General features: G+C 38.2%; 1 protein-coding gene and 1 long non-coding RNA gene across 4 annotated transcripts; one reads left to right on the plus strand and one right to left on the minus strand.

Annotated features, from left to right (window-relative positions):
• Positions 1 to 7,692: 7,692 nt before the first annotated feature.
• On the minus strand, positions 7,693 to 23,751 carry PEX2 (peroxisomal biogenesis factor 2). Of its 3 annotated transcripts, XM_060128156.1 has the most exons (4): positions 23,524 to 23,750; positions 21,204 to 21,234; positions 9,360 to 9,440; positions 7,693 to 9,199 (listed from the first exon to the last, which is right to left on the minus strand). In XM_060128156.1, the coding sequence occupies exons 3-4, from the start codon at positions 9,421 to 9,423 to the stop codon at positions 8,265 to 8,267; spliced, it is 999 nt and encodes a 332-aa protein (XP_059984139.1). In that variant the 5' UTR covers positions 9,424 to 9,440; positions 21,204 to 21,234; positions 23,524 to 23,750; the 3' UTR covers positions 7,693 to 8,264. The 3 variants fall into 3 exon arrangements, with proteins under 3 accessions (XP_059984139.1, XP_059984140.1, XP_059984141.1); XM_060128157.1 differs by lacking the exon at positions 21,204 to 21,234; XM_060128158.1 differs by lacking the exons at positions 9,360 to 9,440; positions 21,204 to 21,234 and having other exon boundaries at positions 23,524 to 23,751.
• A 7,111-nt stretch (positions 23,752 to 30,862) lies between these two features.
• On the plus strand, positions 30,863 to 51,384 carry LOC132508196 (uncharacterized). Its single transcript, XR_009536463.1, has 4 exons — positions 30,863 to 31,105; positions 40,676 to 40,799; positions 42,705 to 42,822; positions 51,208 to 51,384. It is a non-coding gene; the product is annotated as an uncharacterized LOC132508196 (long non-coding RNA).
• The last annotated feature ends 20,705 nt before the right edge of the window (positions 51,385 to 72,089 follow it).

Here is a 72,089-nt window from a genome sequence, read left to right on the forward strand (position 1 = left end):
AACGTCTGGCACCCTGCAGGTGCTTGATGATTATCTATTCAACGACTATGCATCTGAACTTGGATGCTAAAGGCTCATGTGTTAAATCCCAGGAGTAATTTTTTCTCTTTTGAATGCCTTTCGTTTGTTTCACCTGAAGATATCCTACATACTTATCAAGACTGAACCCAAATATCACCTTCCCTGGGAGGCCCTCCACAGGTCCCCGATGAAATAAATTACTCACTTCTCCATGCTCTGAAGCACTTTGTCTATTTACTCTCTTCATCTTCTCGTTTGGTAGACTCTGATCTCCTATTTATCTTTGGATTTCTAGTGCTCAGTCGACAGAAGAAAGAGTTCAATAATTGTTTGTCTGAGTTGGATGGAGAGGAAGGCTATGTTTAATTGTTCCTATGACTTCCAATTTCAGGTTGTATAAAGGAGAAGCCGATTTAAAACGTACTTGAAGGACAGTAAGTAAAAAGAGGCAGTGTGCAATAATCGGGTAGCACAGGGGGTGAGGAGATAAACTAGGTTTGATTGGTGGTTCTGTAGTTTATGGGTGGATGTATAGAGACCAACCTTCCCCTTTCTCTGGCTCCCTCTGGTCTCTGCCTGGTGCCAGCAGAAAAGCCACTAGAAGTGGCAGCACATTCCATATAATTTAGCAAATTAGAAATCATGCTCTAACTTTAGAGACACCCATTGATGCTAGAATTCCAGGCACCATGGCAGACTCATGGAAGATATTTATACTTTTCAAAACACACTTGGAAGCCCCTGCATGGAACTGTCCTGCTGAGACAAGTCCATGGGCCTTCCTTATGTAACTCATTAAAGGAAATATGTGGGTAACCAGAGCTGCAGTTGGAAGGCAGAGGGGTAAATAAGGACCAGCTTCAGAATCGAATTGGTTATCTTGAAAATCTGTCACTTCACCCTTGCAATACCTCATAACTTTGTGTTATTAGTAAATTTAATTATCATGCTTTTGATTCAACTTCTCAATCCAAAGACTGAGGTGTTTTTAAAAAGACTGGACTTTAATTTCCTAAGTTTTTTAGGAGATATTTAACCCTTTCCCTGTCAGCATTTCTGAGAAATTTTCATTTATCATATATGGCCTTAGACCATCATGAAATTTTCATTTATCATATATGGCCTTAGACCATCTGCAGGCATTTTTTTCCCTCTTAACTCCTTATTTTATACCTGAATGCCCATTTTCCATTTATCAACTTTTTGAAACACTGGACAAAACTTAACTCAAGTATTGGTGGAGACAGTTTTCCCAAGGATCTCTGTCGGGAGCTCTATTTTTCACGGAAAGCCTCTTACACTCCTCCTTCACTGTGGGGCTGAAAAGAGAAAGTAAACATTATGGAGAAAAAAGGATTTAGTCTTGGAAAAGTTTTGTTTCTCTCAGTATTTCTAGTTTGACCTTGGGAAAAAGGAGTATACGTTATTGTTTGCAGACATCAAGTAATCTGTGGGTTTTGAATTTTCTACCAGTTATCTATCCACGTGTGGAAGCAACATACGTGGGAAAGGAAAGAATAGGAGACCGATTACTTAATTTTTTTAAAAAATAAAACTGATGAGACAGACAGCAAATGATATTCAATCCTATTAAAGAGACTAAGCACAGACCTTAAAAAAAGAAAAAAAATCCTTACATTCCTTGCATTGGGATTGTGTGATATGGTTCCACAATTCAGGGAGATTGGAAATTACAGAACATCTGCAATGAAATTGGTTTTCTGTGGAAAACTGATGAATCACTTACTGCCAATGACTAGAAGAAAAAGCACTTGTTTATGCCCTTATGTAATGAATTTTTATGAGGTGAAGTTTGCTGCTTATAAAAAGTACACTTTAAGCTGCTGTAGATGTAAAATAATAGAATTCAGAATTCAGAGCAATGCATTACTGCAAAGACAGTCACTAGCAGAATATTATCTGCTTACAAAACACCAAAACAGGGATATTACTTCTATAATGGAATTAAAAAAAATCTCATCTACCCAGTTGTATTCTAGAAGAAAAAGTATTTAAAGAGACATAGCTGAAATTGACAGCTCCAAAATTGCATGTATTTTCAAAGAAATGTTATTAATTCTCTTATTGTGCTCCTGAATTCCAACTGTTTTCCCCTCAAAGCAAGAATACCACAGAACATTTGAAATTAAAAATGGCACTCCTAAGACTCACCACAAAGACAAACTGGGGGTGCTGGCCTCTCTATGGTGTTACAGAAATGCATGTAGAAATCTTCTCACAATAATACCATTAGTTGCTCTGCTCGATGTTTGTTAAGGGGTTCATGATCAAACCCCAAACTCTCCTGCCTTCTTCAAACACTTACTGAGCACTTGTATTGTGCCGGTCACTGTTTTCGGCTGCAGTGTTACAAAACAATGAGCAAGATACAGTCTCTATCCTCACTGAGCTCACAGTCTATTTTGCCATTTAAGAAAGAGAGTCATCCAATTGAAACTGAGGAATATTCTGGTAGCTTTGAGAAGGGGCACTAAGAAATATTGCACACAATACTGGATGGGGGTCCTTACTCTCAAAGAATTTATTTGCCCTTTGTACTTGGTCTGGAGCTAAGCATTTTTAAAGCAAATGACCATACTTTTCATGAGTGGAAAACAATCGTGGTGTTTTATAATTTTTGCTGATTAAAAAGGCACTCTTAAAAATTGTTGGCAATTTGAGAGAACAGAGGCTGCCAGGAGAGGATGGCATTTCCTGAGTGCTTAGGGAATATGTTTACCAGGGAGCCGTCCCTGACACCTCACAGGACAGTAAAGTCTCTGGCTCCACTAATTCAGAACTGTGACTAGATGAAGGCTCAGCTGAAGTTCAAGCTTGCATTATGTCTTATTGGCAACCAAACCATAAAAATACCTCAGAAATGTCAGCATTTCTGTGTCCACATCTGGAAAGAATACAAACTCCTGGGTCAGAACCTGCGTCTTGACTCTTAGTTGAGGACATATGGTCATCTTACAGGCTTAGGTGAATTGATAATATAAAGTATTTATGTCAATTGTTTTGATCTGGTGTGCTAGTTCTAGATATTTTAAAGTAACTAAACTACATTCATTTACAAATACTGTGCATGCATTTGTAAGTACCATACAAATACTTTTGGAAAAGGGAGTGGGAACTCTACCTTTTTGTTGCCTACATATTTCTAAGTGCTTGAAAAAAATGTATATGCTATATGGAGTTAGAGATTTAATATGTAATTTATAAATGCATTAAATAATTCAGACTCTTTTAAGAGTTGCGGGTGATTGGCCATAAAAAGGGCAGACTATTTATTGTAATGCAAAAATAGCTACTCTAAGGTTTTTAGGATCTTGTATCTCCTAAATTCACATAGTTAAAGGACTAGTTTACTAGCTGTACAGATGTTTACCTTTGAATTGAACTGAAACAAAACTGGCCAGGAGATTTTAAAGAAATAAGTAACTTGTTTTGGTGTAATTAAGTATTGCATGCTCACTGTAGAAAACTGGGGAATACAGAAAAAGTATAAAGAAAAAAATCAAAATTGAATTATTTATTGTAAGTATATGTGCCTGTTTATCTCATAGTTAAGATCATATTGTACTTAATAACCTACTTCTTTCTTCATTTTAATATTATATTGTAAGCACGTTCTCATGTAATTAAACGTATGTATATTTTTGCATAAAATTTTTTTCCATGGTATTTAAAACATTGTGTTAATTAAATAGCTCTACCATTTTATTTATTTCCCTTTTGTTGAACATTTGTGTTGTTTCACATCTTTATTATGAATAGTGCTATACTGAACATCATTTCAATAAATCTGTATCTAAAATCTTATCGTTTCCTTGAAATAGATTCTTAAGGTCAATGGATATAAACATGTCCACATGTCCACATCCATCTGATTTTAAAATCAGCTTTACTTCCATAGATTTATGTTTTATTGGTTCTGGGATTTCAGCATGAACCAAACCTGTTAATGAGAAGTTACTTTACTGCTAATGAGAAGGAAAGAGAACTACCCATTTAATACTGTACTCCCTGGCCTCAGAAGTGACTTGGTTTAACCTCATTTGACTTGTTTTAATTGCCAGAATAACAACTCAAGGCAGGATTCCATGAAGGCCCTTGTATAAAACTGTATTTACTTTTTTTTAAATGACATTTTAAAAACCATACACTTTTTCTTGAAAACATCGAGAGAAAATAAGACCAGTTAAATATCGAGAGAAAATTACGACCTGGAAACATAAAGGCCTATTCTGTCTTGTTACATAATGTACATACTCTTTGAAGGAAAAAAAAAACATATACGAGAAATACTTGCCAAATTACTTGTGGTGATGAGTACAAATGTACACTACACACTAATTTTGGCTGCAGGGAACCCTGGAACATCAGTCCTATAGACAATATGGCCTATTGGTTTGGCCAAAAAGTCTGTTTGGAATTGTTCTGTTGCTGAAAACATCTTTTCTTAATAGAGTAACACTTCACTTACTGAGCGCTGTTAGGAAAAACAGCTTCCAAAGGAATCAAGGTTTTGCCTTTGAGTGCCAACACATTTTGAAGGCTTCCTCCAATACAGCAATGTTAATGTCACTGCCTCCTTAACCAAATGATACAGATTGTAAAGTACTTTTATTGATGATCCGAGGTCATTTTTTTAAGCCACAATTACTATTCAGTTATTCTTCAGAGTCCGTGTATCCCTACTTTAAATGTTACCAGATTAGGGTTTTTAAATTCTTTTTTTCCATTGATACCAGGTTTTCTATTATTTCTTGTTACTATAAGCATGCTTGCTTTTTACCAGTGTTCTCTATGTCTTGTCTGTTATTTTTCATCTGTTGGTGAAAGTTCATTAGAAATCTATTCAAAATAAAGCAGCCCCTAATGGGAACTCAAAGAACTACGCCATGGGTAGAGCTTTGGTGCATGAAATCTATGAAAATCGGTTTGAATTTCTCAAGGCTTTGCTGGCCTTGGCCATTTCAGATAGTGATGCCAGTAATGTACCACAAACCTAAAAGAAATCATAAGAATCGTGGCTTGTATCTACTGATTATTTGCTGTAGCCTTTGAACTGGTTTTCTTGCTCTCATAACTCTTCACACATTATCATTGTGATCCTTTAAAAGAATGTAAGTTTGATGTCATTTCTCTGTTTAAAACCTTCCGGTGGTTTCCTCATCCTTAGAATAAATTCGGGTATCTTTTCACCCTGGCCTGCAAGGGCCGGCCCTGGATCCCCTTATCTCACTGCCTCATTTCCCACCTCTCTTGCTCGCTCTGATTTCTTGCTGTTCTTTGAACAGGTGATGGTCGCTCACCTGAGACCTTGGGCACTTGCCGTTTTCTTATCCTGGCACCCCTTCTCTGCGTGGCTCTCTCCCTCTTTTCATTCAGATCTCTTCAAATTTCAGCTCCTCAGAGAGGATTTCCAGGAGCATGTAATTCAATACAGCGTCCCTTGTCACTCTCCATTCCCTTAGCCTGTTTTATTTCCTTCAGAGTACTTCTCACATCTGAAATGATCTTACAACATGTGTTTATTGTCTATCACCCCTCCAAGAATGTAAACTCCTTGAAAGCCAGGGGTTTTGTTTTATTCATGAACACATCTCTGAGTACAGAAGAAGAATGCCTGTAGGGGCTCAAGAGATAATTTTTGAAAGAATGATACGTTATTTAATTCCCATTACAGTCCTAACAGGTTGACACTACTGAATGCCCATTTCATAGTGAGCAAATTGAAACTCAGAGAAGTTAAATAAACCTGTCCATACCCCACAGCCGCTAAGTACTGAAGGTGGGGGAGCTGGGAACAGGGGAGTGGGTCATGCCTTGTGTTCGCTTGGAGGGATGTATTTTAGATACGATCACTGAAGCCACTTGGATACCCTAAACACACAAGTAGCAAACCTGACTTGAGAACAAGTTGCACGGGAGAGAAAAGAAAAATGTTAGTGTGGAAGTTCTTATTTTCTCAAAGGGGGACACTCAGGGATGAACGTTAATGTAGCTAAATGCGACCCAGTTCTCGTGAACTTTGGGCCCTGAGGCCGCTGGGGGGTGGGAACAGAAGCACCAGGGTTCAGGTAAGTCTCCTGGCAGCCACAGGGCAGCAGGGACTAGATAGAGTCTGAGGCTGTCACAGCAGCTTGGCCAGCAGGCCTGCGTCTCTGAGGGGAGGTGAAGCTCCCTGAGGCAGCACTAAGTGTACACCCACTGATGAGAAGGTGAATGCCAGCTGCCCTTAATGTGCTCTGTGCCAAATATCCTTAAAAGCAGGGAAAACAAAAGAAGAGAAACTATAAAGAAAAAAGACAGAGAGATGGGAGCGGTTGTGATACCCACTGGGGTAGCCACCGGCTCCTCCTTTGAGGATGGCCCTGTGGCCTCACTGTGGTAAGTCAGGTCCACAGGCTGCCTCAGCTCTCAGTTCCTTCAGGGTCCGCCCTGGGTGCAGAGCTGCCAGGCCTGAGGTCATGCCCTCCCCTGAGCGGCCACATCCAGTGTCTGAGAGGTGGAGGTCAAAGGCCTGACTACTCTGGCCCCGCCTAGGACATCCTGAAAGACAAAATGCTCCAGAGATCTCCTCAGGGTTGGCCGAGGCTGGCAGGCCTGGCTTACAGTTGTTTCCTCTGCTATTCCTGCTTCTTCACCATTTCCTTTCACAGGCGTGGATCCCTAATCACTATCTTGTATTGATACTTCTAACCCTTTTCGACATCTGTTTCTGCAGAACCCAACCTGTGATGTTAGGTTTGATCGCTGGCTAACAAGATGTCTCTTGGTACACTGGAACCCAGAGGCAGCCTCTGGCTATCCAATGATGAGCAGAACAGCCACAGTCTCTGACCTCATGGGGGGGTTATCACTTAGTGGCGGTGGCAGATGTTAAATGAAAAAAGAAAAAAAAAATTGTACTAAGTGCCATTAGGGTCTGTAGAGAAGAAGAAAACCCTATAATATTGACAACCGTTAGTTAGCGTAGGTGTATTGTGTTTTCATGTTAAAATTATGACAATGTGGGCACCTACTCAGAATTCGCTATCAAAATAACACCATAACAAAATTGCTGGTAGAACAAAATCTTGTTAACTTTATTTCATCCTTTCAAATCTGCAGTCTCAGACGACCATTTACTTCTAATGTCCTTATCAAAGTAGATCACTGGTAAAATAGACTCCGGGATATAGAAGGCAAAGGGAGATTCTAGTTGGGATCTACTGCTTTCGACTTTCTGGCGGCCACCATTCTCCTAAGAACACCTGTGGTGAACTGCTTCCTGTCCTCCTTTAGGTGCATGGGGTGTTCGTGAGGGTATGTCACCCACATTTGAATGATCGGGAGCAGTATTTCTCCATCCTGGTTTAGGAATGTGCACATAATCTCAGGCTGACCAATAGCTGTGAGCTCCTGGACTTTGCCAGAACTATTAGGCAAGAAGCTCTCAGGCCAGTGGGATCAGAAAGCTGGTAAAACGGAAGTCTTGAGCTTCTGGTGGCCGTCGTTTGGCCTGAGAATGAAGCTGACTGAATCCTTTAAAAGCTGGCTTCAGAGAAAAACTTAAAATTACAATTGACACATCAGATATGAAAGTTTAAAACAACAGGTCTTACTATTGTCATTTTACGAAGTTATGGTGTCATTTCTGAAAATAAATGCCCACTCATCTCAGAGTCACCACAATCTTTTATTTTTAGAGTCTAACCTCTTTCCAGGAAGTAGTAGAATGAAGGAGCATTCTTAGTGGTCATTTGATAAAAACTATCCATTATTCTTTTTTTTTTTTTTTTTTTTTTTTTGCGGTATGCGGGCCTCTCACTGTTGTGGCCTCTTCCGTTGCGGAGCACAGGCTCCGGACACACAGGCTCAGCAGCCACAGTTCACGGGCCCAGCCGCTCCACGGCACGTGGGATTCTCCCGGACCAGGGCACGAACCCGCGTCCCCTGCATCGGCAGGCAGACTCCCAACCACTGTGCCACCAGGGAAGCCCTATCCATTATTCTTGACATTAAAAATTAAATGCAATGATTAAAAAAAAATATGTTACCATTTATATCATATGTTTAGAATCATGTGGTTTCCAGTGTGAGCAGAATTTAGTCGTGCCTGGAAAGGAACAGAGGGCAGTGGCTGAGAAGCACATGTCCTCATAAGACATACCTAAATAGTATGCTTAGGATGATTCATGCTAAGGATTTAGACAAAATACAGTTCTCCTCAAAGGAAACAATTGTAGCTTCTAAAGGGCATTCACTTCTGTCATCTCGATTCCTGATTTCAGTGGTTGCAGGCTGTGGACCTCTGTGCCGCACTTAGGACAAGCAAAGGACGCATCAAATAAGAAGCTACTCTTCACACAGTAGTAACAGAAAACATGCTCGCAGCCTATGGTGTGAGGCATGGTGGGCCACTCCCCACACAGAGAACACTGTCTGCCGCTGGTGGCCAGCGTGCTGTCACTGCTTGGAGCTCTGGTCAGAGGGATACACCATGAAGAGAGCTTGGCTTTCAACTTCTGGATACTGACAAGTGGTAAGAGGAAAATCAGAAACTCGGCAAAGCTGTGCCAGAGGAGTTCTCTATTCATGTACTCAAAGCCTACTTCTCGGACATTTTGGGGCCTGCAAAACACAGAACGGATGCCCAGCAGACGCTCGGTCAAAGTTGCGAACTTGCCCCTTTGAAGGAAAATCAAGAAATTAATCAACCTGCCCAGCTTCAAAAGTCCAACCACGAGATTCACGCACTGCTTGGCTTTCCTGAAGGATGCTACGTGACGGTTTCGAAACAAATCGTAGCATCGTTCTTCTAACCACTTCCCACCGATTGTACAGACGGCATACCACAGCTTTTGATTTTTGCTCAGTGGCTGGTATCTCAGGTTTGGGGAAAAATCGTTCTTGTACTGAATATTCAAAACTGACTGTCCCACGGTGGCATTTTTAGAGTAGATGGTGAATCTCCATAAGAAAAGCCACAAGAATGCTTTCACCTCTGGTTCAAAGCGGGCTAAGAGCCCTGGCTTAAATCCATGAAAGCACTGAGTAAACTGGGACCAAACGAGTTGCTCCAGGGCCTTGTTTAGTTCAAGTGCATCCAACTGGCTTATTCTTAGCACTCTGTCTGTCCGCTTCATATTCTCATCTCTGGAAGCCATGCCTTCTCTAAAGGTCTCTAGGAAAAAGTACAATTAGAAACCATCATCAAACAGTTGCAATCTTGTACTATCTTCTCGACTTACGCTTGGAAAACTGTGACACACAAATGACACAGGACACAGAGGAGATGGGCTTTCAGTAGCATCAAAGCAGCACAGTAAACGGTCACTTCTTACTTGGAACTTCTTCCTCTTTCTTCTCTCTCTCTCCTCCCTCTCTTCTCCTATCTTTTCTTTCCATTCTTTTTTCTGGCCCTCCTAATCAAAGGAATCACAAGTTTTAGCACGTTGCATCTTTTTTCCACAAACTTTCCCCTAGGTAGTCCTCCTGGGTCAGATATTTTAAAGGGAGATGATAAAATCCTGAGGCTAACAGCGATGAGGCTGAATAATAACATGACCTATTAAATACACGAACTTAATAAATACAATGAACTATGTGGAACGTTGCAATGGATGGTAAGTCAAGACCTCAGTTTAATTTCCAGCACTTCTACTGACTCCGAAGGAATATTTTCAACAAGTCATTTAATGTGTCTCAAGAACATTTTTCATTTGTAAAGGAAGTTAGGAGAAAACAAAATTAACCAGTAAGTATTTATTATTCTAGCACACACTCATAGAAAATAAATAGTAGCACAAAGCAACATGAATGCAGCAATGTCATTATTAAGGTGCACATACAGTTTTCTAAGAAAAAGAAACTATGATGTAAAAATAGACACTGAGATCATTTCATAAAAACACTAAGGAAACAAATAGGTGCTATAGGGATAAAAATCTTTTAAAATGAAATAGAAACAAGCTGATTAATGGTTAGCTGGGTATGACTGACTCATTCAAAATGCATTTATTAAATGCTTATTTTGTGCAAATCAATGAGATTAAACCACCCAGCAGCTACTGTTGTTAAGGAGTTTAGAGATTCTACATTTTACTTTAGGTATTTTACATTTTATTAATGAACTGGAAAATCCAATATATGACAAGAAATCTCTTTAAATTTAGTTTCTAAAACAGGCCCTTAACACACAGAGCTGGATCATGATCTCTGGGCCGTCAACAGGCCTTTGCAAGGCCCGAGGCACTAAGGGAACACTGAGCTACAGATGGAGGCAGGGATCCCCGTGAAGTTCACTGTCACCAACTGTGCAGCAATTGTGACCTTGGTCAAGTCATTTCACCATGCCTCTGCTTTGGTTTCTTCACTTACAAAACTAAGGACCGGAGACAAAACGACCTCTAAAGTTCTTTCAAATTCTATTATAATTTTTTACAAAATTATACAAAAACAAACAAAAATAACTACTAAATAATAGGTGGTTTAGTGCTGTTTTCTTCTCAAACCAGATCCATGACAGGAATGCTTCTCACTGATAAATAGGGTGGGTGATCTCAACTTTTTCCCCCTTCCTGCAGCTCCCTCAAGACTTGACTTGGCAGCCTATAAGCTACAACAGTGCGGATTTTGGCTGCAAGTTCTGTGCAATCCTTGCCTCACACTAGCCAGGAGCTACAGGAAAGAAAGAAGGGGATTAGGACAGAGTGCCCTTTCTTCTCTGTTTTTCTAATCCATTCACGACTCTATCCCCTCCCAGCCTTTTCCTCATTCTGGCTGCTCTCAGCTCCCCGCTGGATGATATCTAATTGGTCTATCTTACCTTTTGCGTCCTTCAGTGCATTTCCTACACGGCAATCCTTCTAAAACACAAGCCTCCCTAAACCTACCCCCAGGCTGCTTTCCTTCCTAATGCTTCAACCTCTAGTCACAAAGTGGCCCCCTCTCTTGTTCACTAGTGGACATTTGCTGTCTGTTCCCATCACCTGGAACAGTCTGTTCCCATCCTTTAACTGAAAAACTCACATGAGACTAAGTTTTTAAGTACTAGCTTAGGGACCGCTTCTTTCTGACCCTCCAAATATGAGTTACCTGCCTCTCTAGCTGTTCCTTTAGCACCCTGTCCCTCCTCTTTCTTGGCCTTTATGTATTTACTGTTCGTAAACTACTTTTTTTTTTTTTTTTTCCTGTACGTGGGCCTCTCACTGTTGTGGCCTCTCCCGTTGTGGAGCACAGGCTCCGCATGCGCAGGCTCAGTGGCCATTGGCTCACGGGCCCAGCCACTCCGCGGCATGTGGGATCTTCCCGGACCGGGGCATGAACCCATGTCCCCTGCATCGGCAGGCGGACTCTCAACCACTGCACCACCAGGGAAGCCCCGTAAACTACTTTTTAACTGTCTATTTCCTCCGCTAGAGGATAAGCCCTGTTGCGAAGATTCAGTCTTGTCACAGCTGAATCTTAGCAACTAGCGCAGTGCCTGATACACAGACCGCCTCCTGCAAATACTAGATGAGTGGAGTAGTGAATACAAAAGTCTAGGGTGGGTGAAGGGTAGAAAATACAAATTCCCATCCAAAAACCTTTAATACTATTTCAAGTTACCATATCCAGACTGTTGATTACTACTTCTTTCAACATGTTTCTTGTGCATCTGCTGTTTCCCAATGAATGTGTCAGAGCCAGTGATAAAATGGGAGAACAGACACAGTCTCAACCCTTGCAGAGATTATAATCTAGTGAGTGGGAGGAGGGGGAAAGGAAGAGTGTGCTGCACAAAATACACTCAGGCAATTACAATAAGGTGTGATAGGTGATGTGCAAGGGGAACTTCAGAACATTTTGCTTGCAACTAGACCTCAGAAGGTCCAAGAAGGCTTTGAGGGGAGGCAAGATCTCTGCAGCTACCTGAAGGATCAGCAGTGTCAGGCAGATACAAGAAGGTAAGAAAACCACTCCAACAGAGGGAACGCTAGATGCCGAGGACAGGAGGGGTCAGGACAAAAGATCAGGCTGGAAAGGAAAGCAAAAGACGGAAGCTAAAGGCTCTAAAAGCCGGGTTGAGAAGGCTGCATTTTATCAAGAAGGTAATGGGGGAGCCACTGAATGGCTGTAAGCAAAGAACTAATCATTGCATTTTAAACAGCTTGTTCTGGCCACATGGAGAATGGATCAGAGGCTGAAAGACTGGAGGCAGAGAGACCAATTAAGAGATGACTGTTAACATGATTTAGTGAGAAACTAATGATGGTCTAAATTAGAAAGGTATCAATGGGGATGGAGAAAAGCAGGTACCTTTGAAAGCTTGGAGGTGGAAGAATGGACACGACTTAGTGAGAAGTAAGCCAAGAATAACTGACTTGAGTAATGAAGTGGATGGTAGTCCAATTCTCTGAAATAGGAAACACATGCAGAGATATAGATTTGAAGGGAAAGATAATAAATCTGTGTAGTTTTAGAGATCTGAGGCTCCTGTGAGACAGCTAAGTGGAAAAGCTCAGTAGGCAGTTATGGGGATATGACAGAGAAAATCTGGGTGGAGATTTTGAGTGTGAGCCCCCTCTCACGGGACCGATCTATTTTAAATTTACTTGATCTATTTAAATGCTACGATCAGGAAGGCAGTGGTCTAAAGATAGGTAGATCTTGTCCATTTACAGCACATTCGACTTTCTTTGTAACAACATCATCTTATTCTCATGGTTTCCTACTCCAGCTACTGTGGCATTTCATGGGTTACGTTCACTGCTAACGCAAACCTTTTTTTGGCCTTTCAATCTTTCTCTGCTGGGGTCTTCGCATCACACTCCTGTAGTCGCTCTCTGTGCTTCTAGTCTAGCGCTCTTCAAACCTCGGCCCTCATCATGCGGAGGCCTTGTTAGATTGCGTCCCTCAGTTCCAGATTTTCTGATTCAGTAGGCCTGGAGTGGGAGCCAAGAATTTGCATTTCTAGCAAATTCCCAGGTGACGTTGCAAATTACTGGGCTAGTCCATTTCCAAGCTGAATTCATAATTTTGTGGTCATATCTATCACCCATACAGCTCAATGCTGCATGCTGGTCTTCCCACTCATTTCTGCTTGGTTTTCATTCCTAGATCTACAGAGGTTCTTACAAATCTTCACTGATTCAGGCTTTCTCTTTCTGCTATTAAGTAGTCCTTGTGAGACTGAGACCATTCACAGATTCCACAATTTCTATGAACATCAATACATCCTAGCCCTGACAGATGCCTGGGATGCAAAGATAAAGTCTTGTCCTGGCTCTCACTTTAAAGACTCCCACCAAGGTCTGCACAAGGGAAGCAGGCAAGGTGATGGACAAGTCAGGCATTAGGGAAGGTAGATGGTATTGCAAGATTCTCAAAGACACTCCATAAATCTTAAAACTATCTCAATAGAAAAGAATCCCAAAATTTATGTAAAAAATCATCAGTGATTATTTTTCTCACTTTCTTCTGCAGTTTACAAATCTTCTCTAATTAACATAACATTTATGTAATTAAGAAAAGAAAAAACTAAAACATTATTTGAAAAACCTCATAAGCAAACCAAACTCTATAAAGTTATTTATTCTTATTTACCAAATCATGTCTTTTTTATCTCATTATAGCCCCTGGGATAAAGTACAAACTTCTTAGACCTAACCTAGCTCAATTCTGTCTCCATCTCTGTAACCATATAACCCGTTATTCACCAAAGAACCTTTAATTGCAAACTATCCTTTGGTCCTGCCTTTGTACCTTTTCTCATGTACCTAAAACACTTACCTTCCCCAGCAACTCCTCCTACCGCCCTCAACCATCTGCCCTTCACATTCCAACCCAGTTACAACAGTTTCCAGGAAACCTTCATAATTACCTCCAACTCCCATTGTCAGCATTTTTAACTCTGACAACAATTGTCCGTGTCACAGGCTTGAGCCCTCAACTCTTTGTACTGTGATTTCAGTAGTGTGAATACATCTTCTCTCCCTAACTTGACCATAAACTAGTTAAGGGAAAGTGCCTCATACCTGCTTCTCAAAGTGCTTGCCACCCACAAAGTGACTTTGATACCTAACTCAGTTTTCCTCATGCAAAATTCTATAAAATCCTTCAGGATAGGTGGGAATACGGTATATGCAACTCTTCTACTGTAACAGTATCAACAACGCGGCGTCTTCCCTAGGTTTCGTATTCTGTGGTCAGCAAGATAGGGGAAACTCTCTTATTTCTAAAAGTACTCCTGAAAAAGCTCGGATCATACTGGACATCGATATCAAGTCCAACACTACCAGTCCCCTCCCCTCACCCCTTCCCTGCCCCCAACTTAAACTGGATGGATTGCTATTCTTCTCAGTTGAGGGTCAGATGAGAAGGATGGCTTGTGTTAGAGCACCAGTTGTGCCAATTTATGTATCTTCAGATATTAGAGTCACAATCAGTTCTTAGTAATCTTATAGAATTTACCACAAAGACAGGCACACAGTAGATGCTTAATAAAGATTTGCTGATCCCATATGCAGTGGAATGAGTAGTTTGGTAGTGAATCTGTACTGACTGAACATTGCTGAGAGCATCTAGATGAACTGGAGGTTGAGGGGACCTATCTCTTCTCAGGTCCCTTACTTGTATGTAGGGAGAAACTGCTCAGAGAGAGTGGCTTCTCAGAGGAATCATCTATTTCAACTCCCTCATTTCTGGAGGACTCATACTGACGGACATTTAGTAAAGACAGGAATTTTTAATGGCTGCCAGAAAAGAAGACTTAACACACTCTCTAACCAATCCAGTATTTAACAATCCTTATTATCAAAAAATTCTTTCTTATCCCTTCTGTTACAGTTTAACATTTTTTTTTCTTTCCTTTTCTTCGCCCCAGGCCTGGCCTCGGGGTAGATTATGAACAGCTGGGCTCGATCTCCTCCCTACAGAAGACTCTTTACTAGAGCAGAAGACTATTATTAACTACTCTTTGGCCTTTGCTCTTCCAGATAAATAATTTGTTTCTCTGTTTTTTTTTGTTTTAGATTTTGGTTTCCAACATTTTAGTCATTTTTGTGACTTCTTTTAGTTGTAAACATAGAACAGACACTGTCCATTATGCACCACAGTTTGTTAAAGTAGAATAGCCTTCCTATTGCTCTATATTCTTGTCTGGCAACTGTGACAGAGTAGAAAGACCAGATTTAAAATCAGATGGACTTGGACTCAAGTTCCAGCTTGGTCATTTAGTTGCTATGTAATCTTAAAAAAGTCATTAGCATCAGATTCTTCTAGAAGTTGGAAATGAACCACTACCTGACAATGTTGGTGAGATTAAAGCAGATAATGTTATGAAAGTGGTTTGGAAACGGGAAAGCAGTATTGTTATTGTACTATTGCTACTCTGGTTAGGGATGAGCATAAGAAGAAAAAGACTCGGTGGACTTTACCAAATCTCATTTGAAAAGACTGAAATCTTCATTATTACTCATCTAATACCTCAGTCGACCTGTGGTATAAGAATGTTTTTTTCCCCAGGAAATACTGACTACACCATTAAAACATAATTGGGGCAGCTACACAGTGAACGTGATGGCATCCGTGATGTGGGCATGTGTGGGGGCCGGACGGGAAGGGGAGAGACATGGTCCAGTGGAACTCATCACACCCTTCACTTGCATCTTATCTGAGAGGAGATGTTGGGGTGGGAATCCCGAGAGAACGGGGGTGGGTGCCAGCATGACCTGCTCTCTGGGCTGTTTCACCCGCATCCACGTGGCTGTGCCTGTTGATCCGGAAGCAGAGAAACCTCCAGAATGCACACCGATAGCACCTGACTCTACGGTGCTTCGCTGAACAGGGCCTGATACAGGCAGTCCAAGACGGGCATCCAACCTTGGCTCCTCACCAACACACCCCATTCAGTTCCTCCCCCCCCTGCCCCCCGCTGCCTTCTGGCAGGTCAGTTATTCTAGAATACTGGCTTTAGAGAAGGGCAGTGCTCAAGAGCAGAAGAAACTGATGAAATCGAAATAACTAGAAGTTCCATTCATCTGATTATAGAACTTCTTCTTTGCACTGTCATACACTAATATTTGCCCATAATGGGTATAGAGCACAGAAAAATGCCATAAGTGCCTTAAAATCACATAAAGTTATTCTCAGTCTAATGTAAGAAGTTGGTGTTTCAGTGAATTCGAATTCTCTGACAAATGGCTATTCAATTTAACCAATATTTATGGAGTGCCAACAAAATGCTGGGCATTCTCCTAGGTATCAGAGATTCGGTCCAAATAGTTAAGTCTCAGTTAACTTCTTTTTAGTCAAGCATTTCTAAAGAAATAGGATGCTATGGTAATCAAGACTAGCCATTGATCTCTGAAGCAAAGAATGGATCTCAAAATAGGAAAACACTATAAAGGGTCACAAAACTCCCCGGGGCAGAAAAGAGAAAAATTGCATATAATGTTGTGCAAACTCCAGAAATATGCAAGCACTGACACTGGCCATGGTCTATCTGGGAAACACAGGGATGGGTTCCAACAGGAGCTGCGTCCTTCGTTATTTAATTCCCATCAATGTCTTTGCACTTGTTAGGAAATAAAAAGTCGCCTGCTGTGACCAGAGCTTAAGGGCTTGGCAGGAGAGACTGGCTGAAGAGTCAACACCCTGCAAAAAGACCCTGTTTTAAGGAAATTGCATTGATTTTGTAGCCATGAGTAATCACTGAAGAGAAGAGACATAACAGGATATAAATTTTAAAAGATTAATCTGATGGTGGAGTTCAAGAAGTTGAAGAAAAGGAAAACTGCAATTCTGGAAGACCAGTTACAGGACTTCTTTTTTTTTTTTTTCTTTTTGTGCGGTACACAGGCCTCTCACTGTTGTGGCCCCTCCCGTTGCGGAGCGCAGGCTCAGCGGCCATGGCTCATGGGCCCAGCCACTCCGCGGCATGTGGGATCTTCCTGGACCGGGGCACGAACCCGTGTTCCCTGCATGGGCAAGCGGACTCTCAACCACTGCGCCACCAGGGAAGCCCCAGTTACAGGACTTCTGCAACCTTTCAGGGCCTTAACTAAGGTGCTTATTAATAACTTTCTGAACAAGTCATAGTAATTTAACTTGCTTCACTGACAACTATGAAAATAAAAAAGATTACAGTGTCCTCACATTTTTGAATCAAAAATCCCCAACTCTTCTGGTAAACCAATGCTTTCCTGACTCTGTTACATTGATCGCTAACCACACCCAACTTTTGGTCAGTCTACTTCTACCTTCAAGAGTTTAAGTATTAAAAATCCCATATTATTGGTTCTTGTAGGTTAGCATCTAATTTCACAAAAGTAGGCTCAAACTTGAATAGTTAAAAAAAATACAAGCTAATCTTTTTTCAAAAAAGTTGGGATTGTTTTGAATTGAAACAAACACCATCAGATTTAATTCAAATTGATTTTTCCAGAAGGCCAAAATCAGGTGATGCTTTTTCCTACTCTGCCGTGAAATCTCATTCTTTTAATACACAATCCTATCAACCTCTTCCTCCCCACTCCCCATTTCCCAAACTATACTAAGTTAAGATTCTAAAAAGTTAACCCAGGGGGAAACATGTATGGCCATGCAAAGAGACTTATACAATAATTAATTAGAAGCATAATTGGCACTAAATAAATTAGTGTTTAGTGAAGGATGCTATGTTAAGGATATGTGAAAAAGAGGCTTAAGGCAAAAATCAAGACCAGATAAAAAGTATAGCACCTACGAGGGTTAGTGTCATTAACTTGTCACATAAATATGTTTAAGACAAAATGATCTAGCACTAAAAACTATTAAAAAGGTCTCCTGCTGGTATTTTATCACTAGACAGGTCACACTGCTTTTCTTTCACAGAGAAAAAAACAACTGAAAATTCGTTTACTAAGAGCACCGATATATAACCTTATCCCTTAAATAACTCAGGCTTTCTTTTTAAGCTTTTCATTCCCCAAATAAAACTCTGTCATCTATATTGCATTCCAAAACCAAAACAAATGACTGTATCTCACTAAAGAGGGAAGCAGCATTTTTCAGGATGTATTCCAGAGCTTTTATTGAGTATAGTACAAATTATGAATGAATATATTTTATTTAAAAATATGCTATTGACAGAAATCTATCAATAATAATGTGGGTATTGTCAAGGGCCTGTCAATATTAATGTAATTATGATTAAGGGGATAACATGGATTTTTACCTATAATACCAAGTAACATCTCCTACATTACTGCTATCAATATACACATTATTATTGACCTGTTCCGAGATGCTCAGTACTAGATGTATTACCATTAGGCATGTTTGTCAATGCATACTGCCGACAAAAATTTTACACTTAAATTTACAGTCCTGTAAACTTTGTCAGCAGAAACATGTGATTCCCACGTAATCGCTAAGGTTTCAAACCCATCCATATGCACCCCCGCTCCCTGCCAGACTATCCTTTTCTAGATCCACAATAATCAACTAATTTTTAGTATAACAATGTTGCTACCACACTATCCTAAAGGTTCTAGTAATCAAAATGGAAGAGACCATTTTTGCCTTTTAGGTTTTAAAAAAAAATTTTAATCAGCATTTCATATTAGGAGGTTATATGAAAAAAGTTCTATAACCCGAGATCTTAAGCTTTGAACCTATACCCTACTATTTTATTTCCTTTGTGTAGTCAGATAGATTTACTGTCCATTGTATTGAAATCAATACTAATAAATGGGACATGCATCAAAGAGAGATTTAACAGGACACTGATTCCCAGAACACATTTCAAACATGAGCAAAAGAGAAAAAGCTATGGCTGGGACCCATTAGAACACAGTGACCTCTGGCACTGTGAACAGGCCTAGAAATCAACAACTGTAAGTTCAAATCCCACTTCTGCCACAGGCTTGCTAAGTGACTTGTCACTGCTCTTTTGTTCCTCTCTTTCATCAAATATGAACTAAGTCTCAATAGTTTACAGATAGCTGATGATACAAATCCCAATTGTTCTCATTTGGATACAGACAAGACATGCAGAATTTGAAAATTCCCTTATGGACACTAGATCTCTGAATTACTCTTAACTTAAATGCAATCCTCATCAATTTCCAAATAGAATTTTTCCTTTTGGGAGTGCTAGTGGGTACGCAACAAAATGTCTTTAAAATATATCTGGAAGGATAAAGTTCCAAATAGTTTCTCAAAAAGACGAACAATGATAAGTAACTTGCCCTAGCAGAGGGGAAATACTCTTTTTATTTGGAGACAGTTGGGAATTCAACTCAAAGACTACAGTCTTCAAGACTATAATTAGTCGTACACAATTGAGCACCTTACCTATTTCACTTATGGTTATTTACTCAAGTATCTACAAGTAACACAAAATACTTTTTTTTAAACCTGAGAACAGAATTGCCCATTACTTCGGCCTCACTTCACAAATACATTTTTAAGAAGACAGCACGGCACTCATCATCTTTTCTTTCAGAAAGTTGATACTTCTGAGTCTTTGAGAAAGAAAGCACATTGTGGAAATAAAGAGCAGATGTCTGAGTGAACGTGGGTGAGGGGAGTTAAACTGCTTCTGATTAGTTCTGTATTCTAGCCCAGGTTTACCAACAGGCTGTGTGACTCTGGGCAAGTCATTTTACCACATTGTGCTCTTTAGCAGTTAAAAAAAAAAAAAAAGCACTGTAAAAAGTCTACCTCTCTAGAATCCTTATAGGATTTTAGGAAACCTTGGAAGAGGAAGAGAAAAAAATAAAAGAACAGTCATTTCCAACTGCAGAAATGGTTCATGTCGAACATGAGTTTGGAAAAGGCTAGAGAAAGTGGAGAAATCAGAATGGTGGTACCCATGAGACAGACTCAATACTCGTGGAAAAAAGTAGCGAAGCCTGATGGAAGAGAAACCCAACCAATCTGTGAGTTTACAACTGCAGTAAACCTGTACCACTTACTTTCTGGTTATGAAGTGCTAATAAGCAACGACCACAGCTAAGTGTCCTTTGCAAAATTAAATATTAAATCATTTAATCCTTACAATATTATGAAAGAGGTTCTTTCAGTATTTGTGTTTTAAATCAAGGAAACTGAGGCACAGCGAGATGAGCTGGCTTGTATGAAAATCACACAGGCAGAAGTGGTGGGGCCATGCTCTGTACCATCATCCTCTATGGACAAGGTGATGATGGACCTAAAAGATGAACATAAACACTTCATTATGGCACTGCAGGACATGCAGATGGGGCTATTTTAAGTGGCTAAGTACTAAGAGATGAAGATTGCAGGCATGAACTACAGCAAAAATTGCAATCCAAGGATGAACAAACAGCAACTACATGAAACTTACAGAGCAAATAGATCTTTAAGTACTCTATAAATCTGGAAAAAAACCTGAGGATATAATTGCCTAAGAAGAGAATTCTAACTGACTTTAAGATTATTGGAACACAGGTTTAATTGCACATTTTATGGCACGTGAGAGAATGTGAGAAGAGCCATGAAGGAACAGAGGTATTAGCAATGGAAAAGGAGGAAGTACCATGGGATACATACTATGTATGAGGCACTAGACATTTTCTTTACAGTTCTTTACCTCATTTAATCCTCATAACACAGTAAATATTAAGCCCATTTTAAGAAGTAAAAAATTAAGAGAAGACTGACAACCTGTTTAAGGTCAAGCTGGTGCTTAGTAAATCTCTGGTAAACACTAGAGAAATGGTGGAACACACAAAAGGAAGTTAGTAGTATGAGTATTTGGTAAGCCTGGATCAAATTCAATCCCACAGAGCTCAAAACAGAATTTTTCCCTCATGACCTTTCTGAACACCAGCCTGCCAGTCAAGCTCTCAGGACCGTAGACAGGAAGAAATTCAAGGAATCTGGTAAAGCTGCCCGAGTTGCCTGGGATGCACCTCATCTACTTTCCCTGTCTTTCCGTGTGGTCAGAGAACCATTCAAAGAGACTCAATATCAAATCTGAACCAAAGGAATACAGGGGTGAAAAAAGGAGGTGCAAACATTCATTTAACTATTATGAACATACACCATACACAAGGTAGAGGCAATGCCAACTCACCTGCCTGACACTGGAAAGGAATGGGTATACATAATCAAACAGAATTACTCCAGAGCTCTTGGTTTTCATGTTTTTATAATAAGAAGAAAGAAAAGAAAACTGGGATGAAATTTTATCTCACCTTATTGACAGGCAGGTAAGAAGGAAGAGTTCTGGAAAATAAAATGAAACAAGATAAAAAGCAATGTAGAAAAGGGCATTTTGATTCCAAGGTGGGAAAAGGTTGGGAAGTTAACAGCCCACAATGGGAAGTACAGAGGGTGCTAGACATCCTCTTCCCTGCTTCCACGTCCACATCCAGAAATCACAGCGATGGCACTTGCAGTGCCAGGATTACAGATGCGGGGCAAGCGCGGGCAGTTTGGGGCTTTCCTCCTGAGGTTTCTTCCACCTTCCAAAGGAACTGAGGAGGAACATGGAATGTTTAGAAACTGCTGTCATTTCACAGTGAAGAGAAAAAAGGGAAAGTCCAATTTGCTTCTAGGTTGTCCAACCCAGATAATCAAGGGAGGGAAAAAAAAAAAAAAAAAAAGAGGCAGTGATTCAGAGCAGAACTTTCGTCCAGAAATAAAGATTGTGCATACTGCATACCTTTTCCTGTGCTAGAGGAACCGGAGCATGGTGGAGTGCAAGAGGCAAAGAAACTTAAAATATACTTGATGCTGTGAGGAAAACATGGGGCCAGGCCTTGGAAATTTACTAGTAACGTGAGGTTAGGTAACACTGCTAACATCTTTATGGTTCAGCTACCAAAAATGGAAAATGGAAAACATCTGCCTTCCCTATTGCAAAGACTACTATGAGCTTCAAATATAAGCAAAAATTTTATGGCTAAAATTTTAAAAAGTAGGGGGAAAAGAGAAAAGGAAGTACGACTCTGATCAAAAAGAAACTTAAAATTTGTATCTATTAAATAAGGTTGAATATAGACACGTTTGTGGCTTTTGGTAATGAATTAACTGTGAACATATACACTTTATTGTTTAAAAAACTGTAATAATCAAAGGAATGCACCTTGAATACAAATGAAAAATTAACCAAAGAAACAAAATTTTAATGCTAGAAGGAAACAGATCATCTAGTCTAAAATATGAATTTAATCTTCCTAACGGGATCCCAGTTTTTCAAGCAGAACAGAAAAAATAGCTGTTCTTGTAAAATACTGCTGAGGGTCTGCTTGTTTCATCTCTCCTCTGCATGGCTCCAGTAAATTTCTACAGAAGTCCTCCTATGGAACAGTTTTAAAATCACAGATTGAGGTGCTACTCCTAATTTCTAAAAATGAGAATAAGGCTAAGAGGTAGACCTGGTCAGGAGTTGAACTCAATTCTCTTGATTTAGTCTAGCATGTTCTCTACTATGTCCTGTTACTTCTATTTTCTTTCCTTTTTTTTTTTCCTAAGGAAAAAAATAAGGGGTTCTCCTTTTAACTTGTAAATAATTCCTAATTCCACTCTCTCTTTTCTTCCAAATCTCTTTATGGCCCAAAACCATTCAACTCTAATCTTTCTGGATACAAGTAATGGATAATATGGGCAAGATCAGGGAGAAGATAAAGTGAAAAAGAAAAAGGAAGCGTCAGCCATCCCAAGATTATTCTGTTCAGGCTTAACTAAAGGTAACTCATCATGGGAAGGTATTTAGACGACAAACTGTGGTGTGGATGGAACCTCAGCCTCCCTGTAATTGCTTGAAACTGTCCAGGTATATAGTGTTCCAGGGACATCATAGAATACAGACGTGTTGTGAACGGTCAACAACTTGGTCTGATTCTGTGAACAGCCCTTTCACTAAATGTAGTATTTTTGGAAAATGGGACCTAAAGAAATAAGTAAACAATGAGTTTTAATTAAAGGCCTCAGAAGAACAATGATTTTTACATTCTATCTCTTACCAGAAATCAATGTTAAACATAACATGCTCATCGCAAGCAATTTTCTAAGAAAATTCTCAATAACTTTTTCTCCCCAAGAAAATTAAAACTGCTTTTGAGTTCATAGTCTTTCAGAAATGTTGGAAACTTAAGCATACTCAACTTTTTTGGTACCAAACATAACATTTTACATGAACCATCAGATATTAAAGTTTTGACCCTGAATAATTCTTAAGCCGTTCGTAACAGTTAAATCTCACCACCGCCAAGTGCGGGGAAAAGATTTCCAAGTGCGTGTCTAGAAAGTCACTTCGCAGAATGCAAAGGAGCTCAAGTCTAGCTGTGTTTCTTTTTTTCTTTTTAATGGTGCGATCCTAAGACTATTTTTAGGAGTTTACGTTTGTCTCACTGCCTTTCCCCAAATCAGATTGTGACTGCCTCTTCCAGGAAGACAATACAACAGGGAAACAAGTAAAAGGCGACAATTACAAGGTCGTGAAACTCCACGCCCTCCCAGCTGTAAGCAAGACCTCAGGTCCGCACTCCGGCTCTCTCGGGCGACACTGACCTTAGGAGTCTGCGAAACGCCCCGCTCCAAGTAACTGTTCCTGAAACATTCTTTGGGAAGCTTGGCTTTTCCTAGCAGAACCTGGGCTCTCCAAGCTTCCGGAACTCGCGGGTTTACGTAGTGACGCAGCACCCGGAAGTGCCTAAAAAAAGGGGAAACTAAACCAACGAGAACCACGCTTTAGCGCGCCGCGGAACAGCGAATGTCCATGTGCCGAAGGCCGAAGGGCCGAAGAGCCGAAGAGCCGAAGAGCCGAAGGGCCGAAGAGGACACCCGCGCGCGGTGATTGGTCGGCTGGCAGTGGAGGAAATCCGTATGTGATTGGCAGGAGAGTGGCGAACGCGGGGGGGCCGCGCGTGGAGAGGCCTCGGTGTCAGGGGTCGCTGGGAAGCAGGGGCTCTCGAAAGCAAGGCTTTCCCTGCCCTCGGGCGCCGGCAGCTGGTCTCCGGACAAGCGCCGCCGAGTGGCGGCGGGGCGCCTCCGCGTCTCGGGGGCTCTTCGCTTGCCCCGGGTGGCGGGCCTACCGCGGGATAGCTCCATTGGGAAGGGAGACTCCGGCTAGCGCGGCAGCGTCCGAGCTGGGGCAGTTTTGCGGCGCGGCGCTGCCTTAGGGGTAGGGGTGGGGGTGGGGGGCGGGGCTTGTTGGCCTCTGCAGGCTCAGGGAGGCAGGTGGCCCCGTCTAGTCGGCCATCCACCCTGCAAAACCGCGGCTCGGGAGGCCCAACCGGGCGAGCTGGACGCGCTCGCAGCACTGGGGGCCGTGAGCTCCCGGCCGCAGGGTCGGTGTGAATCACCCCAGAGCTCTTAGAAACACCGACAGCCAGGTTGCCCAGTTCTGGGGAAGTGAGGGGGGATTTCTAGGACTGGGGCCCGACGGAAGGTATTTTTTGAGCGTTCACCAGGCAATTATGTGTAGTCGGCGTTGAGAATCGCCACTGCCTACTCATGGATGGCACTGTCGGGCTGGATTGAATGAAGTCAGGTGCGTAAAGTTTCCTGCACACAGTAGGTCTTAAAAACGTTTGAGCTCGTCTCCCCTGGCCCCGCCTTCTCGCCAGGAGCAATCAGTCCTACAATAGCTGTATTGATAGACATTGGAGAGCTCATCCTGTAGAAGCAGTGATGCAAGAAAGCTTCGGGTTTTTTTTTTTTTAATTATCCCGTGGAACACTTGTTATTCAGAATTTAAAACATTATAGATAAGATAAAAGAACATTTCTCAGTGAAGTCTAATACTGTTCAAATTCATTTTTACCTGAAAGATACACAGTTAACACCACAGATAGCTGGAATTTTCTTGTCTTCCATACATTAAGGAGTTCTCAGGTCAGGCCTAGGAGGATGATGGTGATGGTTTCTCCAAATAATGAAATTCCCACTATGGGAACCAAGAGTACAAGTGATATAGAGTAGGAGCTCCAAGCTGAAAGGGTGTGTTGTTCCCTTAGGTACAGAAGGAGAGGTTTCTGCAGAGCTCGAGTCGGCCAGCTAGTAGCCACTAGCCACCTGAAGTGTGGGTAGGCCAGATTGAGATCTGCTCTAAGTGTAAAATGCACACTGGATTACTAAAATAAGGTATGAAAAGCAAAGAATGGGAACTGTTCATTTGTTATATTGGTTACATATCAACATGAGAATGTTTTGGAAATTTTAAAATTACATATGTGACTCCCGTTACACTTATGTTGGATAGGGCTGTTCTAGCTCTTTGAAGAAGACCAAGTCTTTCATGTAGCAGTTGTGAAGGAAGGCAACCATATTGTACTTCTCAGGTGGACCTACATCTGTACTGTGCTTCACTTAATTTTTATGAAAGGGAGAAAAAGGGACCAAAAAAAAGACTAACATAGGGGACATTTTTAGAAAGCAGTTTCTAATTCATGGAGCCTTATGTATGTCACATGAACGTCACGATATCCATTGATAATAAAAACGATACCAAGCTGTTGAGAAGTTTGAATTATGTTTAAGGAATCTGATTAAGAGGGCAAAACGTGTAGAACATTTAAAATTTCTATTGAAAATGTTTCACATAGGTTCTGGGTTTTGCCATTTAATCTCTAGATATAGTGAACGTTTTTAGTTTTCCAATGAGCTAGTAAGCTGAGGTTTCAGGGAAACTTTGTTTCCAGTTTTGTATATTTGCTTTAAAAATATTTTTTTTTCATTCATTTATTTAATAAAAGCCTGCCGGGGGCCAGGGGTATTGCTAAGCAGTGTTGATGTAAAGGTTAGCACTCAGACACGGCCCTTACTCTCTTGGAGCTATAGTGGTTATCAATTCAGAGACAGTGAAAAAGTACATAATAACCAAGGCATAGTGTATTTTGCCATTGAGTAAGTGCTTTACCTCTGTAAATTCAACACATTGTTTTAAACCCAGAATTTATATATTCCTGCTGACATTTTAATGAAGAGTCTTATTAGGACTTGACTATGGGCTTAAAGTATATTAGTAAAAAAATCAAAGTATACTTAATTCATCTGTTAATTATGAGAACTCAAGAAAAAATTAAATTAGACTATTCACCTTTAAAAAGAAAGAAAAGATGAAAAAATTACAATAGCATCTTGTTTATGATACCTTCTTTTAGCCTTTCAGCAACTTTTAGGTTCTAAGGAATTTAATAATAGAAATGGAAAGGCAACATTGATTTATGCCCCAACATAGTTTAAAATTGCTGACTTTAAAAACTTAAATTTATTTTAGCATATTACAGAGTTCTTAAATCAATATATTTGAGTCTTTTAGGAAAAAGATAAACATAAATCTTATGTTAGTTTACTACTGCTGCTGTAACAAATTACCACAAAGTTAGTGGCTCAAAACAACACCAGTACGTTATCTTACATTTCTGTAGTTGGAAGTCCAGCTCAGGTCTCCCTGGGCTAAAATCAAGGTGTCCCCGGGTCTGTGTTCCTTTCTAGAGGGTCTAGGGAAGGATCAGGTTTTTTGTTTATTCAGATTGTTGACCAGATTCAGTTCCTTGCTATGGTAGTATTGAAGTCCCTGGTTCCTTGCCAGCTGTCGGCTGAGAGATGTTCTCAGCTTCTAGAAGCCACTCACATTCCTTAGGTTGTGGCCCTCTTCAAAGCCAACAATGGTAGGTTGAGATCCTCTCATCCTTCTGATTTCTCTTACCTTTTCATCTGTTGTTTCATCTCTCTAATTTCAGTTTTTTAAGACTCTGGTTAAGTTGAGCCTACCTAGATAATCCAGGATAATCTCTCCACGTCAAGGTCCGTAAACTTAATCACATCCTTCAAGTCCCTTTTGCCGTAGTGAAGTAACATATTCATGGGTTCCAGGGATTAGTGCATGGACATTTTTAGGGGAGGTTCTACCTACCACAGATCATACTTGGGTCCATGCAGTATATCCATCATTTCTTATCAGTACTCTCAGTACTTTAGGATGGAATAATAATGTTTATAATAACAGGTAAATTTTATCATATGTATAATATGTTCCAGGCACTATTCTAACCCCTTTTTCTGCATTTACTCTTAGTCCTTAGAAATGCCCTAGGAGACAAGTACTGTTTTTATCCCCACTTACAGAGAGGGAAACAGGTACAGAGTGGGGAAGTAACTTCTCACAGCTATTAAGTGGTAGAATGAGGATTTGAATCTACATGGTCTGATTCCAGGGCCTCTGCACGCTCTGAACCACAACATTGTAGAAATTTGTGAACGTCTGGATTTACTAAACATGCTTTAGTGATATAGTGACTATGAGTTTAGGCTCTGGCATCACAATGTGTGGATTTATATTCTACCTTTTACCAGTTACTGGACGACCTGGACAAGTTACCTAACCTCCCTGGTTAGGTAACTGAATTATTAACTGAATTCATGACAACACTTGAGGATTCAATGAGGCACTATATGTGAAGTACTAGAAAAGGGCCTCCACGTGAGCTGTTGCTAGCTATAATTATTGGTGACAATTCAACTTTTAAAAACAGTTTATCGTGAAAAAGGAATGTTTCCTTTTGTAAATTCAGTCTCTTTATGAAATAAAAACTGAAAGTTAAATTTTTCCTTTTTATAAAATTTTATTTATTTATTTTATTTATTTTATTTTTGGCTGTGTTGGGTCTTCGCTGCTGCACGTGAGCTTTTCTCTAGTTGCGGCGAGTGGGGGCTACTCTTTGTTGCGGTGCGTGGACTTCTCATTGCAGTGGCTTCTGTTGTTGTGGAGCATGGGCTCTAGGTGCGTGGGCTTCAGTAGTTGTGGCACGTGGGCTCAGTAGTTGTGGCTCGTGGGCTCTAGAGCGCAGGCTCAGTAGTTGTGGCACATGGGCTTAGTTGCTCTGTGGCATGTGGGATCTTCCGGGACAAAGGCTCAAACCCGTGTCCCCTGCACTGGCAGGGAGATTCTTAACCACTGTGCCACCAGGGAAGCCCTAAATTTTCCCTTTTAAAACACCACAATGCTGTCTCCTTTCCCAGCTTCTAATTTCTCTCCACTGCAGCCTCTCCTCTGTCTTTCTGGTGGTGTTACTTTCTAGTGCTACCTGATCAAACACTTTAAATACTTTGTCCAGACTCTAGTTGCCCCAGGGTAACATCCAAATTCCTTAGAAAGGCACCAGGACACAAGCTCCAAATACCCTCTGCTGCCATTCCTCTGCCTAGTATTTACACATCCCCCATTTCTAACTTCTCACTGTTCTCTTTTGCTATTATTATTCTTGGAGGGAAACATGGCAGATGCTGGGTCTCTGGCCATAACGCCTTCTAATACTACTCCAAACCTTACCCTCTTCTAATAATCTTTGCTGCCATTGCCTTAATTCAAACCCTCATGTTCTCTGCATTTTATTTCCTAACAAATTTGTGGCCTCCTTATCACCCTTCAAGCTTACTCTCCTCCCTGTTCACCAGAATAATCTTTCTAAAGTACAAAACTTCACACATTGTTACTCTTCTTCAAACCCTTCATTGTCTCCCCCTGACACCAGTTCCTGCAAATATTATTCCTTTCCTTATGTCTCTTAACACCAGTTAGGTGCTTCCACTGTTGCATTCAAGGTATGCTTATTTAAGCACTCGTCTTTCCTTCTAAATCATGACTCATTGATAGGGAATAAGAGATGCTTTTGCTTGCATGAATTTATTATACTATCTCATCATTGCCTATTTACATCTCTGTCTCTTGTCACTGAGCTGTGGACGCTTTAAGGGGAAGCTTGTTGTTTTATTTCTCTTTTCTTCTGTGCCCAAGAAATAGGAGGTGCTTAGTAATTGTTGAATGAATGAATAGGGAAAAATAACCCCAAATACATACAATGGAAAAAACGCTGCTTAAATCCCCAAATGTATCCAAAGCAATTTATTGGGAATATATAAGGTTCTGATTTTAGAAGAAGCATAACTGGTAGTTAAGAGCATGGACTCTGGAGACAGAGTGTTTGGCTTTGAATTTTGGCTCTGCCACTTACTACCTGTGCACTCTGAACCTTGAGTCTGTTCTTTGTCTTTAAAACAGGGATGATAATAGTAACTATCACTTAGGGTTAATAGAGCCAAGTGAGCTTGTGTTTATGAAGTGTCTATAGTAGTGTCTACCACATAGCAAATATTCTATAAGTGTTGGTTAAGTTAAAACACAATAGTTTATGTTCTTATTACTTTTGATAATAGCTAATGTCCTTATAATACAGTGATAAAAACAATAAATAGCCCAGTGTTTTGTAATTGTTATATCTAACTAGCGATTTTTTAGCTTTCAATGATGTTTAATATCTTGTTATAGAATGATATATTCATTAAACATTTAGAGAGTATTTGTGTATGATCCCTCTCCTGAGTAACTGACATATTTTCTCTATGTATTATTTTTCTGTTACCTGCTAAATGTAACATATTACTACAAACATATGGCTTGAAACAACATGAATGTATCATCTCACGGTTCTATTGATCAGTAGTCCATCATTGATTTGACCAAGGTAAGGTTAAGTTGTCAGCAGAGCTGTATTCCTTTCAGGAGACACTAGGGCAGAATCCATTTTCTTGTCTTTTCTAGATTCTAAGAGGTGTCCACACTCTCTGGCTCATGGACACCTTTCTCCATCTTCAAAGCCAGCAATGTTGTAGCTCTCTAACTAATCTGCAATGATATCTCTTTCTCTGACTACAGACAGGGAAGGTTCTCTGATTTTAAGTATTCTTGTGATAAAATTAGATCCACCTCCATAATCTAGGACAATCTCCCATCTCAAGATCCTTAATTACATCTTTGAAGTCCCTTTTGCCATGTAACTTATTCACAGGTTCCGGGGGTTCGGGTAAGGGCATCTTTGTGGGACCATTATTCTGCCTACCACACTCTTGTACTGTGAATGAATCCCTGGGACTACCCTGGTGGTGCAGTGATTGGGAATCCACCTGCCAATGCAGGGGACATGGGTTCGATCCCTGGTCCAGGAAGAGCAACTAAGCCTATGTGCCACAACTACTGAGCCTGCACTCTAGAGTCCACGAGCCACAACTACTGAAGCCTGTGTGCCCTAGAGCTGCAACTACTGAGCCCACATGCTGCAACTACTGAAGCCCACATGTTCTAGGGCCCACATGCCGCAACTACTGAGCCCGTGTGCTGCAGCTACTGAAGCCCGCGCGCCTAGAGCCCGTGCTCCTCAACAAAAGAAGCCACTGCAATGAGAAGCCTGCACACTGCAACAAAGAGTAGCCCTCGCTCACCGCAACTAGAGAAAAACCGCATACAGCAACGAAGACCCAATGCAGCCAAAAAAAAAAAAAAAAATCCCTGATGAATGAGAGGTACGTGGGCTATACTTTCTGAAAATGGAGACAATATTAACTAAATTGTGAACAGTTTTGTCAGTATCATTTATCATCTATTCTTCCAGTGGTTGGTAAGAGCCATGTCTTCTTCACAGGGTGCTAAGGTACTGCAGGGGTCACTGAGCAATGTCCTTGTTTTCAAGAACTTTTACTCTAGTGAGGAAGGGAGAATCAAGTTGAATAGCTGCTATGGGCTAAGCACTCTACAATGGATTTCAGATACATTAGCCCCATTTAATTCCCACAATAACTTTATAAGGAGTGGTAGGCAGCCTAGAGAGGCCCTCAGTGACCCCCACCACATAGTATTCATGCCCTTGTATAATCTTGTCCCTTTGAGTGTGGGCTGGATCTGGTGACACTCCCAAGGAATGCAGTAGGACACTAGTGATAGGATATCATCTCGGAATTAGGTTATAGAAGACCTGTGACTTCCCTCTTGCTCACGCTATCTCTGTTTCACTTTTTCTAGCTTGTTTTGATGAATAAAATTGTGATATGTTATATTGCCCTGCACAGAGGCCAAGGAACTGAGGGCAGCTTCCAGCCAACAGCCAGAAAGGAACCAAGACCCTCAGTCCAGTAGCTTGTTCGGAACTGAGTCCTACCAAGGACCAGAACATGAACTTAGAAGTGGACCCTTCTCTAGTTGAGCCTTGAGATGCCTTCAGCCCCAGTGAACACCTTGACTGCAGCCTTCTGAGAGATCCTGAGCCGGAGGACACTGTTAAACCTCACCCAGATTCCTGATCCATAGAATTATGAGGTAATAAATATTTTTTAAAGCCATTAAGTTTGGGGGTAATTTATTATGCAGCAATAGATAGCTAATACTGTTTTCAGTACAGATGACGAACAAAAAAAACACTTGGAATGTTAAGGCAAGTTTGTAGTTCTCTCACTTATTAGTGAAAGCTCTTTCCACTGCAAACAATGATAATATAATAAGAATACTGGTACTAGCTTAATTTACTGAGCACTTACTAGGCTATGAGGCACCTTTCAAATTATTTTACATATACATTATCTTAGATTATTACAACAACTCTATAAGATAGGTATTATAATTATCTCCATTTTATAAGTAATAGAATTGGAGCTAAGAGAGGTTAAATAAAGGACATGCCCAAGATCTCCAGTTGACTAACAACATACTGGCAAGATTTGAACCCAGTTTGTGTGACTCTAGAGTTTTTCCTCTTAACAACTATAGTAAATTGTTCCCTAAGGATCCATGTTATAAGGCAAAGGTGATGGGTGCAGCTGGAAGAAAGGGTAGGGCTCCAAGAGTTCACAGCTAGATGAAATTAATCCTGATCTGGGATACTAGGAAATGCCAGGGTGCCAGGAAGGCATCCGATCTGACTCTCGGAGGCTGGGTAGGATTTAGGTGCATGGCTCTTAGAGGAAGGAATCTGAGCAAAAGAGGTGGAAAAGCATGAGACACAGATGAGAAAACACTACGTCACACCGTCTAGAGCTGGGCAGGATGAGGAATAGTGGGAGATAAAATTAGAAAGGTAATTTGGAGCCTGGTTATAGTTATGTAAAAAGATTATGAATATTTTTTAAGAAAAAAATCGATTCTTGAGTGTTTTGATAGTAGTTTCAATCACCTGCCTCTTAGTTTAAACTATAGAATGGAACTGTTAGAGAGGTAATATTCCAGTGAATCTGAAACAGAATCTGATTGTATGGATTGTGTGGAAATACAAAATTTAGTTCCAGTGAAGTGCAAAAGAAAAATAGAACTACACGGAGAACATTTTGTATGGTTAAATTTCTTAACACATTCAAAGACGTGTTCAGTTTATATTTAGGTTCGGTAAAACTGCAAGAGTATCAAAATTTGTAGGCCTTTTTATTTCCTTGTAAAAACAATACTATTAGTGGTTATACTCAAAGCACATTAAGTATTTCACTAAAAATAGAGCCTATAGAAATAAAGAACAAAAAAAACATTATGATTGTGTTTTCAGTTACCTGGGAGTGGACCTTAAAAACAGTACTATGGAAGGGAGTCATATGAAGCAGGGCTTAAAATATTATCCTCTATTTTTCTCAAAACATCATTCAAGTGCACTAGATGGAAATTTAATTTTGTAAGATGTCTGTACTGTTCAAATTTGTTTATGGTGTGAGCTTTCAATTTAGACAATTTATCATTACTTGGAGAGGAACTTTTTCTCTTAAGCCAGACTGAATTTCCTTTCCAGGGAATAGATGAATCCAGGAAAAATGTTTCCACAGCTCATACCTAGCCAAAAACAATGGCCATGGAGGAATGGAGAGCTCATTGAATAATGACAAAAGGAAAATATGTAATCCCCTTTCCTGTAGCCTTTCTCGTGTCCTTGACATGTCTCAAAACTCTCCAGTCCATAGATTCAAGCAGTGTACATTTTGATTCTCAAATGTAGGGGTTGAACTTCTGTTTCACAACAGTATTAAGCAAGCAATTACAAATATGAAATACCTACCGAGGCCTGACTCTGGTTTGCCTGACAGTTGTGTGACCTTTGGAAGGTCTCTTAACTGTCATGAGCCTCGGTTTCTTATTCTCTCATCTGTTTGACATGTCCTCAAAGATTCCTTGATTCCTTTTGGTTTTAATGGATTTGGATTCTGAAGGCCAAGTTTTCATGACTGCAGTTTCAACTCAATGCTATACTTAAACACTTGGGTCTCCATATATATTTTTCAAGCCACCTTTTCTATGTCTGCAGGTTTTCTGCAGTAACATAATTACATCCATAAGGGAGGCTAAATTTGGCTCTTCTTCTGGTTGATTCTGGTCTCATAATTTAGGAGCTGATACTCCCTCCACCTCTAGGGCAGATAGATTCTATACCAGTGCTAGAGGAATAAGCTTGAAGTCATTTCCTTGTAAAATCTCTCTCCTTTCTGCATGTATTTAAGTATTTGTGCTGTATATCTTACTGCCATAACAGAGGTAGTCAGTGAGGAAAAGAGAAAAAATATATGGCAGTAATTTACCCTGGCACCTTTAACCTTATCATCCTCAGCGTCCATCCCGAGCCCACAACTCTCAACTTAGAGCACTGCTGTCAGTCTTAGAGGCAGGAAATTTCTTCAGAAAGAAGCCTCTGAAACCATGACAAGCTGTTCCGAACAAGAGCTATTTACTCATTACATCAGAAGTTCGGGACTGGTCTGCAGTCAGTATTCCCGTATCCCTCAGAAGTGTAGGGAGTAGAGTAAAGGTGTATATAGGTGCACTGGAATTTCACATAATTTCTCAACAGCCTGGAAAGCATCCAGAAGTCCCCATTCTTCCTGAGTTTCCTGATTAGTGTGTTGCTCCTGCTGCGACTCATTTTAGAAGGATCTAGTAAGAAACATTGCTGCTGATTATTTCTGGGTCATGGAAATTCCCTGAAAGTTGGATAAAGGTGATGCTATAAACTTACAAGACCTGAGCTTAGCATTAAGGAGACTTGATCACTTATGTCCACCATATATAGAGTTGAGTGCTCCTAGACAAATGGCAGAATTCTTGAGGGCCTCAGTAGGTCATGTGACTTTGAAGAGTATGGCTTAGATAAATTTTGAGAACTCTTTTAGTTCTAAATTTCTACAGTTCTATGAGTAAATTGCCACATGCCTGTAGATACTTTGGATTAGACCCAAACACCAGGGCAAATGAATATCAAAGGTTAGTGCTGCTTAGCTGGGCTTCAACATTATCCAGAATTGTAGAGGCTTCGGTTTACCCACTTTGATTCCAAGAACTTCTGAAGAGAAAAGTAGCCCAGAATGAATGTAAGGCTTGCTCTTGCTATACCATCTCTAAGTGCTTTGTTTTATAATAGTCAACTTAGATTTAATAATTTCAAGGTGTTCTTTTCAGCCATCATAACAGAAAGACAATATAAAATCTATGATTTCTATGTTTACTCCTTTCAAATTCCATCATTTTAAAAGTATGCGTATCGTTAGTAAAATCCTACTAAGTTTCACTAATCCAATGACAATGACACGAGATTTTTACTGCATATGTGATGGTATATTACATATATTACACTTCGGAAGGATACAAACACTTATGAGAAAGCACTTGCCCTTAGGCATCTTGAGTACTAGGAGAGGAGAAAAACCATAAAGAAGCAAAAATATGAACAGGAGTGAAAGAGTCAAAAACCCCAGGAAATTTTGCAGAATAGAATTAACTAAAAAGGAAAAATGTATGCTTTGGTTTTCTAATAAAATAATTTTGTGAATACTTTGTTAAAGATTATTATACTTAGAAGCAGGTTGAAATCTTTCTTTTCCCGACATGCAAAGCTTTCTTTAAAGATAAACGTTGCAGTGGTATTTTTAATTATTGAGGTTGGGTACTTATTTCCTTCTTACAGTCATGTGCTTCCAAAGGGATTTGGAACACAGAAGCATTTCATAGCTGTTTAGAGAAATGAGAACTTAGGTCTTTTTAATTACAAGCATTACTTCCCAGTTCTATCTAAGTTCAGACTCTATCCTCTGTAGTATTGAAACTTCCAAGTTGTGTTACACCAGTATAATGTATGATCTGTGTGCCTGGATCTTCCAAACATTGCTGAGTCTCTAGGATACATTAAGGCAAATTTGTTTCAGCTAGCTTTGTCCTGAGTAATTTTTTTCTGTGTGGCTTGTGAATTACCAAATAAACATGTAATTTAGGAAATACAATTTTATAACATCCTCCTCATTCCCAAGTAATTGTAGCTCAAACACAATATAGCAATAATGTACCTATTATTGCTGTCTGGCTATCTATCAGCTGATTACCTGAAGCAGTGTCTGAGCATGTTAATCATAAGCTTAAGATGACCAGAAAGTGCTCATTTGGGGGGTAATCATGATGGATCCTTGCTCACTTATCAAAATCTTATACTATATCCAAGTATGTTTAAGTAGTGTTTGGTGAAGGCAAATATTTCTGTGTTGTCATACAGAATTTTTTAAAATAATGCTAATCTTTAATAAAGTGTAGGTGGCTTTTATTTCAGATTAAGGGTAGACTATTTCCCTCTATTTGATGAAATAATATTAATGGCTAATATTTATATAGTACCAACTATTTGCCAGACACTATTCTAAGTGTTTTACAGGTATTGGTTCACTTCATGTCCACAACAACACCATGTAGTAGGCATTATGATGATCACAATCGCATTTTACAGATGAAGAAGATGAGGCATAGAGTGATTAAGTAAATAGTCCCAGATCACAAAGGTGACAGTTCAGAATTTGCACTTAGGCACGCTGACTCCCGACTCTGGTATTGGTGCTCTTAATTACTGTGATATGCTTTCTCTCCACAAATCAGCCTGCACCTCAGCTCCCCTGAATTTTGAGGCCTGGAGCCACAGTCTGGGACTTGAGCAACTGTAGCCAAATTCTGCTTTTCACTTAATCACTCAACAATAAATGAGTGAGATGGGAAGAACTAGGTTGTGGCCAGCGCTGGCTACATAATTTGCAGAACTCAGTCCAAAATGAAAACGTGGGGCCTTTTGTTCAAAAAGTAGGATTAATGATAGTAAAATATAAAGCCTTTTCCCTTCCTTTATGGTCACCCTCTTATCACGAAATTTTTCATTAGCCATTAAATGTCGTTCTAAGTAAAGAAAAATTAAAAATTGAAATTATTAGCATGAATTTTGCCACTCATCTTTGTATTGTGTGATGTCTATTTTCAGTGCAAATAGAAGAGCTTTTAACTTTTATGTGGAATCACCAAAGTTGCACGATGCTTTTTTTGTAACTTGTACCTGAATATCTTTTTTTTTTTTTTTCTTACCAGAACAGTGGAAACTGTGCATAAAACTAACTCAGTTGTTTTTATTTTACTTCTTGACATGTACTTTTTACCAACACTTTCTCCTTCTGGCTTACTGATGAGTAAGCAAGGACTGAAAAGAAAAGGGAATGTGAGTTGTCCTGTTTTTTTCCATTCTTTCTATCTCATAATTTTCAATGTAAAGTAGTTCATTAATAACCGGAACTAGTGTAAGAAAGGATATGATAAAGTTCCTTTGTTGTTCATGTTTCTTGTAACACCATTGTTTTTCTGTCTTTTGGAAGCAGTTCTGGTTCAAACAGGAAGCATAGCCTCGTGGGGTTCAGTTGTAGAAGCAACACACTTACTGTGTACTTGATTTGCATCGCTCTTAACTTTCACTTATTCTGGGTCTCCTGGAGTCCAGTACACATGGACACACAAAGCAGTACATGTGAATTGGGAGGTAAGGAACAGTGCAGGCTGACATGCATTTGCTTATATCTCCTCTGCTCATGTGTGTGTTCCATTGTCCAATCCCATCGAACTTAACTTAAAAAAAAAAAACAACACAAGTTCAAATATGAGATTATGGAGAATTTCATGATGGCAATAGCAGAGTCCTTTTGAAGGCAGGGCCCTGCACAGGTCACATGGCTGTGAAGTAAGCCAGCTTTGGGCCATTAGATGAGATGGAAGCTGGATTGGACTGAAACCACTTTTCCAAGTCAACCCCAAACATCCCAAATATCATATTAAAGATATAAGGGGTTTGGCCTGGGAGAGTTAGGTGTGGTCACAGGTGATCAAAACAGGCCACCATGCCTACACATAGAGGATAAGAGTGCTAGGAACATCTTTTGTTCTAATATTTGGTCTTTGACCTCAGTTCCTGACACAGGGCTCCTGAAACTCTTGGAATTTCCTGGGTGGTAGGAGTATCTTTTGTTCTAATGAGCCTCCTGGATGGGGACTGGTCACCAGAGAAGCCAAGCCATGATTAAATTTGGAATTTTCAGCCCCACTCCCATTCTCTAGAGAGGAGAGAGGGTCTGGAAATGGAGTTAATAATTGTTCATGCCTATATGAGGAAACCTCCATAAAACCCCAATAGTATGGGGTTTAGGGAGCTTCCAGGTGCGTAAACACATCTACATATTGGGAGAGTGAGTCATGCCAACACCATGGATACAGAAGCTCCTGTGCTCAGGACCTTCCCAGACCTCGCTCTGGATATCTTTTCATCTGGTTGTTCATCTGTATCCTTTATCATATCCTTTAACACACTGATAAACATAAGTAAGTGTTTCTGAGTTCAGTGAGCTGTTCAAGGAAGAAAAAAAACAAAACAAAAAACAGGCTACTGTGCCTACAAAGACAGTGGAGTTGGCTGGCTACTGCTATTGGGTTGGCCAAAAAGTTCGTTTGGGTTTTTCCATAACATCTTATGGAAAAGCCCAAACGAACTTTTTGGCCAACCCAATATATTGAAATGAGGCCCTGCTGAAGAATGATGAAAGATGGCCTGCCATTAACAAATGGATAACTGCTGAGTGTAAAAACTAGAGAGCCTGGGTGGTTTTAGCATATTTAAAGGGCAGGTATAGTCAAATGGCAGAGAGTAGAATTAATTGGGAGAGTTGCTGAGATGTTTGAACCCTCATCCAAGGCAGATCTGTTATGTGACGGTCAGAGTCCTAGTAGGAAAAACTAGGAATTCTGAGAAGTGGGAGAGGGCTCACTGGGTGTTCCTGAGGATATTGACTCTACAACCCTTCTGAACCCTCTAGATTGCAGAGGTGGCCTCCCTTCCCTTCTGTAGAAAGAGCTGGCACTTCAGCTGTGCTGGAAGATGCTGCAGAAGCCTCTCCCCACAGGGCAATTGGTGCCTTGGTCAGATTCAGCCCTCACTGCCTCTCTTGGCTGCCAGACCAATAACTACAGATTGTATTTTTAAGAGTGCTTGGTCAATGGACCAGAATGAAAACCTGAATAAGCAAGAATTTATTAACTTGGGGGCACTTTCTTGGGAAATAAGGATTAACACCCTAGCAAAGACTCTAGACATGGGGCATGTGTGCTACTGTGGTGACTTTTAGAGACCTAGAAAAACAATGGGCAACTCTCAGTAAGTTAGAAATGCCTGAGTTGGCCTGGAAGATGGTGGATGAAGGGAAAAAGTATGCTTAAGAGAAGTGGGCACGTTGGAGTGGATATATTATGAAAAACCGCAAAACCCACCATGAGATTATGTCCCATGAGAGAGCCAAGAGACGACATGAAAGCCACCAGGAATGTGCTGGAGAGCAATGTAGACCGGCGATGATGACCGTAATCAGCCTCCATTTCAAGGTAGTAGGAGAATGAATATGGTTGGTTGGGCACCTGGGTTCTAGCCCTCATTCTAAAATAATTGGGTGATTCAGGAAATATATGAAAGAATATCTAGGCAAATCACTTCAAAAATGTCATTTCTGAGAAGAGAAGTCTTTATGGCTTCCTCAGTCCATCAAAGTCTATGCCTTACTGCCCTCAGCTCTTCACACATTTTTTTTTTTCAAATTGACTTATTTTCCCCAAATGTCTGAAGAGGTAGATAATATCATTCACTTTTTAGAGATTAGGAAACAGAAGCTAAGAGAGTCTAGATGACTTACCATGTTTTAAAGTTGACAAGAGAGAGAATAACTTAGTATTGCAAACTATGAAGCCAAGTGGCCTACGTTTGAATCATGGCTCTGTAATTTACTAACTCTATGACCTTGGGCAGTGACCTAAGTCTTGAGACTCAGTTACTTTAACTGCAAAATGTGGTTAAGGCTAACATTTGAATTATGGATTATTTGGAACCTTACCTGTGATAATCCAGGTAAAATGCATTAATACTCCTCTGCATGTAGCATGTATTTAGTAAGTATTAACTCATAATAAAATACATTTCTTTTGCTGTTAGTGGTGGACTTGTCACTTACATCTCAGACATATATCATTTGCCTGTCTGGTCTTTCAGACCTCGTTTTTATTTTGGAATTCTAGTTCACTGGAAGATATGACAAACTATAACTGTTTGTTTTTATTTTTAAGGAACAAATTAGTATACAAGTATGAGGAATTTTATCACTTTCTATCCATTTCCAATATCAAAATTGACAAATCGATGCAGCCCAAATTTGAAAATGTGCAGAAAGGAAGATTACCACTAGATCACTTCATTTATTTTCTCTTTCAAAAATATATTTTTTAAAACAGCAGGATAAAAAAGGAAAATCATGTTCGAGAAAGGGCTGTTACCCTACTACATTTACTCAGTGATTGATTGCATTTTCTCCCAGGACTTGAAGAATAGAAGAGAACATGAGGGTTGATTGCATCAAAAGTGTGACACGAAGAAAGGAATCAAGAAATCACATATATGTCTGCACAGAAGTCAACTAATAAATCAAAAGCATGTTCTTAGCTAAGTCAGATGTTTCTTTGAAACAGCATATGGTGCAATTCTAACATACTCTATATTCAGCTACCTAATAGGCTGTTGCTTTCAACTAGTGAAAAATCTAGCAGCACAAATGTTTGTAAGGCTGGTAAAACATTTTAACTTTATTTTATGCCCTGATTAGCTTTTTTTTATTTTTGTATTTTATTTTATTTATTTATACAGCAGGTTCTTATCTGATTAGCTATTACTGGCCTGATGATTACGTTATAAAACCTAAAATCATAAATGGAGAAAATAACCTGTTGGCAAGAGTGAACCCTAATTGTTACAACATCCTATATTATGTGTTCATAGTTTCTTTTTAGCAGTTACTTTGATATAAAATTTAACAAGTTTTCTTTCATCCCATATTAAGTCTGTATTTTTTTAAAAATTGTGGATTTAAATTTCTGCATCACTTTTAGAATTGAGAGTCATAAAATTAACATATGTCATAATCATTTTAACCAAATCAAATCCTCATGAGAGTATCATGTCCTAATCAGGAAAGAATAAAGATTATAACCTTTAAAAATGTTAAGATGACTGTATCTTACTACAAAAAAGTAAGTCAATCCCATTATAATTGAAGAAAACTAGTTCACATGGATTTTTAAACTTTCAATACTAAAAAGTCCCTGACTGTGTGAAGGTTGCTGTGGGTGTATATAACTTTGTAGCAAAGGAGAAACTTGTTAGACTATAATTAATTGACAAGTGTAGGAGGAATTTGTCTCAGTCGATCATTATTCTATTTTTCACAATTATATTTAATTGCCATTGTATTGTAATGTCAATGTTAGTCAATGTCAAATCTGAAAGCTATATTCTATCCCCATCCATCCCTTGACCAAAAAATGCAACCACGCATGTTTGTTGGTTACCGATACCAAGGAAAGCCAGTCTTCCACAGGAAATTATCAAGCACTGTATTTTATCATACTTAAAAGGAAAGGAGGGCCAGAGGATATTAGTGAAAAATTGGGGAATAGAAAACTGAAAAAGAAGTCACTGGTTTAATTTTCTAACCAGTAATCAGCAAGTTATTCTGAATGAAAACCAAAGTCTCTCATTTCCAGTGACCACACTCGGCAGCATCCAGGGAGTTCATGAGAAGGAATAGTGGACTCCTTCATACATGTGGAGATACTTAAGTGCTCGGAGAGGGCCCTGGAGCTACTTTGCCAGGATTCTGAAATCCAGGTTCTCTTGCTTATTTATTCCTTTCATTAAGTCTACTCATTATTTTCCAAGGCCACTAATTCTGTATGTAATGTCTGTTCACAGCACTTAATATTTCATAAGAGCCTGGTGCTATCAGTAACAGCCAAACAAATAATGGAAAAGCTATGCTACAAAGCCAAGTGGTCAAATGTGAGGGAAATAGCTATACGGTGCAGAAGTACAGTGGCTGTTTCAGTTGTGTGATTTTTTCCCCATCTGGATCCCAAGTAAAATAATTGAAGAAAATAAAAAAGGAAATGGCACTAGTGAAATGTTCTCTCCCTGATAGACACTTGGCACACACACTGTCTTCATCATTTTTCCACTGGTCCAGGCCCAAGACCAATTCTGTTCATAGCTGAGAAATATTAACGAGCCTTGAGACAGTAACTTGCTGACTCAGTGTCAAGCCATCCCATATGGAAGACCTTGCCCCTTGCTTGTGCCCCAGTTGCAATAAGGGGTGTTGTCAAGCCTTTGAACAAAAATGTGACCTTTCCCTGTCTCCTTCCTGCTTAATTTCTCTATGACTTGTTCTTCTCCCTGAATCTTGCCCAATTCTACCTAATACCAGACTTCTGGATGCCTTTGCATCCTTTCCCATTTGCTTACTTATTCAGACTTCTTATTGCCTGCATGTGCTTCCCACTAATAATTATGTCCCACCTTTAGCTGCTGGGAATCTTCCTGCCTTGAATTGCCTGATTGCTTAGATTTCTCTATTTGCCATAATTCCCTAACATGCCAAGTGTGGAATCAGAATTATTCCCTTTTCATACTTTGGGATCTATCTTTAGTTGCCTCCTCTTTTCATTCAGGTTTTTTCAGCCTGGTTTTACTGTCTGATGTTCCCTGTGTGCTCTGGTTCTTTGATTATGGGAAAGAGGAAGAAAACTGTGGGCAGAGGGCCTGGAAACGTGGCAGCAGTGAGAAATCTGAACTTCAGAGTTGTCTCTGCTTTGGAGCTGTCCTGGATAGATTCTTCCATCCTTTGTTGCTTTCTAACTGTAAGGAGAAGGGATTTGTGAAGTCTTGATTAATTTGAAGCTAGTGTGTGTGACAGCTCACAGATAGTGATTTCGACAGCTATTTTGAGTCTATCCACATGTCAGTAGCTGTAATTGCAAGCTTCTTTTCTTGTTAATTCCTGGAGTTGCCTCTCTCCTTCCCCTGCTGTGAAATTTTGTCCCTTTCCAAAACAGAACACATTTTTTTTTTCCTGATGCGCAGAGCACACTCATTAATTTCTCACTTAGTGATGATTCATTAATCATGGAAGGGCATGTGAGCTGCAGTTAAAGCAACTCCTTTAATTTAATTTAACAAACATTTATTGAGAGTTTAATGCGCAGAGCGAAGCGCTAAGCACAAGACCCAAAGAGACCCAGTTTGGATGATATGTAAATTATTTTTTTCATCAGGATAAGTGTTTAATAAACTTTTCTGAATCAAATCTAATTGGTATGGACTTTATTGTGGTTTTATGTTTAGATAAAAGTTTTAACATAAACTTTAGTTATAAACATAAAGAAATGTACTTGGATTGTTTCTATAGAGAATCAATACGTTTTACTTAGATAACTTACCTACAGTTCATATTTTCATGAAAACAGTGCCAAGTCAAAAATTAAACCCTGCAAAATACCACAGCTTACACTTTCCTTTTGTACACCCTTTCTTCTCTGTTGATACCATTATGTAGGAGTAATACAGAGATAGATTTGGGAAATCGTTAGAAAAGGAGAGATCTTTGAGCAAAATTAGGATATTTTGGGAAATAGTCATTTTAACTTAATTATATCTTATATAATTTAATTATATTGTAGAATCAGGAATGATAGACAGATAAGACCTAAGGTCAAGTTCATTTCCATCATTTTACAGGTAAGGAGTCTCAGACCAAGGGAGAAGACATGATTTGCCCAAGATTGCCCAACTAGTTGGAATTAGAAACCAGCTCTTTGGATCCAAGTCTGGAGTATTAGTGATGACGCTCTGAATGGTGAGAACCAAAAAACAATTCTAACTGACTTGGAAAGTTGTTGGTCATGCCTTTGAGAAGTGAATGGATTGCACTTATGGCTTGATCTAAGGGTACCAACTGTCTTAGTTTCATTCAATTCTCTTTCCACTTTCTCCATCTCCAGAATCAGCTTCCATCTTTGGTGGCCTCAGTTCCTCCTAGTGGTGACAGGCTTTATCCATGCTGCTGGTAAAGATGTTCTTAAGTAGCCACAGAATCACGAGTTCCTTGCTTACTGACTTAATGGAAAACATGAAATGAAACTCATTCCTATCATTTGAACATCAGTCAGGATACTGATTGCCTCTGCTTGGATCACATGGGCACCACCATGAAAGTCACCAATGCCCAAAACGTGAGGGATCATGATTGGCCAGACATGGCTCACATGTCCACTCTCTTTGTCCAGAGAAACCCATCTGCTACTAAGGGCAATGTTGGGAGAATGTACTGGACAGACAAAAATGATGGCTTCATAGCTCACTGCATTAGAAAAAAATCTTAGAAGATTTAAAATGACAAGTAAATAAAAGAAAACAGATATTGTTGAAACCTAATTTTATACTTTTGGAATATTGAAAAAAGTTGGAGATATTGATTAAGCTATTGTTTGCTCTATTAGGTCTTATTGCAAATAATGAATAATTGTTATCAGCATAGTTCACTCTCCTTTTTCCATAAGCCTCCCTCATGCCCACCATGATCCAAACCTATCCACTAATAATTAGCAAACCTCACCTTTACATTCTCTCTTTATCCCTCTTATTTTCAACTGTAAAACTCCAGGTAAGCATCAGAGAAAATTCTTATTAAAAAAACACTTAGGGGTTCTTATTGTTCATATTCTTTCAATTCTTTGATATTGCTTATGTTTATTACATTATACTAATGAGTTAATGAAGAATGAGTAATTTGCTTAGAACATTGCTACACACAGAGAAAGTGCTATAAGTTTTTTTTTTAGACAAATTAAAGCTTTTTGAAAGTTTATCCTTCTGAATATAATTATTTCTGTGCCGGTGCATTATCAAATTCAGTCCTTGTAGTTCAGTGTGTTCAGACTCATACAACACACATATTCATTGAACACTTAGGAAGTTCTTTCTAGAATGAGTTAGCCAATAAATGAGTATATATAAGCATAAACCCATACACACATTCATAAACAAATACCTGACTTTGGGGCAAAGGGAGTTAACAACACTCAATCACTTCTAGACTTTACTGTTAATCTGTAATTCTGTCTCTGTGAGGTAGATGTTATTCGTATCTAAATGATTAAGTAATTAGCCCCTATAATATTAAGAGTAGCAGATTTATCAGCTTGTATGGGGTTTAGTTCCAGCTCTGCTTCTTACTAGTTTACTTACCTTTGCTAAGTCTTAGTTTCCTCATCAGAAAGATGATGATAATAATAGGATCTAAACGTGCTTGGCAAATAACAAACAATTGGCAAATAACAAACAATTGGGTTTGTCTGATTCAAGTTTTTCTGAGGAAACGTTAAAGAATTTAGTAAATAATTTCTGTGTTAAAAATCAAAAGAAACATAAACTATGGCTTCCCAGTTCCCTTTTACCTCGGTTCCTCCCATTAAGTTGGGTGTTCTAAACTAGATCTTAGACTTTCATTCAATTCCTTGAGCTCCTTATTTCCAGTTACTTTCACTCCTGCTTCTTCGTGGTCATCCTTCGCCACAGAAATTCTCTGAGCCTGGAAGAATTTTGAATTCCTCTACCTCTGAAAGACTACCTAATAATATCTCATTCTCACCACCGTCTCTCAGTTTACTAACTCACTCATTGAAAACTCCGGGTCTAGAAATCTCTTCACTCTCCCTATTAGTTTCCTTCTCTACCACCTATGCTTTAGGCTTATTTTCTCTGAGAGTAGACACCGTCAATATCCCCAATTCTCTTCTCCTATTATCTGTTACTCTCTGTGCGCCGTGACCTTCAATCTCTCTCCGTCTCCCCAAACTCTATGCTCCAGCAGAACTGAAAGTACTGGAAGTTCCTTGAATGTGCCCTGCTGTTATGGGTTTTTGTTCCTTTGCTTGTGCCACTCTCTACTTGAAATACCTGTCATACAAAGATACATTTAATTTTAAAGTCTTTCTGGGAAAAATCTCTATGAAGACTTTCATGATCACCCGTCTAGGTTAAATCTATTACTCACCCATTTGGTGCCCCACAGTGTTCTGTATCCATTACAGCAAGGCACATGTTCTATTCATTTCCACTTATTTGATTTTTATATCCACCTTCCATGACTGCTTAATTTCTGTATGCTCAGCATCAGTGTAGAGCCTCACATGTAGTAGGCTATTAATAAGCATTTATTGGATGAATTTATTAAATGACTTAAGCAAGGGGAAATACTGTCTCCCTGGAAAAATTAAAGTTTTTATTTTTCCAATACTAAGGCACATACAACTCTACCCACCTTTCTCTGCAGCTACTTGGAAGTACAGGGTCAAGTGTGAGAAATTATCCACTTTGTTAACCCTCATTTTTGGAGGATTTGAATTCTTTCTTTTACTTTATGTAGAGTTTCACATTCATAACTTTAGATTATGTGATCTAAAAAAGTAAGGTGTGTGTGTATGTGTGTGTGTAGAAAGATAAGTAAGTATTGATAATTTCAACAAGTACTATTTCAGAAAATAACAATATCTTTCTTGACACGTTTTGATACTTATAGGTGTACCAGATTATCAAAGTTTTTCAACATGTTGTAAAATAAGTAAGTTGAACATTTCACATGAAGAAAATTTTCACATGAAGAAAATCGTATTCCAGCACTGAGAGTAAATCTCTCCCTTTTTGAAATTTATAATTATATTCAGTGCATAGAAAGGTGAATATCTTGAATAAATCTAACATTTAAATCTGTAAATTTTAAATAATTTTCTTGACACAAACATTTTCTATGGCTCCTGAAAATACTTAGTCAAACATTTAGATCAAATACATAAATGGTATTGTGCTAAACACTGAAGTCTAAGGTCTGTGGTCTAGATTTTTGAGAAAGTTAGGGAAAAACATTGAGATATACAAATTCATTATCATATAGAAGAAGAATAACTAGAAAAATACAAGCCAAACCACTTACGTAAGTCCTCAAGTTTGGTAAATTGATTTTCACACCAAAGACTTAGCTAATTATGTCAAATATTGGAATGTGTTTCAAAGTTTTATAAACAATAATGAAACAGATAAATGGTATAATCTATTGTAATAAAGATATGTATCGTTGTGGTAGAATTTGCAATCAGTATCTTTAATAACATGTGCACATGTTAACTTGGGGGAACTCTTGGAATGAGTGAGTTCATGGTTTATTATACAATTGATTTATCAAACAGAACATAATTCAACTTATTGTTATGTTTTGTATAATTATCAGAGATCTGCTGGTATATGTTTAGTAACTGTTCTTTGGGGGGAAAAAAAGTCCTGATTTGCAATGTTTGCCTATTGCCATGGTGTAAATTCTCCTACCACAGGCAATTTAAAGCTACCAACGTGAGATTACCCAACACAGTTAGGAAGAAAAGCACACATTTGGCTCTTGTGAACTCTACAAGCCAGCTCTATCTAGCACACCACTGCCAAACTCTTATGCTTCTGTAGATTTTCAGTAGAAGCTCACTGTTTTGATGCAGCTACATCTTTAATTAAATGATAAAAGAAGCCATACATGTGAGGCAGATTACTTCGAAGAGCTGTACTCAAGGATTCCTTTTATTTCTCTGAATTCCCTCAAACAATTAAAGGCAACGGAGTTCAAGTTGTGCTTCTGTTTATTTCTAATTAAGCCTGGGATGATAATTTTCTAAGAATTGTGTTGAAATTTTCAAATCCAGGAAAGCTTTACCCATCCATTCTGTTATCTGGGCTGCTTGAACATTGCTCTTAAATTGGGGCCCATAGGTCTCAGAAAATGAGAAAATATCAGCTTCCCAGCAGGTTCTGTTTGAATGTACATCTATAATTGATGAGATGTATTCACATATTAGCGTTTGCTTTTTTTTCTTCAGCTTTTGAAACTTTTCCAGATGCCATTATGGGTTAGTTCCTAAAGATTAGGTCTCTGAATAGATGCACAAAGGCTTTGCTTAGAAAGGATATGACATTTCTTCATCTGTAAGTTGGAGACAGCACTATATTATGGAGGAAAACAACTTAGATTTTTATGGTCACTGTCTATTGTATAGAAAATACCCCTGCTTAAATAAGCAATATTTTAGGTAATACAAGTAAAACTCGTGCAAGGTCACTAGTTACTGAAACTAAAGCTTGTTTGAATGTTTTTAATATTCAGATGGTTACAGCTTTATCTTTTACATATATTTAGTGTCTTTGGGATTTTTTAGAGTGATGTACAAGCAAAGGTATGAGCATGAAAAATGTTTGAATCAAATAAAACCAAATGTCTTTCTGAGCATTGAAGTTTATACATTTTTATTGTATTTTTTTAAATTAATTAATTTATTTATTTTTGGCTGCATTAGGTCTTCGTTGCTGCGCGTGGGCTTTCTCCAGTTGCTGTGAGCAGGGGCTACTCATTGCGGTGGCTTCTCTTGTTGCAGAGCACGGGCTCTAGGCACGCAGGCTCAGTAGTTGTGGCTTGCTGGCTCTAGAGTGCAGGCTCAGTAGTTGTGGCTCATGGGCTTAGTTGCTCCGCAGCATGTGGTATCTTCCCAGACCAGGGCTTGAACCTGTGTCCCTGCATTGGCAGGCGGATTCCCAACCACTGCACCAACAGGGAAGTCCCTTTATTGTACTTTTATGAGTTTTCTAGAGGGGATTGTCTTCCAGAACACCCTAGTTTCATCAATCCTGAAAATATTTCTGCAATAATAACCTTACTCTTCAGGTTTCTTTAGACCTGTTTCCCGAATTGTGTACCAGAGCACACAAGTACCTTGATGGTCCTTGAAAGAAAAGGGGAGATTATACAGCCAAGTATGAAAATGGTTATATACACTGGCCCCTATTAAAGAGTCAAGATGCACATAAGAATATTAAAGACTCTGAGAAGTCCTGCAGAAAAAGAAATTGTTAATATTTGCTTTAAAGCTTCTCCCAGTAATATTGACCCAGGACCATCTTTTTATGTTATCCTATTAACATCCATAAAGCATACTTTTAGGAATATCTTCTTTACAAAATCTTATAGAAAAAATATTGAACTTATCCTTTTCTTGTCCATATTATACGACACACAGCTAACTTAAAATTCAGAAACAAGTTTCTAAGTTTTCTAAAAATTGAAAATAACAAAAATTGACTCAAGAGATATAGATATACTAAACAAAACAATGATCATGGAAGGAACTCATTACATTGTTAAATTAGGGTCTTGGCTATAAAAATACCAAACAATTTCATGGATGAATGTTTTCAAACCTTCTAAGAACAGGTAATTCCTACGCAATTTAAATTGTTTCAGGCATAGAAAATAAAGCATTCCAATTCGTAAAAAAAACCCAAACTACTATGACACTGACTCCAAAATCTGACAAAGACACCACAGAAAAGAAAATGATAAACCATCTCACTTATGAATATTAATGAAAGACAGTAAATAAAATCCAGAGAACAAAATGCAGTGCTACATTAAAAGAATAATATGTCATGATCAAGTGGGGTTTATTTCAGGAATGCAAGACTGTTTAGCAATATGAAATCTCCTAGTACAATTGACTACAGGTCAAAGAAGCAAAACCCTTCATAAAATAGGAAGAGAAGAATACTTGTTTAAATAAAATGATAAGCATATCTCAAACCAGTTTCTAGCATTGTTCTTGGTGATGAAACACTTGCAAGCACACCCCCTGAAGTCAGAAATAAGTCAGGTGTGTGTTGTTTTCCTATTATTATTTACTATTTTTCTGGAAATGTTATAGACAGTGAAATTAGACAAAAGGGTGAAATAATGATGATAAACATCGGAAAAGAAGGGGCAAGATTATCACTATTTAAAGATAATATGATTATATATTTGAAAAACTCAGAGAATCAATAAGAAAAAGTACTATTAGAAAGAATAGAGGAATCCAATAATGTGGTCACAAAATATATACAATGGCTTTGATAAAAAAATAAATGGGAAAATGATATAGGGAAAATATTCCAATTATAATTCCAACAATAAAAAAAGTAGTAACAAGCCAAATACCTCAGAATAAGTGTAACAAGAAATATATAGTTGCGAAATGAAGAATGAGATTTGAATAAATGGATACATACACCTTTTTTTCTGGATAACAATATGCAATATTAAAACTATGAAAAAAATCTAATTCACATATATAGCCATTGTAATTCTAATTAAAATCCCAGCAGAGTAACTCTGAAATTCACCTAGAATAATAAATATGTAAGAATAGGCAATATATTTCAGTATTTTTCAAGTTTCTACCATGAATAATATGATGTAAAATAACATTAGCCAAGTAACAGAATATTCCTAAGATCTCACTGGCTTAATATAATAGAAATGAATATGTCGTTTAAGTCACAGTTGGTGAGGGTTTGCCTTGCTAGAGGTGCCTCTTTGTGATTGTTCAAGGATCCAGGCTTTTGTTATCTTGTGGCTCCACCTTTGTTTAAGTCCTCCGAGTTCTACCCGTTAGAGTTGCTTCTTAATGTCTTTGCCCATAAACACATATCACTCCCAGCCCAGATCTTAGACACACAGTCTTAACCTTTTGTGGAGCTAGGAAATTAGATCTAGCTGTGTATACTGGAAGATAATAAAACGTATTTTGACAAAACAGAGCAATCTGGCAACACTTTTATAATCAGAAACCAAAAAGCAGATTCTAAAATACATAATATGCATCAACTGTATCTGTCTTAAATATCGACAATCCAATTAAGTAAGGGTATCAGTTCTTTTTAAAATACAGACTTCCCCTCTTAGGTTGAATAATACTATCTTACAAAGAGAAACCAATTGTTTGTAGCCTTATGGTGTGTAGAAACATGCCTTAGCATTTGTGCACAGCTGGGCTAATTGGAGGAGCTAAGTGGGTAGATTTTCTAGTAGTTCTCAGTGCTTTCAAACTTCACTGAAATTTGTGTGGCCTTGGTGCTTTCTCCTACATCTGGAACATAGAATGAACAAAGCACATGGAACTCAATCTGGCAAATGTGTTATACTGATGACATCTTGAGAACATGGGTGTCTTTCAACAATTATTACAGTCTGTGAACACAGATTTTATGTTGTATGAGCTATGAGCTTGGGAAATTATATGAGGATGTTTCCTAAACATATATTCTAAGTGTAGCCACTTCATAGTATTTTTGTGAGAATCAATTGCAATCATGTGTGCAAAATTACTGTTTTGCATAAGAAATGTACAATTTGGCAGATCTTTTAGATCTTTATTCTTTCCTCAAGTATAAATTGAGCACTTAGAGCACCAGACACTGTTCAAGGCACTGGGCATGGTGCCGTGAATGAAAAGGGACACACTTCCTGCTTTCAAAGAGCTTCCGGTTGGGGGTGCATGGCATACAGGGGACATAAGTGAATATATAAACAAGTAGAAAAGATAATTTGATAAGTATTATGAGTGACATTAAACAGCCTAATGCTCTAGAGACTGGAGGGGAGCAGGGCTGACTATAGAGCTAGGTAGGCATGGTATGTTCCAGAAGGCAGAGCTTGTGATGACACCTGTATCATGAGAGGTGCAAGTTTAACAAAAAACTCTCAATAAATATTTGCTGAATGAATGAGTTTACTTATTTATTTTTGATTCACCTTTAAATTCATTTTACATCATGAAGTAAAAGGTAAAAGGTTTTCAACAGCTGAAATAACTGTAAATAAGCATACAAATGATTTTCCTGATCTAAATGAAGTTATATGTTTGGACCTCAGGCAGAATGACAGCTCAATCTGTCAGATTTTTAAATGAACTAGAACTTTTAAAAAGAAATATAATTTTGTAATGAATGCAGCACTTAAAATTAGCCACACATGTAAATGTTATGGCTTCTACTTCTGGCTACTCTCCCTGGGTCTCTGCTTTTGTGCTCACCCTGCTCTCTTCCTTTACAACACTGTTAGTGTCATCATTCTTGGTGACTTTATCCATGTAGCTCCTCCATCCTAGCAATTAAACAACTATACCTGTTTTCTCATCTATAAATTTGGACTCATAATTCCTTCCTAGTCACTCAGAGGACTGATGTAAGAATCAATTGTCATGATTTATGTGAAAATACTAAGTTATATAGCATTATTTTATATTTTTCTAGGCTTGTAGACCATTCTAATGCACCAATGCTGTAATTTATTAAATGAGTATGTTGCTGACTTTCTCCACAATTACCTTCATAGGAAAAGAAAAACGTACTTCTGGTTAATTAAATGCATATCTAAACTTTAAATAAAAACCATTTCCTATGCTGGGCTTCAAGATGGCGGAGGAGTAAGACGTGGAGATCACCTTCCTCCCCACAAATACGTCAGAAATACATCTACATGTGGAACAACTCCTACAGAACACCTACTGAATGCTGGCAGAAGACCTCAGACTTCCCAAAATATATATACTTTTTTTTCCCCTTTTTCTCTTTTTGTGAGTGAGTATGTGTATGCTTCTTTGTGTGGTTTTGTCTGTATAGCTTTGCTTTTACTGTTTGTCCTAGGGTTCTGTCTGTCCCTTTTTTTGTTTTTTTTTGTTTGTTTTTTTAGTATAGTTTTTAATGCTTGTTAGCATTGGTGGATTTCTTTTTTGATTTGGTTGCTCTCTTATTTCCTTTTTTCTTTTTTTTTTAATAATTATTTTTTATTTTAATAAATATTTTATTTTCTTTCTCTCTTTATTTCTCTCTCTCTTTCTTTCTCTCTCTCTCTCTTTCCTTCTTCCTTCCTTCCTTCCTTCCTTCCTTCCTTCCTTCCTTCCTTTCCTTCCTTCCTTCCTTCCTTCCTTCCTTCCTTTCCTTCCTTCCTTCCTTCCTTTCTTTCCTTCTTTCCTTCTTTCTTTCCTTTCTTTCTTTCTTTCTTTCTTTCTTTCTTTCTTTCTTTCTTTCTTTCTTTCTTTCTTTCTTTCTTTCTTTCCTTCTTTCTTTCTTTCTCCCTTTTCTTCTGAGCCATGTGGCTGACAGGGTCATGGTGCTCCAGCCAGGTGTCAGGCCACTGCCTCGGAGCTGGGAGAGCCGAGTTCAGGACATTGGTTCACCAGAGACCTCCCAGCTCCACATAATATCAAACAACAAAAGCTCTTCCAGAGATCCCCATCTCAATGCTAAGACTCAGCTCCACTCAACGACCAGCAAGCTACAGTGCTGGAAACCCTATGCCAAACAAATAGCAAGATAGCAACACAAACCCACCCATTAGCAGAGTGGCTGCCTAAAATCATAAGGTCACAGACACCACAAAACAACCACCAGATGTCCTGTCCACCAGAAAAATAAGATCGAGCTTCATGCACCAGAACACAGGCACTAGTCCCCTCCACCAGGAAGCCTATACAACTTGCTGAACCAAACTTCGCCATTGGGGGTAGACACCAAAAACAATGGGAACTACAAACCTGCAGCCTGTGAAAAGGAGACCCCAAACACAGTAAGTGAAGCAAAATCAGAAGACAGAGAAACAAACAGCACATGAAGGAGCAAGGTAAAAACCCACCAGACCAAACAAATGAAGAGGAAATAGGCAGTCTACCTGAAAAAGAATTCAGAATAATGATAGTAAAGATGATCCAAAATCTTGGAAATAGAATGGAGAAAATACATGAAACCTTTAACAAGGCCCTGGAAGAACTAAAGAGCAAACAAACAATGATGAACAACACAATAAATGAATTTTAAAATTCTCTGGAAGGAATCAGTAGTAGAATAACTGAGGCAGAAGAATGGATAAGTGACCTGGAAGATAAAATAGTGGAAATAACTACAGCAGAGCAAAATAAAGAAAAAAGAATGAAAAGAATCGAGGGCAGTCTTAGAGACCTCTGGGACAACATTAAATGCACTAACATTCAAATTATAGTGCTCCTAGAAGAAGAAGAGAAAAAGAAAGAGACTGAGAAAATATCTGAAGAGATTATAGTTGAAAACTTTCCTAATATGGGAAAGGAAATAGTCAATCAACTCCAGGAAGCGCAGAGAGTCCCAAACAGGATAAATCCAAAGAGAAATATGCCAAAACACATATTAATCAAATATCAAAAATTAAATACAAAGAAAAAATAGTAAAAGCAGCACAGGAAAAACAACAAATAACATACAAGGGAATTCCCATAAGGTTAACAGCTGATCTTTCAGCAGAAACTCTGCAAGCCAGAAGGGAGTGGCAGGACATATTTAAAGTGATGAAAGGGAAAACCTATAACCAAGATTACCTTACCCGGCAAGGATCTCATTCAGATTCGACGGAGAAATTAAAACCTTTACAGACAAGCAAAAGCTAGGAGAATTCAGCACCACCAAACCAGCTTTACAACAAATGCTAAAGGAACTTCTCTAGGAAGGACACACAAGAGAAAGGAAAGACCTACAATAACAAACCCAAAACAATTAAGAAAATGGTAATAGGAACTTACATATTGATAATTACCTTATATGTAAATGGATTTAAATGCTCCAACCAAAAGACATAGACTGGCTGAATGGATACAAAAATAAGACCCATATATATGCTGTCTACAAGGGACCCACTTCAGACCTAGGGACACATACAGACTGAAAGTGAGGGGATGAAAAAAGATATTCCATGCAAATGGAAATCAAAAGAAAGCTGGCTTAGCAATTCTTATATCAGACAAAATAGACGTTAAAATAAAGACTATTACAAGAAACAAAGAAAGACCCTACATAATGATCAAGGGATCCATCCAAGAAAAAGATATAACAATAATAAATATTTATGCACCTAACATAGGAGCACCTCAGTACATAAGGCAAATGCTAACAGCCATAAAAGGGGAAATCAACAATAACACAATAATAGTAGGGGACTTTAACACCCCACTTTCACCAAGGGACATCCAAAATGAAAATTAATAGGAGACATGAGCTTTAAATGACACATTAAACAAGATGTACTGAATTGATATTTATAGGACATTCAATCCAAAAACAACGGAATATACTATCCTCTCAAGTGCTCATGGAACATTCTCCAGGATAGATCATATCTTGGGTCACAAATCAAGCCTTATTTAAGAAAATTGAAATTGTATTTAAGAAAATTGAATTTAAGAAAATTCAAGAAAAATTTAAGAAAATTCAAATTCAAAAATTCAAGAAAAAATTCAAAAATTCAAGAATTCAAGAAAAAATTCAAATTCAAAAATTTAAGAAAATTCAAGAAAAATTTAAGAAAATTTAAGAAAATTGAAATTGTATCAAGTATCTTTTCCAACCACAATGCTATGAGACTAGATTAATTAATTCCAGGAAAAATTCTGTAAAAAATACAAGCACATGGAGGCTAAACAATGCAATAATTAATAACCAAGAGATCACTGAAGAAATCAAAGAGGAAATAAAAAAATCCCTAGAAACAAATGACAATGAAAACAGGACAACCCAAAACCTATGGGATGCAAGAAAAGCAGTTCTAAGAGGGAAGTTTATAGCAATACAATCCTACCTCAATTAACAAGAAACATCTCAAATAAACAACTTACTCTTACACCTAAAGCAATTAGAGAAAGGAGAACAAAAATACCCCAAAGTTATCAGAAGAAAAGAAATCATAAAGATCCGACCAGAAGTAAATGGAAAAGAAATGAAGGAAACAATAGCAAAATCAATAAAACTAAAAGCTGGTTCTTTGAGAAGATAAACAAAATTGATAAACCATTAACCAGACTCATCAAGAAAAAAAGGGAGTAGACTCAAATCAATAGAATTGAAATGATAAAGGAGAAGTAACAACTGACACTGCAGAAATACAAAGGATCACGAGAGATTACTACAAGCAACTCTATGCCAATAAAATGGACACCCTGGAAGAAATGGACAAATTCCTTGAAAAGCACAGCCTTCCAAAACTGAACCAGGAAGAAATAGAATATGTAAACAGACCAATCAGAAGCACTGAAATTGAGACTGTGATTAAAAATCTTCCAACAACAATAGTCCAGAAAGAGATGGCTTCACAGGCGAATTCTATCAAATACTTAGAGAAGAACTAACACCTATCCTTCTCAAACTCTTCCAAAATTTAGCAGAGGGAGGAACACTCACAAACTCATTCTACGAGACCACCATCACCCTGATACCACAACCAGAAAAGGATGTCACAGAGAAAGAAAACTACAGGCCAATATCACTGATGAACATAGATGCAAAAATCCTCAAAAAAATACTTGCACACAGAATCCAACAGCACATTAAAAGGATCATACACCAGGATCAAGTGTGGTTTATCCGAGGAATTCAAAGATTCTTCAACATATGCAAATCAATCAATGTGATACACCATATTAACAAATTGAAGGATTAAAACCATATGATCATCTCAAAAGATGCAGAAAAACCTTTTGACAAAATAAACACTTATTTATGATAAAAACGCTCCAGAAAGTAGGCATAGAGAGAATTTACCTCAACATAATAAAGGCCATATATGACAAACCGACATCCAGCATCATTCTCAATGGTGAAAAACCGAAACCGTTTCCACTAAGATCAGGAACAAGACAAGGTTATCCACTCTCACCACTATTATTCAACATAGTTTTGGACGTTTTAGCCACAGCAATCAGAGAAGAAAAAGAAATAAAAGGAATCCAAATCAGAAAAGAAGAAGTAAAGCCATCACTGTTTGCAGATGACATGATACTATACGTAGAGAATCCTAAAGATGCTCAGAAAACTACTAGAGCTAATCAACGAATTTGGTAAAGTAGCAGGATACAAAATTAATGCACAGAAATCTCTTGCATTCCTATACACTAATGATGAAAACTCTGAAAGAGAAATTAAGGAAACACTCCCATTTACCACTGCAACTAAAAGAATAAAATACCTAGGAATAAATCTACCTAAAGAGACAATAGACCTGTATGCAGAAAACTGTAAGACACTGATAAAAGAAATTAAGGATGATACAAACAGATGGACAGATATACCATGTTCTTGGATTGGAAGAATCAGCATTGTGAAAATGACTATACTACTCAAAACAGTCTACAGAGTCAGTGCAATCCCTATCAAACTACCAATGGCATCTTTCACAGAACTAGAACACAAAATTTCACAATTTGTATGGAAACACAAAGGACCCTGAAAAGCCAAAGCAATCTTGAGAAAGAAAAACCGAGCTGAAGGAATCAGGCTCCTTGACTTCAGACTATACTACAAAGCTACAGTAATCAAGACAGTATGATACTGGCACAAGAATTGAAATATAGATCAATGGAACAGGATGGAAAGCCCAGAGATAAACCCACACACATATGGTCACCTTATATTTGATAAAGGAGGCAAGAATATACAATGGAGAAAAGACAGCCTCTTCAATAAGTGGTGCTGGGAAAACTAGACAGCTACATGTAAAAGAACGAAATTAGAACACTCCCTAACACCCTACACAAAAATAAGCTCAAAGTGGATAAAAGACCTGTATGTAAGGCCAGACACTATAAAACTCTTAGAGGAAAACATAGGCGGAACACTCTATGACATAAATCACAGCAAGATCATTTTTGACCTACCTCCTAGAGAAATGGAAATAAAAACAAAATAAACAAATGGGACCTAATGAAAGTTTAAAAAGTTTTGCACAGCGAAGGAAACCATAAACAAGACGAAAAGGCAACCCTCAGAATGGGAGAAAATATTTGCAAATGAAGCAACTGACAAAGGACTAACTTCCAAAATGTACAGGCAGCTCATGCAACTCAATATCAAAAAACAAACAACCAAATCCAACAATGGGCAGAAGACCTAAATAGACATTTTTCTAAAGAAGATATACAGCTTGCCAAAAAACACATCAAAGAATGCTCAACATCACTAATCATTAGAGAAATGCAAATCAAAACTACAATGATGTATCACCTCACACCAGTCAGAATGGCCATCATCAAAAAAATCTATAAACAATAAATGCTGGAGAGAGTGTGGAGTAAAGGGATCCCTCTTGCACTGTTGTTGGGAATATAAATTGATACAGCCCCTATGGAGAACAGTATGGAGGTTCCTTAAAAAACTAAAAATAGAACAACCATACGACCCTGCAATCCCACTACTGGACATTTACCCTGAGAAAACCATCATTGAAAAAGAGTCATGTACCATAATGTTCATTGCAGCTCTATTTACAATAGCCAGGACATGGAAGCAACCTAAGTGTCCATCGACACATGAATGGATAAAGAAGATGTGGCACATATATACTATGGAATATTACTCAGCCATAAAAAAGAAAGGAAACTGAGTTATTTGTAATGAGGTGGATGGACCTACAGTCTGTGATACAGAGTGAAGTAAGTCAGAAAGAGAAAAACAATTATCATATGCTAACCCATATACATGGAATCAAAAACAATGGCTATGAAGAACTTGGGGCAGGACAGGAATAAAGATGCAGACGTAGAGAATGGACTTGAGGACATGGGGAGGGGGAAGGGTAAGCTGGGATGAAGTGAGAGAGTGGCATGGACATATATACACTATCAAATGTAAAATTGATAGCTAGTGGGAAGCAGCTGAATGGCACAGGGAGATCAGCTTGGTTCTTTTTGACCACCTAGAGGTGTGGGTTAGGGAGGGTGGGAGGGAGACACAAGAGGGAAGAGATATGGATATATATGTATATGTATAGCTGATTCACTTTGTTATAAAGCAGAAACTAGCACACCATTTTAAAGCAATTATACTCCAATAAAGATGTTAAAAAAAAATTTCATAGCACTGCTTTAAAACAGTGTGTGAGTGAATACGAATGATGATTCTCGGATTTTTGTCCCCTCAGCTGCTTGTCATCTTTGTGTTTTCATGGAAGTGTTTTTGGAAATTTTTTTGATGATCATCCACTTCATGAATATGAATTCTTGGGGTTGAAAAGATCACAAAGCAAATAAAAACAAATAGAAAAAAAAACAACAGAGCCTATCTTTGTGTTATGAATTCTCTGATAGGAGTGGATAAGCTGATCAAAGAGCGCCCTGAAATACTGTTCCATAAATAGCTTACAAATAGCTTGATTTTAGAGATAGAGCATTCTAGAAGCTGAGTGATAAGGACCTTGGCTATCTTCAATATGCCTTTTAAATGTTATAGGTTTAGAGTTTAATATACTGTACAGGGCAATTTAGTCAGGTAACATGAAGTTACTTTTGGTAAAGTGTTTTTGGCAGAGTTAATGGCAACTTTGTTAGGAAAAACTAGGTAATTTCTCAATTCCACTCTCAATTATTCCAGAAATAGCTGTGATTTTCCACCAAAAGCTTTTTAAAGAACCATTGGTGAAAGATTCTAGCACGGATGGAGAACTCTTACTCAAAATTAAGCCCTATATCAAACATTAATATAGATATTTTTTAACCAAGGCTCCTTATTTGCTAGGAAATGGGGCTGTGCTCATTTCCATTCTTTCCAAGTGGGTGTCAATTTTGGACCTTTAAGCATAAATTGAGGCCAATTCCTGGATGTGCTGTCGGTAAAGTACCTATGTGTCAACAACCCTCTGGAATAGTGTGGTTCAATTTCCCCCAGAAGAAGCATTCTTTTTAGGGAGAAAATTTATGTTGATGATTTTCAAATTATTGGAACTCCTCAGGCAATTTTCCAGCTGGCCAACCCCTATATACTGACTTGAGAAGAAGTGCCAATTTTGGATTTTTGGCAGTTGCTAGCATGACCTGGTCAACTTCAAGAGGCAGCTCAGGGAGAGATTTCAGCATCACATTTTAACACAATTACTAGTTTGCTTCTGGATGGAATCCAGCACTTTATTTTTTAATATATGAAGTTCGATATCTGTTTAAAATCACTTTCTCTTTATGTTCTATTTGTGAGAAACTGAAGAGTCTCTAAGTTAGGAAAAATCTAAAACAAAATATTCTTTCATTTATGTATTTTAAAACTAATTTCTCTGATACTTCCATTCATTATATGATCATTTTGTATTTTTAGTGAAATTATTTATTTGTAGATGCAGAGTAATAATAATGATTATCTTTAAACTCTTGAGCAGTCTATAAATACTATTACAAAGGAATGAGACTGTGTGCTTCTGAAAGAGAACTGTGTTTCCTCTACATTATAGCACTACAGGGCACCACAGTGCCTAGCTTTGAAACACACACACAGACACACACACACACACACACACACGCACGTACACAAAGAGGACCAAATTTTCACAATACATATCCAACCTCTGGGAGCAGCAAACATTTATTACTAACAATGATAGAATGTAGGTGGGATTGAAAAATTCTAAATTGATGGGGAATAACTTACTGATGCCAAAGAAAAGAGAGACATAAATAACTTTTGAAAGCGTGACCATGAATAGATTCCTGAAGTTAACCAAGACTTAGTTTTTACACCTGCAAGATGAGGATAATAATACTCAACTTATATGATAATTATGAATATTAATAAAACACCGTGCCTAGTACCTAGTAAATATTTAACAAATGGTAACACTTCTGAGAATCAGTATGGGCTTTGACGTCAAATTGTCCTGGGTTTGAATTTTGGCTCAGTCGTTTACTAGCTGTATTATGATAGGGCAAGTTAATGAACTGGGCCTCATTTTCCATCTAGTGTTAGATGAATAAATGAAAAGTATATAAAGTCAAGTATATAAAGTGTGCAGCCCAGATGTCAATAAATGTTGTTTTTATGATTAATAAAACATGATCAGTTTGAAGATGCCCCAGTGGTAAAATTGGGTGGCACCAGCTGGCTCAGTGCTTTTCAATTTGCCTCCCATGGTGCTTGATTACTGGATGGACATTCTCTCCACGCTGTTTATGTAAAGTGTAAAATATATTGTTTTTCCACATGAATTTTCATTTGAAGAAAGAGTTGTGTCACTAAGAGAAGCTTAAAAAACATCCTTTTAGTCCAAAGTCATTAATTAACAGATGCGGTGGTTGAAACTCAGGAAAGTTAATAATGAAGCAGTCAGGACTGGAATTCAGGTCAGCAGAATTCTGACTCGAAGTTATATGATATTTCCACTATTTCATTCTCAGTGGTAGTTTAGTTTTCACTTTAATTATATGGCTTCAGGAATCAAGACAATGTCTGCAATTTTTTCTTGAACTATGTGCTAATTAAAAGAACCATGTGCTAATTAAAAAGAAGTGTTTCTAAAATTTGTTTTAAAGAATTACTGAAAAAGAAATGAAAATAGTATTATTAGGTGTATTAGTCTAGATTTTCCAGAGAAACAGAACCAATAGGAGATATACAGTTCTATCTATCTGTCTATCTGTCATCTATCTATCTATCTATCTGGAGAGATCTATTATAAGGAATTGGTTTATATGCTTATAGAGGCAAAGAAGTCTCAAGACGTACATTCAGCATAGCTGGAATCCCAGGGGAGCCAATGGTATAATCTGAGTCTGAGTCTGGGGGCCTGAGAACCAAGAGAGTCTATGATGTTAACTTTAAGTCCAAGTTTGAGTCCAAAGGCAAGAGAAGACCCAGGTCTCAGCTCGAAGACTATCAGGCAGAGAGAGCAATTCTCTCTTGCTTTGTGTTTTGCTCTATTCAGGCCTTCAATGGATTGGACACGGACCACCCATATCGAGGAAGGCAATCTGCTTTATACAATCTACCAATTCAAAAGTTAATCCCATCTGGAAATGCGTTCACAGACACACCCAGAATAACCTTTAATTTAACATCTGAGCACCCCATGGCTCAGTTAAGGTGACACATAAAATTAACCATTACACTAGGTAAAATACATTTTTATCACTGATTCCAAGTACAAGGATGCCTAGTTTTACTTCATTTCACTTTATCATGCTTTGCAGATGTTTCATTTCTTACAAATTGAAGGTTGTGGCAACCCTCCATGGAGTAAGTCTACCGGCATCATTCTTCCAACAGCATTTGCTCACTTCATGTCTCTGTGTCACATTTTGGTAACTCTCAAAATATTTCAAACCCTCCACTGGCAAAATGATGATGACTTGCTGACGGCTCAGATGATGGTTAGCATTTTTTAGCAATAAATTATTTTTTGAATTAAGGTATGTACCTTAATTTTTTTTAGACATAATGCTATTGCACACATAGATTATATTATAGTGTAAACGTAGTTTTTATATGCACTGGGAAAGCAAAAAATTCATGTGACTCACTTTACTGTGATATTTGCTTCATTACAGTGGTCTGGAACTGACCCCACAATATCTCCAATGTATATTTGTATAGATTTTTAAGATGTGCATATATTCTCCAAAATCAATATTCACTCATTCTCAATACATGAAAGTTTAGTTTTTCATATGGCTAAAATAAATTTTCTACATATTTTAATGCATTCATTCCCCAGTATATTACTTATTTAACATTGTCTGAGTTTTTCTGTTTTATGATAATTTATTGCTTAAGTAACATCTATCAATTTGGTCAATATTATTTTATTATGTTTAGAATTCTTGTTATTCTGATATTGGTTCAGGGTATTTGATAGTAGTTTCCTTAAGTCTTGAGTTTCCCTTAAGTTTTCTTGGTATACACAAATATTCTGAAGTAAGGAGATCAAATAACCCAAATGGGTTTATTTTGAGTCCAGAAGAAAAATAATGTCATGACATTTATAAGAAATAAAATAATGGCAAGGATTTTCTGTGGTCATTCATACATAGCAAAACAGAAAAGTGTGAATTAATCAGATCATCTGTGCATACTAACTGACTCTTTAAGATTATTTTACTGTCCCTTGGCAGAGAGAGGGGGAAAAACAATACTTTCTTTCCTCTCTTCTTCAATATTTGACACTTTATGGAATTATAAAAACAATTAGGAAAGATTTCATTCAATTTTTACCTTGATGGTATTTGATAGCATATTTCATCCCATAGTTGATATATTCTGACACCTATTTATTAAGATGTATATAAAATTTTCCAAAAAATTGAAAGGTAGCATGTTAATAGATGCATTTCAACCTTTAAAATACCAGTTTTAGTAACTGTCTAAATATTGAAAGTGTTACTCAATTAAAACTCCTCTGAAGTTATGTTATATTTCTATTTGAGCAAATCATTATTAATTTCTACTTCACCCAATTCAGCATTTTTGAGTATTTGACCAGGACTTGGATGAGGTTCACAAAAGTTTTGTGAATATCAAAAATTTCATCATGATAGAAATTTAATAGAACAAACTTGGAATAGTTTGGAAGCACTTTTCTATATACAATACTTTTGTTTAGAAAGGTGATCACTAGGCTATCTTCCTTAAGTCTTTAACACTAACACCCTCTTTCTTTTCTGTTTTTTTTTTAACATCTTTATTGGAGTATAATTGCTTTACAATGGTGTGTTGGTTTCTGCTGTTTAACAAAGTGAACCAGCTATACATATACATATATCCCCATATCCTCTCCCTCTTGCGTCTCCCTCCCACCCTCCCTATCCCACCCTCTAGGTGGTCACAAAGCATCGAGCTGATCTCCCTCTCCTGCTTTAAACATTCAACTCTTCCGGATTCTATGGCACTACATTGCTATCTGGGAACATCAAAAATCCACTCTTGCCTCTCAGTGGGAATGCACACAACCAAGCCTCAAGACCATCTTGTGGCATCTCGCCTCCACTGGTTTACATCCTTTATTCTGACTTTTGCAATTTGATCACATAGTAATTGACTTCTACATTGCTCTCAGAAGCTTTGTTATGAGCTGCCCCAGGTTCCAGATATTTAGCAGACAGGCCCTTCTCCCCTCATGCCCTAGCTCCAGAGGGTCCAATATAATACATTTCCTCTGGTTTTATTCCTTGCTTTGGTGCTCTGCTGTCTCCACTGGCTTTACTTCTTGTTTCATAAGCTTGCCTAATGCACTTATTTATTTTTCTCCTTTATCACACCACCATGGCTCACAGCCTCAGGTGCCTCCTTGCAGCTGAATCCATATCAGCTTCGGTCTCTCTCTTGGGCTTCCACCCACATTTTTTTTTAATAACTATATATTTTATTTATTTATTTATTTATTTATTTATTTATTTATTTATTTATTTATTTATTTATTTATTGGCTGCGTTGGGTCTTGTTTGCTGCATGCAGGCTTTCTCTAGTTGCGGCGAGCAGGGGCTACTCTTTGTTGCGATGCATTGGCTTCTCATTGAGGTGGCTTCTCGTTGCGGAGCACGAGTTCTAAGCACGTGGGCTTCAGTAGTTGTGGCTTGAGGGCTTAGCTGCTCTGTGGCATGCGGGATCTTCCCGAACCAGGGCTTGAACCCGTGTCCCCTGCATTAGCAGGCGGATTCTCAACCACTGCACCACCAGAGAAGCCCTTCACCCACGTTTAAAACCACCTGCCAGACATTTTTGGGGTGTTTTGCTCTCACCTCAAATTAACAGGTTTCTCCTACTTCCATTCTTCTATATCACTACCCATGACAACAATACCATCTTTGTAATCTCTCTAAGTTGTCCTCTTTCTTGTTCTGCATTTAAGGCTTTTACTAGATTGTTCTTTTTTAAAATTCTCTTAGATATGATGTTCCTTAACAGTTCTTGCTTATTTGACCTAATCTATTGACTAATTGACTAATTCATCAACAATTTGCCAAATGAAGTCTCTCATCTTATCTCTTCCAGGTACTTCAGCTAGATTATTCCTCCTAAAGCATCGCTCTATGCATATAACTGTCTAGATCAAAACCATCAGTGATTATATCTCTGCTCAGTTAATTGGAGTCCACATTCCTTATGCATTATTTAAGATCTCAAATATTCTGGCCCCATCCCACCTTTTCCATATATCACACTCTTCCCAAACACAAGTTATTTGTAATGCCCCAATATGCCTCACATATTATTCTCTTCACCTTTGCACACAGGATTTGCTTCACCTAGAATGGTCACCCTCATCATAATTGCTCTGAATTTTGGTCATTTTGAGTCATTCTTTAGTCCAACTAAAGTTCTACCTCTTTCATAAAATTTCTGAGAGGTAATTTTTTTTTTGAACTTCTAAAGAACTCCTTTCACTCATTTGGCAAAATTGTCAACACAATATTAATACACACTATCTTAGAGGCATATATTTTTTCTTCTCAAAACTAATGTATGTTCCTTAGGAGTTTCGTTTTCCCATTTCTATATTAATTTGCACATAATTTGTTTTGATATAATAGATAAATCTACTGTTGTATTTTAGTCTCTTATCAGCTTCATATCCTATTTTAGATCTAGATTTTATCCTAAAAATCATTATTTTTCAATAATTTGGTTTCTCTTTTCTGAAGTACTCACAGTGGTTCAAGATTGGGTGCTGAAGTGTCCAGGTAGGGAAAGGTCAATTGGTGAAACATCTGCCCTTCCCTTATTTCTTATTTTAAAAATCTATATTGGGAGTTTTTATTCTATGGTTTTACCAGCACAAAACTCTATATTGGAAAGGTGAAACTCAAAGTCACATGGACATTTAGTATTGTTTATTTTAACATTATCTTTATTAAATAGGATTAGTATTTTGGATATATTTTACCTAATAAACAAAACTTTACAAAATAAATTGAGGGGGTTTTTTCAACTGAGAGCTCAAAAGATTAACTGTGTGATGTATCTAACAAAAAGTGAAAGCATGATTTTTATTGCATTGTAAGAAATTTAGAACAATTCTGTCAGGATAAACACTTTTCCAGTATGAGACACATCACTTGTAGGAACACCGACAGAACCTGATAGATTTAGAGGTTAGTACATGGTATGTTGAGGGAAGTCAAAAACCATAACTTTGAGAAATGACAATGTATTGGGGATAGTATTTAGCTCAAAAAGAGAAATACTTATAGAAATATGGTACATATTTTGAAGGGCTATCTTATGGTTGAAATGCCAACTTGTTTTGTGTGATTTCCAAAGGCAGAACCAGAAGCAATGAGGGTTTAGAGGCATATTTTAGCCCAATATCAAAAAATCATGTTCTGTTGGAGGGTCTGAAACATGAGATGGACTGCTACATAATGTATAGATACTTCCATGTTGTTGAAAATATTTAAAAAGAAATGTTTATTTCCTTATCTTTATTGATGTTTCCTGTGCACTTAAATTGTACTTTTATGACACTTACTACTTTCTACCTTGCTTAATAGTTTAGTAAAATATTAAGAGTAACGTACACGTAGGTGTGTATGTGTGTGTGTATCTTGAAGCTCTTTTTTTAACATTAGCTGGGGCTCCAGAGGTTAAAAAACATATAATCCTTGCCAAGTCCATAGAAGTTCTGGATGAGTTAAGAATTTGGGAAAGCAGTTCCACTAATTTTAGTAATCAGCCACTTTAATTTACTGTATGGGGTTAAAGGATTGACAGAGAACACCTTTAGAGAAAATTATTCTTTAGTAAGAAAGGGGAGTAAGATACTTTACTCTTACCTGAAGCCAGTGAGTAGAACTTTAAAGTTTATTTATATCCCTGAAGTTTAGGGAACTGGTGTCTGATTCTTGACAAGAGAATTCTAAAGGCAAAAAGAACATAGGCAAAGCACCTGTTTGGCAGCAAAGACAAAGGGAAAGAAGACTGCCTTGCAAGCCAACTGCACCTTCATATTTGCAGAATGTTTGTATAAATTTTTCCTTAAGCCAAGTAGACACATGGGAGAGAGACATTGAGGGGAATACTTTTTCATCCACAAAGATCACTGGGAAAATTCAAAGTTTCAGCTGCTGGAAGGAAAAGAGTTTTCTGCATCATGCAAATTGCAATTGGAGATATCTAATGGGGTAAACTCTGAGAAACCCAGTGAAGAGTCCAGAAGAGTCAACCCTGAGTATATGAAACCTAAAGTACATGGATGATTTTCGATGACAGTACCAATCACCCACACAAGCCTGGGGGGAGAGGGTCATTTCCCCTTGTCCCTCTCTCCCTGAGCCCCAGGAGGGACTGGATACTGTGACTTGAGAGTGGATCTCAGTAAAGTCACTAGCTAAGGGAAGACCTCCTCCTCTGCTAACTTTCCAAATTGTGGTGGCACTAAGCTAGATGAGGGAAGACCTCAACTGTTGACAGTTCAGAATTTTGATTACTACACTGGATTGGACATTTTACTTACCAAACTGAGACTGTTGATATGAACACAATGAGGAGAGGACTATTAATTATTCAAGACCAAAAGTGATAGAACTTGCTTCAGGTGTCATCAGGGACAAGAAAAGAATTAGCCCACAGAGTTATTTATTTATAATAAATAAATCTGAAATCTATGAATTTGTGAGGCATGTCTCCATGAAGAATGTCATATAAGCTATACAACCCTCTGGGGTAGGAAATGACAATATTTCATGATTTAAATGCTCCCAGCTGTATATTTGAGACCTCTTCGATTATTCTAGGCCAGAGATATATTTTCGATATAGGAAAGGACATGGAGAGGCATCCTAAATCTGCAGGGTACTCTCTGATTTATGTCTTGTGGTTTATCTCTTTTAAATTACTAGTAAAACTTGAGATGAGGTAAGATCTCTGATTAACGTGCATCTAATTTCACAATCAGCCTTTATGTGTTACTTAAAAACTGCATTTGCATCTTTATTCCTGTCCTGCCCCTAGGTTCATCAGAATTTTTTTTTTTTTGATCCCATATATATGTGTTAACATACCGTATTTGTTTTTCTCTTTCCGACTTACTTCACTCTGTAACACAGACTCTAGGTCCATCCATCTCACTACAAATAACTCAATTTCATTTCTTTTTCCATTGTATATATGTGCCACATCTTCTTTATCCATTCATCTGTCGATGGACACTTAGGTTGCCTCCAAGTCCTGGCTATTGTAAATGGATCTGAAATGAACATTGTGGTACATGACTCTTCTTGAATTATGGTTTTCTCAGGGTATATGCCCAGTAGTGGGATTGCTGGGGCATATAGTAGTTTGATTTTTAGTTTTTTAAGGAACCTCCAAACTATTCTCCATAGTGACTGTATCGATTTACATTCCCACAAACAGTGCAAGAGGGTTCCCTTTTCTCCACACCCTCTGCAGCATTTATTGTTTGTAGATTTTTTGAAGATGGCCATTCTGACTGGTGTGAGGTGATATCTAATTGTGGTTTTGGTTTGCATTTCTCTAATGATTAGTGATGTTGAGCACACTTTCATGTGTTTGTTGGAAATCTGTATATCTTCTTTGGAGAAATGTCTATTCAGGTCTTCTGCCCATTTTTGGATTGGGTTGTCTGGGTTTTTTTTGATATCGAGCTGCCTGAGCTGCTTGTATATTTTGGATATTAATCCTTTGTCAGTTGCTTTGTTTGCCAATATTTTTTTCCTATTCTGAGGGTTGTCTTTTAGCCTTGTTTAAGGTTTCCTTTGCTGTGCAAAACCCTTTAAGTTTCATTGGGTCCCATTTGTTTATTTTGTTTTTATTTCCATTTCTCTAGGAGGTAGGTCAAAAAGAATCTTGTTGTAATTTATGTCATAGAGTGTTCTGCCTATGTTTTCCTCGAAGAGTTTTATAGTGTCTGGCCTTACATTTAGATCTTTTATCCATTTTGAGTTTATTTTTGTGTATGGTGTTAAGGAGTGTTCTAATTTCATTCTCTTACATGTAGCTGTCCAGTTTTCCTAGCACCACTTATTGAAGAAGCTGTCTTTTCTCCATTGTATATTCTTGCCTCCTTTATCAAAGATAAGGTGACCATATGTTCGTGGGTTTATCTCTGGGCTTTCTATCCTGTTCCATTGATCTATATTTCCGTTTTAATGCCAGCACCATACTGTCTTGATTACTGTAGCTTTGTAGTATAGTCTGAAGTCCAGGAGCCTGATTCCTCCAGCTCGGTTTTTCAAGATTGTTTTGGCTATTTGGTGTCTTTTGTGTTTCCATACAAGTTGTGAAATTTTTTGTTCTAATTTTGTGAAAAATGCCATTGGTAGTTTGCTAGGGATTGCACTGAATCTGTTGATTGCTTTGGGTAGTATAGTCATTTTCACAATGATGATTCTTCCAATCCAAGAACATGGTATATCTGTCTCTCCATCTGTTTGTATCATCTTTAATTTCTTTCAACAGTGTCTTATAGTTTTCTGCATACAGGTCTTTTGTCTCTTTAGATAGGTTTATTCCTAAACATTTTATTCTTTTCGTTGCAGTGGTAAATGGGAGTGTTTCCTTAATTTCTCTTTCAGACTTTTCATCATTAGTGTATAGGAATGCAAGAGATTTCTGTGCATTAATTTTGTATCCTGCTACTTTACCAAATTCATTGGTTAGCTCTAGTAGTTTTCTGAGCATCTTTAGGATTCTCTATGTATAGTATCATGTCATCTGCAAACAGTGACGGCTTTACTTCTTCTTTTCTGATTTGGATTCCTTTTATTTCTTTTTCTTCTCTGATTGCTGTGGCTAAAACTTCCAAAACTATGTTGAATAATAGTGGTGAGAGTGGACAACCTTGTATTGTTCCTGATCTTAGTGGAAACGGTTTCAGTTTTTCACCTTTGAGAAAGATGTTGGCTGTGGGTTTGTCATATATGGCCTTTATTATGTTGAGGTAAGTTCCCTCTATGCCTACTTTCTGGAGCGTTTTTATCATAAATGGGTGTTGAATTTTGTTAAAAGATTTTTCTGCATCTATTGAGATGATTATATGGTTTTAATCCTTCAATTTGTTAATATGGTGTATCACATTGATTGATTTGCATATATTGAAGAATCCTTGCATTACTTGGATAAACCGCACTTGAGCATGTTGTATGATCCTTTTAATGTACTGTTGTATTCTGTTTACTAGTATTCTCTTGAGGATTTTTGCATCTATGTTCATCAGTGATGTTGGCCTCTAGTTTTCTTTCTTTGTGCCATCTTTGTCTGGTTTTGCTATCAGAGTGATGGTGGCCTCGTAGAATGAGTTTGGGAGTGTTCCTCTGCTAAATTTTAGAAGAGTTTGAGAAGGATCGGTGTTAGCTCTTTTCTAAATGTTTCATAGAATTCGCCTGTGAAGCCATCTGGGCTTGGTCTTTCATTTGTTGGAAGATTTTTAATCAGAGTCTGGGGTGTGTGTGGCATTTGGTTAGTGACCTGTGCTTGCACACAGGATTCTTGGTGGCTGCAGAAGCAGCGTTAGTATTTCATGCCCATCTCTGGGGTCCAAGCTGATATCCACGGCTCATGCCCATCTCTGAAGCTCGTTTAGGTGGTGCTCTGAATACCCTCTCCTCAGACACCCTGAAACAATGGTCTCTTGCCTCTTAGTTAGACTTTTTCCCAGACTCCTTCCCGGCTAGCTGTGTCACACTAGTCCCCTTCAGGCTGTGTTCACGTAGCCAACCCCAGTCCTCTCCCTCATATTTGACCTCCGAAGCTCAAGCCTCAGCTCCCAGCCCCCGCCCGCCCCAGCGGGTGAGCAGACAAGCCTCTCAGGCTGGTGAGTGCTGGTCAGCACCGATCCTCTGTGCGGGAATCTCTCCGCTTGCCCTCCGCACCCCTGTTGCTGCGCTCTCCTCCGTGGCTCCGAAGCTCCCCACTCCACCACCCGCAGTCTCTGCCCGCTAAGGGGCTTCCTAGTGTGTGGAAACCTTTCCTCCTTCATGGCTCCCTCCCAGAAGTGCAGGTCCCATCCTTATTCTTTTGTCTCTGTTTTTTCTTTTGCCCTACCGAGGTATGTGGGGAGTTTCTTGCCTTTTGGGAAGTCTGATGTCTTCTGCCAGTGTTCAGTAGGTGTTCAGTAGGAGTTGTTCCACATGTAGATGCATTTCTGATGTATTTGTGGGGAGGAAGGTGATCTCCACGTCTTATTCCTCTGACATCTTGAAGGTCCCCCTTATGGTCTCACATTCTCACTTTCTATTACGTTAAGTTAAATATGAAAACTTTCAAGTGTTGTCTGGGGATGAGTATAAGTTTATTTTAACCTTTATAATTCACAATTCTATTAAATATTTTAAATATTCAATGTTTATTCACAGTGTGGGCCTATCATTAAAAATTGCAATTTATGAAACACCATTCTCTTAAATGTGCTTTTTATAATGAAATATTTCAAAGGCCCAGAACTGACTTATTCAAGCAGTATTTTTTTTTTTTTTTTTTTTTTTTTTTGCGGTACATGGGCCTCTCACTGCTGTGGCCTTTCCTGTTGCGGAGCACAGGCTCCGGACGCACAGGCTCAGCGGCCATGGCTCACAGGCCCAGCCGCTCCGCAGCATGTGGGATCTTCCCAGACCGGGGCACAAACTTGTGTCCCCTGCATCGGCAGGCAGATTCTCAACCACTGCGCCACCAGGGAAGCCCAAGCAGTATTCTTTTTAAACACAATATCAGAGTAAGTATTTTGGTAACTCCATGAAATTAATTACTTATAACTGGATTTGAATTGTGTAGATAATTATATAGAAACATCATTGTATTGGGAATTGCTTGAATTCTGGTAGAAATAGAACTTATTGGCCTTGTGACCTATGAAAAATGTTCACTTTGACTAATTTTGTGGCTCCCTAAATCACTATGTCTTCATCTCAGTGTATAAAATTCGAGATATAGTGGTTGTTTTGCTGGCATTCCATATAGTTATGCAATACATGCATTTAATACATATTTATCAAGTGTCTAATATGCAGCAGAATGGTAACACTTTGTCATGTCTGAAGATTTATTCCTAGTCTTTTCTTGTTCACTTTTCTTTGCTAACTTTTAAATTTGAATTTAAGTCCTATTTTACATACCAAAAATGTGCTCAATTTAAGTGTACTGTTTTTCTGTTTTTAACAAATGTATACCTAGCATATATACACCAGTGACACAAACATCATGATCAAGTTACTAACATTTCTATCTCCCCCAAACGTTCCCTGCAACACTTTGTAGTTAATCCCATTGATTTCTGTCACTAGAGATGAGTTTTTCCTGATCTAGAACTTCATATAAATGGGTTCATGAAGTGTGTACTCCTTTATACCCAACTTTTTTGCTCAGCATAGTATTTTGGAGATTCACTCATGTTGTTGCTTGTGTCAGTAGTCCTTTAATAACTGAGGAGCATTCCCTTGTATGAATACACCACAATTTGTTTATTCATTCACCTGTTTATGGACATATGGGTTATATTAGTTTTTGACTATTATGGATAAGAGTACCAACAAGTTATGTACAAATATTTTGTCAACATTTATATTCATTTATTTATTTTTTTGTAATATCTAGAAGTGGAATTTCTGTGTCATTTGGGAAACATATTCTCAACCTTATATAAGAAACTATCAAACAGTTCTCCAAATGGTTGTACCATTTGTTATTCCCCAAAATAATATGTGAGCATTCCTGCTGCTTCACATTCTTACCAATACTTTGTACTGTCAGTATTTTAAGTTTTTGCCATTTTAATGGGTATGTATTGACACCTCATTTTGGTCTAAAGGCATTTTCTTCATAATTAAAATATTTAGCATCTTTTCATGTGCTTACTGACATTTCATATATCATCTTTGATGAAGTGTCTGTTAAAATGATTTGACCAATTTTTTCTTTTCACGTGGGTTGTCCTCTTAGTTCTGACTTGTAGAAATTACATATATTTAGGATATCAGTGTTTTGTCAGATATATGTATTTTGAGTATTTTCTCCCAGTCTATATCATGCTTTTTAACTTTATCATTTTTGAAGAGCAAACGTTTTTTATTAAAAAAATCCAAAATATTTTTTCTTTTATGGTTAGTGTTTTGAGTGCCCTTGCCTACTCCATGGTTACAAATAATTTTCCTTACATTTTCTTTTAGAAATTTTATAGATTGAACCTTTACCTTCAGATATGTGGTATATTTTTATGAGAATTTTTAGATATAGATGAGATACCTAGTCCAGTATCAATTATTTCATCATAGCTGAAAGCAGATGCTCTTTAGGCCTCTTCTTTGCTGTATTATGAATGATCAGTAGAGTTCAGCATCACCATGAATTTTCCCAATTTTCTGGGAGCATCTTGGTAGGAGAATACAGCTGTGTGTTTGTGTTTGCCTGTAAAAAGACATTGGTGAAAAGAACAGTTTGTTCTATTTCTCTGATGTGTTATGTAACTGACTCATACAGGATCTTACAAACTGGAAGAAA

Source organism: Lagenorhynchus albirostris, chromosome 17, assembly GCF_949774975.1.
Source record: "Lagenorhynchus albirostris chromosome 17, mLagAlb1.1, whole genome shotgun sequence".
In the NCBI taxonomy this organism is placed as follows: Eukaryota; Metazoa; Chordata; class Mammalia; order Artiodactyla; family Delphinidae; genus Lagenorhynchus; species Lagenorhynchus albirostris.

Coding starts and splice junctions, on each gene's coding strand:
- PEX2 (XM_060128157.1), bottom strand. CDS start 9,423: ATGGAAAGAAAAGATAGGAGAAGAGAGGGAGGAGAGAGAGAGAAGAAA. Junction 9,200..9,359: donor GAAAGAGGAAGAAGTTCCAA/GTAAGAAGTGAC, acceptor ACTTTTTCCTAG/AGACCTTTAGAGAAGGCATG.